The 72,089-nt window shown below is 38.4% G+C and overlaps 3 protein-coding genes, 1 non-coding gene and 2 pseudogenes across 6 annotated transcripts; 4 read left to right on the top strand and 2 right to left on the bottom strand.

Annotated features, from left to right (window-relative positions):
- Positions 1 to 16,140: 16,140 nt before the first annotated feature.
- LOC111879157 (zinc finger BED domain-containing protein RICESLEEPER 2-like) lies at positions 16,141 to 19,517 on the bottom strand. The gene is made up of 7 exons (XM_023875627.2): positions 19,441 to 19,517; positions 18,851 to 18,906; positions 18,656 to 18,707; positions 18,467 to 18,542; positions 16,707 to 18,326; positions 16,305 to 16,614; positions 16,141 to 16,229 (listed from the first exon to the last, which is right to left on the bottom strand). Exons 1-7 carry the CDS (start codon positions 19,515 to 19,517, stop codon positions 16,141 to 16,143), a joined length of 2,280 nt encoding a protein of 759 aa, XP_023731395.2.
- Positions 19,518 to 28,534: 9,017 nt separating this feature from the next.
- LOC111879177 (F-box protein At5g67140) lies at positions 28,535 to 30,070 on the top strand. The gene is made up of 5 exons (XM_023875652.3): positions 28,535 to 28,695; positions 28,811 to 28,957; positions 29,255 to 29,390; positions 29,555 to 29,653; positions 29,762 to 30,070. Exons 1-5 carry the CDS (start codon positions 28,598 to 28,600, stop codon positions 29,969 to 29,971), a joined length of 690 nt encoding a protein of 229 aa, XP_023731420.1. The 5' UTR covers positions 28,535 to 28,597; the 3' UTR covers positions 29,972 to 30,070.
- Positions 30,071 to 31,095: 1,025 nt separating this feature from the next.
- Positions 31,096 to 33,590, top strand: LOC111879166 (tRNA nucleotidyltransferase cca2). 3 transcript variants are annotated; one of them, XM_023875639.3, is made up of 2 exons: positions 31,096 to 31,252; positions 31,841 to 33,590. In XM_023875639.3, exon 2 carries the CDS (start codon positions 31,930 to 31,932, stop codon positions 33,463 to 33,465), a length of 1,536 nt encoding a protein of 511 aa, XP_023731407.1. In that variant the 5' UTR covers positions 31,096 to 31,252; positions 31,841 to 31,929; the 3' UTR covers positions 33,466 to 33,590. The 3 variants fall into 3 exon arrangements, with proteins under 3 accessions (XP_023731407.1, XP_023731406.1, XP_042757422.1); XM_023875638.3 differs by having other exon boundaries at positions 31,097 to 31,252; positions 31,751 to 33,590; XM_042901488.2 differs by having other exon boundaries at positions 31,111 to 31,252; positions 31,926 to 33,590.
- Positions 33,591 to 35,327: 1,737 nt separating this feature from the next.
- On the top strand, positions 35,328 to 37,258 carry LOC111879158 (CCA tRNA nucleotidyltransferase, mitochondrial-like; annotated as a pseudogene).
- An 11,341-nt stretch (positions 37,259 to 48,599) lies between these two features.
- Positions 48,600 to 48,682, top strand: TRNAS-UGA (transfer RNA serine (anticodon UGA)). The gene has a single exon. It is a non-coding gene; the product is annotated as a tRNA-Ser (tRNA).
- A 231-nt stretch (positions 48,683 to 48,913) lies between these two features.
- On the bottom strand, positions 48,914 to 49,503 carry LOC122197554 (photosystem II CP43 reaction center protein-like; annotated as a pseudogene).
- Positions 49,504 to 72,089: the final 22,586 nt, after the last annotated feature.

Below are 72,089 nucleotides of genomic sequence, written 5' to 3'. Positions count from 1 at the left end.
ATATTAAGCTATGATGAGCATAGTTTATGGATTCATAACACTAATGCATTTTCATAAAAGAGTTCTTATACATTACAAACGTTTTGGATAAACTATAATAGGTATAGTTTATGTATCATTTACTTCTCAAACTTATTTACCAAAGGTTTTCAGTTTAGTTCACGTAAATCTGTTAATGAATAAATTTGTGAGTCATTCGCTTCGGGTTACTTCCAAAGTAACCAATTCAAAAAGTCCTGTAAATTGTAACCAGAATCTCTTGTAGGGAGAACGTGATAGTTGTGTATAGATCTATATTGGGCTTGACAAACCCACACCAGAGCTGCTTGCAACAGCTAGACCGGCAGGTCTGAGGTGACAGGTGTCATAACAGTTCCGACGCCTGAAGAACGTCGTATTACGAGGCCGTCTAAGTCAAGTATGGTTATGATAGCTCACATGTGGTATTAACAAATCATAAGATTTACGGGTTCTAACTTTAAATTAGCGAGTTATGTCGATTTAGCTCACTGAAATTTCTTAAAGTATGGAAAAATACTTGTGCGCCTTCGTATCAAAAAGGGTTTTATGTCGATTTAAAATCACTTTCTATATCAATAATTACAAATATTATTGTATATTTTCAGTCTTGGTATTTAAGACTACACATAAGGAAAATATTGGATTTTTCTTGGTAACATACGTCTCTTTACAAAGATCGATTTGCGAACTCTTACTGCCAAAAGCTTATGAACTCACCAACCTTTGTGTTGACACTTTTTCAAAACTACTTGTATTCTCAGGAATTCAGTGAAACAAGAAATCAACAGCGTTTTGAGGATGGGACGATAAATCGTCAAACAGTTCATTTTGTCATCATACTGTAATTGATTTGAAATATGTAAACATATACATTGGTGTAACTTTTCCAATTATATTTATGATGGTTGTATTTACTTTGAGCACTATTATACATGTTGTTATGATACTATACATGAAGTCCTCCACTCCCGGACGTTTCCGCCATCCTTGGTTTGGGGGTGTGACAGAGGGCGTGTGTCATCGACTTCGGTGGGAGCTAGGATTCTCACCTACCGCTTGTAGAGTTCGCCTACAACAACAGCTATCATTCTAGCCTTGGCGCCCCGCCATTCGAGCTGTTGTACGGGCAGAGATGTCGCACCCCGATTTGTTGGGGGGAGGTGGGTCACAGGGTAATGGGCTGGACGGAGATGGTTTTGCAGACGACCGATAAAATTCAGCAGATCAGACAGAGATTGCAGACAGCTCAGAGCCGGCAGAAAAGTTACGCCGACAGACGCCTATCTGAATTGGAATTTCAGACAGGCGACATGGTACTTTCTGAAGGTCTCGCCCTGTAAGGGTGTGATCTGTTTCAGGAAAAAGGGGAAAATTGGGCCCTCGATACATTGGGCCGTTCAGGATCACTGCAAGGGTTGGCAAGGTGCTTATAGACTAGAGCTTCCAGAAGGCTTGAAGGAAGAAGAGGTTGGAGCAAGTATGGTGGGGAAATCAGCACTATTTTCAGTTGTCATCTTCCAGAGGTATCCTAAATCACCATCTCTTCTATGAGTTTTCCTTTTTATGAAGTTCTAGGGTTTTCTATGGACCTTATGGGTTGATAAGTTGAACAATGAGTTGGATCTGAAGTTGTAACTTCAGATCTGAACCCTCTCTAAGCTCAAGCAACATAAAGTCTCAGAATTGATCATGTATGAGGTCCCTCTTGGGCATGAAGCCCCATTAAGAACTTAGACTTGGCATTTAGAGCCTTAAAGGCAATGCATGTACGTAAAGTTTGTGACTTTACGTGATAAGTATGCCATAGAAGCCTAGATCTACGAATTGGAGCCACTGCATGGCTCAGAATAAGTCTGTATGGAAAAAGGACCGAACGGACTCGACGAGTCACAAGGATGACTCGGCGAGTCTAATGAAGAAAGCCGTGAACTCGACGAGTTGGATGAACAACTCGGCGAGTCCGATGAAGATCGTCATGAAACTCGGCGAGTTGATGAACAACTCGGCGATTCGGATGAACTTCCCCCAAGGATATGCACACGTATGTACCCGTCGAGTCTCGTTTAGGAAACCCGACGAGTGTCTTTAGAGTTCAGTCGAAAAACAAGGGAACTCGACGAGCCGCTCGATGACTCGGCGAGTGCACCGGAAGCCAAGGAAACTCGGCGAGTAGCCGAGGGAACTCGGCGAGTCAGGTCAACATGGACTATTGACCTTGAATGTTGACTTTGACCATTGAACCAAGTTGATATGTTGACTTTTGAGGACAGTTCTAGAAGGATCAGAAACTTACGTATGAAATTCGTGATAAATATAGGTGGTGGGATTCATGTCAGTAACTCGAAGGTTGGAGCTAATTTTTGTGAGTCGACGTTTCGAGGTGAGTTATCCTCACTATACTAAGGGGTCTAAGGCACAAAGGCCGGCCCATTGGATTTGATATCCTAGTGGTTATTGTTATGTTGAGTTTGAGTTAGTGATGTATGCCAGTTGATGTGCTAGTCGGGTAGATATGTAGGACTGCTTGTGATACTGATTGATTACCTGTATGTGCATTTATTTGTTACATGTCGACATGTTATGTGGGGTGGGTGGAGTTTGTACTGCTCCGTGCGGTAGCCAACAAACCCGAGAGTATTCTAGATATGAGATGAGGGCCCGGTAGGCATTCCAGACTCATACTGAGGACTTGAGAGCATTCCAGATACGATCCGAGGGCCCGGTAGGCCTTCCAGACTCGTACTGAGGGCTCGATGGCATTCCAGATACGAGCTGAGGGCCCGGTAGGCATTCCAGACTCGTACTGAGGGCCCGGGGGTAGTCCAGCTTGTAAAGCTGGGGACCTAGTGTATGTTGTTCTGTTTTGATTGATATGATATGCTAATGTTGATATTGCTATGTGGACTATATGTGTATCGGTATTTTGGGGTGACTTACTAAGCTTTCATGCTTATAGTTTCAGTTTATTGTTTCAGGCACCTCAGGGGATCGCAGCAAGGCCAAGGCGTGATCGTACAACTCCTCCTACTATGTTATGTTTCTGGGAAAAGACTCTGATAATCAATGTTTTGAAAACAAAGTTGTAATATTTTGATGAACTTGACATGTTTTTAAAACTTTAAATTTGTTTGAAAATTTGGATGTTACATATAGTCCAGAATTTGACCAAACCTTAAAAGTCAACCAAAGTCAACTGTAGCATGTACGCTGGGTGTACTACTTCGCCATGCATGCATCGGGGATCCTCGACACTACGTTGCACGTATTGGGAGTACACTCGGCGTACGTCCCATACTTGCTTTCCCCGGTCCCTTGGTCTTAATCCGTTAAGACCATAACTATACTCTCGGATCTGGACTCCCTAAAGGCTTATACTCAATAAAGTTCGTGATTTTAAGCCTTTGCATGGCTGAGCAAGTCCCAAACACAAAAACTCTCACTCTTTACTCCCAAAAATGCTCATATCTAATGCATAGGGTGGTTTTAAAGCCCAAGACCTCATTTTTATGAATCCTCTCCACTAGAAACACTTAAAGGGACATATATTAGGCTCTGGAGTTCAACAACTCATAAAGCTTCAAGCTTTGGGACCAAAAACTCTAAAATGGACCATAATATGCACAAATCAAACAGGATGAGAAAGCTCTGAGCTTTATACCTTCAAATGATGCTTCAACCACATAAAAGCTCATATCCAAAGCCTGGACTCCAACTCTATTCTCTTCAATTCTCTTCTTCACTCAAATAATCCCACCATAACACTTAGAAGCTCACAAATGGTCACTGAAGCTCAGGGGACGAAAATTAGGGTTTTGATAGGATTAACGGCTGGAAATGGTGGCCAGAAATGAGGCCATCATGTTCCTTAAATAGGGACACACCCCTAAATTAGGGTTTTCACTCTGAGCCTAGTATGCCTAGCGTACCCTCTGGTACGTCCATCGTACTAGGTGGCCTCCACGTCCAAATCATGCACATAAGTATGCTGAGCGTACACACGCGTACGACCCGCATACTCAACTACCGTCTTTTCTCAAATAAAGGGCCAAACTTGACAATTACAATAAAACAAAGGTTAATGAGATGTACCTGTCTCGGGATGTTACAGGCTACATGATACTGGTTTGATTCCTTCCAATTATATGGTTATTAAAAGTGGTAATGGATCGATGACTAGTTTTTGGACTAATGTATGATGTGGAAGCTTGGTTTTTTGTTCTCAATTTCATAGATGGTTTTATTTGTCTACAATGAAGAATGCTCATGTTTGTGACTTTTGGTCTAACAATGGATGGCGGGTCTCTTAGCAACGCCCTATTAGAGTTGGAGTGGAGATTTGCAATATGATAATTTATTGGAGTTTTTGAGTTATGTTTCTTTGGCGTATGGTCCATATAATATAAAAGGATGTGGGAATTTGAATCGTCTGGGATTTTTTCTGTTAATTTTGCTAGAAAACATATTGATGATCACACTTTGCCAGTGGGTGGGACGGTTACAAGATGGAATATGTGTGTCCCAATTAAAGTTAATATTTTCTTGTGTTGTTTCATGTTAAACATGCTTCATCTATGGATGAACCTGGTTGGTGAGTGGACTTGGAATCGATTATACCCTTGTCAAGCCGAAACGGAGAATATTACTCATTTGTTTTTCTTTTTTCCTTTGGCTAGTCAACTGTGGAACTATATTTCTTTATGGCCCGACTTGCAAGTGCCTTGTTTTTACATGCCTTCAGAGATGTTTTGTTGTATTGATGCCCTACCGGTTATTAGAATGGAAAGAATCAGTGTTGAATCATTGTTTAAGACTACCATTAGGTGCTTTGGACGTATAGGAATGTGGTTGTCTTTTGGTCCACAAAATATCGAAAACAGTTTATCTTTGATAATATTGTTGATTTTTCTTTTCGTTGGTCTATTTTTTGGAACTCAAAGTCTAGGATCACTTGGAGTGATTGGTTAATCAATTTAATCTTGCCTTAATTTTGTATTTGCTAGCTCGTAGCTATCTTTGGTTTTTATTTATAAAATTTGACGTTGTTCAAAAATTTAAAAAAAAAAAGGCAATTTTATTAAAAAAAACATTAGATCTTTTTAACTAGCAAATCCCAAACACCCCTTAATCAAAGTATGATTTTAAGCTATTTTATACTTCCTATTTTAATTTGCATTCATATTCATAAAATCTTCTTACATGTTTTACATCGATATATTATGTAAACGAACAACAAGTTGTGTCCACAATCATTTTTAGATAGTAAAACTAATTTTTAATAAATCATTTTTAGATAGTAAAACTAATTTTTAATAAATCACAATCATAGATCTTAGGATAATAACATTATTATGTATGACCGGTTTGATTATATCATGATATTCTTTTTTCTTGAAATCCAGAATATCAATCAAATATATGTTTTTTTTTTCCGAAAAATTATTTATTGAAAAAACAATTTTAACTTATACTTTTTAATATCAACTGAAAATAAAGTTTCTTTTTATATCATTTGTTTGTCATAACAATAAAGCCTAAAATTGAAAGTTTTTTTATCTTAAAACTTTTGTCAAGATATACATAAAAAGATGGTCATAACTCATAATGTCGTTTGTTGGTCAGCAAGTTCTGGAAGCATCCAGTCCAACCCAGCAAAAAAAAACCGTCACTTAAACCACACAACCATTTCCTATTTTTCCAAAAATACGTGGCAATTTCTCATTGGACCAAAATATATCATATCCAATCCCTCTAAAGAGATTGATAACGATTCCCTACATGAAGGACCACAACAGTAATCAAGATCCTCGTCATCAAACGTCACACACATCCCAAATGCAGAAATTTTTTACCTTAACACGCCAAGCAAAAACTCAACACCTTGTTTACGATAGTGACGTGTCAATCAAAATAATCTGATCGAGATTGATCTGACGGCTCAGATTTGTTGACACTTCGAGAGTTGGTTTGATTTGCTTGAATTTGTTGAATGTAATGTGACTGTTATACTGCAGATGTGGATGGGGTTTGGTTTACGTGGAGAGTTTTGATTGGTGGTCGTTACTGTGTTACCTTCAAGTTTTCATAAAGCGATTGGTCCAACTGGCTGTTGTTTTGAAATTGTGACTTTGTGAATGATGGACGGCTGCGATGTAACGAGGACATTCATGCTTTTTAGAGTGGGCGTGTATAAATGGATTCCACGCTCCTTCTTTGGAATGCATAACTTATATGTTTTTGAAAAGGGAGTAACAATAAAACTCATATAGTAATATTTCAATTAATTTTATAATTTAATTATTATATGTTATTTTGTTTAATGAAAGCTATTTATTTTTTTAACCAAATAAAAATTTCAATCATTGTGATATCTTATTTCAGTAGACGTTGAGACTGATATGATTTATTATAAATCGGTATGTCTTTATATGTATTTCTTAAATTAATATCTAAGTTTTTGAATAACTTTTCATTTATATATATATATATATATATATATATATATATATATATATATATATATATAGAGAGAGAGAGAGAGAGAGAGAGAGAGAGTTAAAATCAAATAAGAAGGAAATTTTGGTAGGAAGGTAAGAAATTTTTTTATATGCATATTTTCTTAGCAAAAAATGAAATAAATCATTAGATGATTCAAAAGTATGATAATTCACAAGAAAAAAATTTCGAAAAGAACACCTTCATGAATCATTTTTAGGTAAATCAAGAAAAAAAAATTCACTTTTATGATAATTTTAGTGAATATCAACAAAATTATCATAAAAATGAATCATCGAAATGTTTTTTTCGGGATTTTTTTGGTGAAACATGTTATTATTGATTCATTTGTTTTTTTCGCCAAAAAATAAGTCGAAAAAAAATTGTTACCGTATCTATATATATATATATATATATATATATATATATATATATATATATATATATATATATATATATATATATATGGTATATATGGTATATATATATATGGTGAGGTTCAATAAAAAATCATAATTAACCAATTAACTAATCTTTTTTCAACTTTTACAACTTATTTTTTATCAAAAAAAAAAAAAAAAGAACTAAAAATACAGAAATTCATAAATTTTTATCCTTTTTCCAATGATATCAAATTCGGAAAAAAATCGTGAAATTCACAATGTGAATCCGGATTCACACGGTGAATCCGAAAAATATTTTTCATATTCACAATGTTAATATATGAATTTAGATATTTTTAAATTTTTTTTCAATAAAGAATAAGCTCTAGAACTTGAAAAAAAGATTTGGTTCTTTGAAGAACCAATAATTATGGTTCTCTCTCTCTCTCTCTCTCTATATATATATATATATATATATATATATATATATATATATATATATATATATATATATATATGGGACGGTTAACTTGAGATTAAAAAAAGAAGTAGAGATCTTTAGATTCAACCCCAGCCACATATTTCTCATTTGTCACGATAATGCTCCAGCGTACCGGCAGCAACGAGGTATGCCTAATCATAAATGATTATATGACAGAGAGGTATAATCATATATGATTATACATGTTTATACGTATATGTCTAATCATAAATGAGTATACATATATGTCTGTTCACAGATTGAGTAATCATAAATAATTATGATAGTTGGTGGCAAAAGAGGTGTTGGTGACAAAGGCGGCGGTGGTATAAGTATCGGATGCGACAGTGGTGGGGTCGGCTGATATTAGAGGTGGTGGTAGTGGTGGTGACGGTGAGGGTTATGGTAGTGGGGATTGTGGCAGAAAAGAAAGGAATGAGCGACATTGTATAATCATTTATGATTATACCAGACCTGTTGCGCCGGTACGCCGAAGGCTTAGAACGACAGATGTGAAATACATGACTGAGGTTGAATCTCAAGATCTCTATTTTAATTTTAATATCAACGGAACCTACTTCTATATATATATATATATATATATATATATATATATATATATATATATATATATATATATATATGTGTGTGTGTGTGTGTGTGTGTGTGTGTGTGTGTATGTGTGTGTGTGCGCGCGGTATGAAAATATAAGATATTTTTTTAAAACAAAATATCATTTCATTAAATATATATGATATCAAGTATGTTAATGAGAACTTGTGTTGATTTAACACCCCTCAAGCCGGAGATATAAGATAATAGTGGGTGCATCTGATTTTTTTTTTGTTAAGAAAATAGATGGTTTTCATTGAGCAAAATAAAAATATAGAATATAATGGTTAAGTGATTAATTGGTCTAGGAAAGTTAATTGGGAACAATAATTTATAAAATAGTTTATTTAAAAATAAGTAAATATCACCAAATAGCAAAATTCGATCTATTTTATGCTTAGATACACATCAAGTATCATAAAAATAGGTAAAAGTAAACACAGTAATATTTGATTCATTTTATGCTCATATATACAGAAAACGACATCGACATGGAGGTCAAGTGTCGACTTGATGAGAGACAAAGAAATTTAGGCGTCGACCTGATGAGAGACAAAAAGATATAAAGCTAAAATTAATTCATATAATCTACCATTCACATATTTACATTTATAGCTATTGAGTTTGGAATATGGAACCAACATCCCTTGTAAGACTGATAATGAGGTTCTTTTAACCAGTTGCTCTTTTAAAATAGTTGATGGGGGTCATTAATAGTTGGATTATTGAGATGGAGTTGACATTTGAGTCTTTTTGTTGTACTGGACGACTAAATACCAATTTTGTAGTAATGCGACCTAGGTAAATGATTCATTACACTAAAAGTCATCTATAAATCCTTTGCTTCTAACTTTGGTCTTCAACTTTCCTTTTATTCTGAGTACATGTCAAAATAAAAGTGTTTGGGTTGGAAAGCCTAATGAGTATAATCGTGGTAAACTCTTATAAAGTACTAGATAATGGTGATAATCAAAACTCAAAGTCAAACCCATAAAAAAGTATCAAAATATCTTAAGTTCAACAATTTCAATTGAAAGGGTTCCAAAAGTGAATGGTTCTATAAATCAATAATTCAAAGTTTGATAAGTGAGGAATAAATCATTACATAGCAATAAGTCAACAATTTTTCAAAAAATTAAATGTATATGTCTATTTCAAACCAAAAGCTAATCTAAAGGTCCAATCTCACAATGATAGTTATAATTAGGCTCATACATGGTAGCCAATCTACACACTATACTTGATATGTTTGTTCTAAAATCAAGGCTCATGTATACTTAGCACAAACCACTGTATATACTTTCCATGTATATTCTAGTTCCAATCTAGAGATCTTGTGAACCTTCACACAGGTACCACACTAGTGGTTGCAAGTTCCTTGTGTATGCATGGCTTATCTATAAAGTCGTACTCCAAGATAATTATACCAAGTATATATCCATGAGTGCCACACTAAGTCTTAATCCATCCTATGTGAATACACAAGTAAGATGCTTAAATAGTTTCAGTCTGAACCAAGAGTTCCCCATTTATAATAAAAATATTTTGAAATAGATTTTGATGAAATGAACAAACTACATATAGTTTCACATAGCACATATTAAGTATAACATATGAAATTAATCAAACAAATTCATCAAAGTAGGTTTAAGGACACATTCTCCTTGTATAAATCCCATTAAGTGGTTGAATAAACTCACTTCACTGTTAAGAATGTTTGATACTTACTAGTTGCTTAAAGTTAACAATAGTTGGGTTAAACATCCGCCAAATATTCTAAGTCCTTAATAAGTTCTTAATCTCAAATTCTAATTTTTATTGTTCTAAAACCATCCCTAAGAGCATAGAAAGACATATGAGAAAACTAGACCTCATCTAGACCTTTTATATTTATCTTGTTTTTCTCAGCAAGAAGATGAGAATCATGTTTTTATTTTTTGCAATCTAGGTTAGCAAATATAGTATTGTATTTCCAAATGGTGTGAAGTGGTTTTTTTCGGGTTTCTCTACACTTTTGCAACCATGTATTGGTATATTTGGATGTATCAAAATTCCTTAAGATTTGTTGACAAGAAGATTTGGAAAAAATTGTTTATTAACTAGTATAATGTCTTATTCTTTTGATTGGTTTATAAATAGATGTAAAAAAAATGAAATCTTAGTTGGGTTTTTTTGTTACTTCAAAACCTACTTATGTCAATTACCCTGCAATTTTATTTTCTAACTCATCGCTTAGTGTTTTAGTAAAATGTCAAATGTTCTAAAACAAAGCTTACCGTTTAACTTTTATTTTAATTTTATTATTAAAATTTGTCTATTTTGTTAACTTTATGATAAACAAAATATAATACGTCACTATATATAGATTAGATTCAAAATATACTGTTATTTTATTTTATATAAAATTAGTAAAAATAGGTTGTTAGTTTATATAAAATAATATAATTTACCATAACATTACTTGCCGAATGAATTGAACCCTTTAAATTAGCATGAAAGTCAGTCCAAGTTAGTTCGGCTTCTATATGGGTCTGATATTATAGTTTGGCCCACTTTAGGTCGATGGACCTAATATTTAGCATATCTCTTAATTTATGCCACCATAATATCACGTTTAAGAAATATACATTGACCCAACTCATGTCCATGTGACAATACACAAAATTAAAAGGATAAATGTATGCATTAACCATGGATATGTCTTGTATTGGGATTTTATTTTTAATGTAGGGCTTGCTTCTGTACTACAAGGGTTTAATAGGAAGATTGCACGTATGTTTAGAAAAAATAGCAATAGCTATAAATCGAAAAAAGTTATAACTTTTATTTGTATAAAAATGTTCAGAAAAATAGATATAACATAAAAAGTAAAACTAAAATCTTTCAAAAGCTAGTAAGTAATTTTTAAATTATAATTTTTTTTGTTAAAAATAAAAGCTTTAATTCGTACCCCAAATGTATTAAGTTTAATTCTTAAAAGCTAAAAGATAAAAGTTGAGTAAAAGCTCTCAAAATCTCATTACTCATATAAATGTCGATCATTACTATGCTTCTTTAATGTAATCTCATTTTACAAATTTATGAATAGGATAACTCATACTAGGTTATTTCAATGGTTAAATATGTGTTTGCTCCTTTACTTTTTTGATATTTTTGAAATCTTCATCTCTATTTATATAGAAAAAATAATCAAAAAGTTCATCTTCTCTTCCACGCATCAAAAACCACAAACATAACGAAAACAAGTAAACCATGTTTCAACTTTTTTATAATTTGATACTAAAACAGGAAAAAGAACCAAAAATGAAGGAAAAGACCTAACTAACCGTGCTTAAGTGCATAATTCAATTGCTTATGAATTACACTTTCTTAAAACTATACGTGTCTCATCAATAATGTTTCATGTAATATCTATGTATGAGAAAAAAGTGAAAAACTATAGAGAGTGATGAATAATCACTTAATCTTTTTGGATATTTGTTGCATTAATCTTTTACATGAAATTATAAACCAAAATAACAACTCATATACACCAAGTGTTTTAGTTTTTTTAGGAGAGAAAAGAAAGGAAAGGAAGGCGCGTTCTATTATTATTATTATTATTATTATTATTATTATTATTTGTTTTTTGTTTTTTTGTTATTTGTTATTTGTTTTGTTTTGTTTTGTTTTTTTTTTTTTTTTTTTTTTTTTTTTTTTTTTTTTTTGTGAAGAGATGGAGTGAAGAAAAAGAAGAGATTATGATGGAAAGGAAATGAAGAAATTAATGTGATTTGTATCTAATTTTGGGTGGATTGTGATGTAAAACAACAAAATATTTTACCCTTGCTTCATCTTCATTCTCCTGCAACCTCACAATAGTGATTTTTCATCTTCATTTTCATAACTTCTACATTCTCACTGTATCTTATTCTTTTTCATTCTCACATATCATGTTCTTCATCTCTCTCTCTCTCTCTCACACACCCACACCCACACATCATCTTCACTTTTCCTCTGTCTTTACCACCGTCGTCTTCTCTTATTCATCTACTTCATCTTATGAACCCTAGCCAGGGATGAAAGTCATTTGACACATTGGCAGATTTAGGCCCTGTTTGATACGCATCTTTTCAGGTCCAAACAGATCTTTCTGGATGAATGGACCGGAAAGACGGTTTGATTTGCACAAAAGAAGGGGTCTTTCCCAGTAAGATATGTGTAACGCCCGTAGATCCGGACTAGTCAATTTAGAGATAATAAGGGTCGAAAACGACTTTTCGACAAAAGATTATTTAGAATAAATAATCTTAACCAAGTTGTAGAATATGTCACAATGGTTCCGTACATATAAAGAGCGCTGAAATCCGAGTTATAACAAAGAAGTTATGACCCGTCGAAGTTTAGCGACGGAACCGGCACGACACCGCGAAGACGTAAATAGTGAATTTATGATAGAGCTTCTTTTAGCCATAGTAATCTAAATGAAAGTCGTAGAATATGTTAACCTGAGAGTGTCCATAAAAAGAACGCCAAAATCTGACTTCTTATGAGGAAGTTATGATTTTTCGAAGTTTCGGCTTAGCGGTGTACAGCCCGAAGTTCGACTATTAGATTGAGCGGTTTTTAGCTGACACAACCTAAACGAGAATCGAAGATCTCATTATTAGTAGCGTAACGATAAAAAGACAGACGAAAATGGACATCGGATAAAGAAGTTATGAGATTTTAACGGACCAATCCTGTCCCGGCCTGTTAAAAATATAACTTTAAAAATAAATTCAAAATTAGCCGACGGAGTCTAAACGAAAGTTGTAGAGTACGTCTCCACCTACGCGTGGATATAAAGAACGTCAAAAACGGAGTTCGTATGAACAAGTTACAAATTATAATAGCATATTTACATATTAAAATAAAATATAAATAATATATACGTACACACACACACACACACACACACATATATATATATATATATATATATATATATATATATATATATATACATATGTATATATCATTAGAAAGGTATCGACGATGCGGTCATTATAAGACTAATGTTGAGTTCTTTCGACATTAGTTTAGTACAAATATCGTTAAATCTATTTAAAATAGTATTATAAAGGGGTGTTTAGTTGTTTATATAACTATAAGGTCATTAAGTAATTATAAAGGGTAGTTTTTGTAAATTCAATTACTATAAATAAGAGGCTTGGGCTCTTATATTTCTTGCACCGTTCTCTTGATTCAAGAGTCTTTCTCTCCTTATCCCCCGAGCATTTCGGTCCCTCGTGATTCGACTTCTCTTTCTGTAGTTTTAGTATAGTAAGGTGAGCGCTGAAGCGTTGCACGAATCTTTCTTAGAAAGATTCAGTGACGAAGTTCTCCCCCTGCAGAGTCCGACTCCTAGCTAAAATCCCCTTGTAAGTAAGTTATGCTTACTCTATTTTAAATATAGTTTATATTTAAAATTAGTATTGTTATTATAAATTTATAATAAATATTTTAACTATTATTATGACTTATATAAGTGTCGTTATAATATCTTTTTAACTAGTCGTGGTACGGGGAATCTGGTTTAAAGGGCCGCATAGGGTTGTTGGATTTCAGAAGTGCTATACGCCAAAATGGTCCTGCCCTCCGGTGTTTTATGTCTGGCCCCTGTCTGTACATAGTGGTTGGAAAGTATTGTTTAAACGCTTATATAATAATAATAATAATAATAATAAGACTAATAATTAGTCACGGTAAATATTAGACTAAAATCTAGTGGTAATAATACTAGGTTTCGTCGAAGGAAATTATTTTAAAGTAAACGAAGTACTGTCCGAGTACCGAGTCACCACCTTCTCAGGTGAGTGCATAGTTACTATCATCTTACACATAGATATGAAGTATTTTATATATGTGTGCATATTATCTGAATACTTGCTGTCTAAGTTGGATTAACGTTTTTATACATGTTTTAAATGATTTAAACTGTATACGTATTTTATATATACAAATATGTTGGGTATGACATGGGTAGATGAATGATGAGAGATAAAAGATGATGTGTAACATCCCAAAATTCAAGACTAAAAATTTCTTTTTAATAAAACATTACGTTAAGCAAATTCATCGTTTTCAAACATAAACAAAGTATTAGTTTCCAAAATACATATTCGTTATCAGAGTAAACATCCCCAGGATGTCTAAGTTATGGTGTGTGCCATGCGATCATCCCAAGCTCCATCATCCGCTACCGGAAGTACCTGAAACTAAAACTGAAAACCGTAAGCACGAAGCTTAGTGAGTTCCCCACCCTACCACATACCATGCAACCACATACTGCATATATTGGGTCGGGCTCGCTATCCTGGGCCTCGCCCCTACCTCGGGCCTCGCCCGTTACAACGGCCCCGCCGCTCCAGGCCCCGCCTGGCTTCGAGCCCCGCTCGGATACAGATCTGTTTCGCTTAGGCCTCGCCTGTTACAGGGCCCCGCCCACTAACATATAATAGCACATAAACATCTCACATAAGCTAAACACATACTAACGGATCTTGTCCTAAAGCCTCGCCTATCTCTGGGCCCCGCCCCTGACCTGCTACTAATGAGTCACGGAATCCCGTCCATGCTCCTACTGGTAGTGAGATACAGGCCCAACCCACACTCACTCCTTTCCTGACTTAGGCCTCGCCCCTACTCTGCTGCTACTGAGATGTGGAACACCATCCACACTCTGCTATTGGTGAGATACGGGACCTCGCCCACACTCACCTCCCTACCAGGCACATACAAGTATCACACAGACATCAAGTATAAACTATCACATAAACCATTCAGTGGGCATCCGCCCTCTATCATTGGACCTCGTCTCGAATATCATACTAGCATATTGTGCCTAGGGCTAACCCCCGGGTTTTCTACTCATAACTACATGGGCCGACATTGTGGCCGTAGACCCATTCATACAAAGGGAAACTCACCTGATACTGTTGAACTGCTGCTGCTAATTCCTTTGACCGCTACCTGACCACTGACTCCGAACTGCTGCTCCACTAGCTCCCCGAGCTACCAATATCAACATAACACTTAGTCTAACTGACCTTCAAAGGTCAACTAAGTCAACTCTTGCCAAAGTCAAAGTCCTGGTCAAAGTCAACCTTCCAAGTCAACCCTACTCGCTGAGTCCACATACTGACTCGCCGAGTTCTTATGCTCAAAGTCCTTCCAATCGCGACTTGACTCGCCGAGTCAGCCCCTGACTCGCCGAGTCTACTGATTCCCGAATCCTGCCCTGTCCAACTCACTGAGTCCTTGCTCGACTCGCTGACTCGAGTCTTAACTCGAAGGGTTTGGGACTACGTGACCTGACGCGCCGAGTCTAAGAACAGACTCGCCGAGCACAAGGTAATCTTCATCCAACTCGCCGAGTTCATGCCCATCTTCAACCGACTCGACAAGCTGTTCATCCCACTCGTCGAGTTCCTCCTCATCTTCAAGCTACTCGCCGAGTCCACTCGAAGGACTCGCCGAGTCCATTCAGATCTACATACATGCAGGGGACTTTCGAGTCATGCATGGACTCCAAACTGTAGATCTACCCTTCCCAAGCCTATCCCCCACATAAAGTTGCAAACTTTACGTGTAGAGAGGGAGATCTAGGCAAAAAGCACCATAAACTAGGGTTTAAGGCCAAGGGGCTTCAACATCGACTCAAGGGCTGATACTTTATGCTTCTCCAGTCCATAACACACTTGGATCTGAAGTAGCAACTCCAGATCCGGCTCCTAACTCAAAATAATATCGTTATGGCTAAAGAGACCCAACAACCACACATAAATCTAGATGCAAAAAGGGTCCAGGAACTAGTTTATACTAGGGGTGGCAAATCGTGTCATCGTTTCGTGTTTTTAGCTAACACGACACGACACGAATTAATTTTACCCAACCCGAACACGACACGACACGATGTCGTGTTAGTTTTCATTAACACGAACACGAAAAAATAAAAAACACGAAAAACACGACAACACGATAACACGACAAAATTTAACAAAAAAACAATTTCCATAATAACGCCATCGATAAGTTCTTGCAAAAATTAAGTTTAAAAACGAAAAACGCAAACTTAATGAAAAAACAGCAAAAAATCACATCAAATAATGCTAAATATCTTCAAACTTGTCATTCCATCGCTTCATTTGTATCACTTCCCTTGCTATCCAATTCCATAATATCTTCTGTAAGATCTTGTAAACACAACTCTTCATCACCTACAAATAATAATAAACATATTATAATAGTTAAATCACTTTATAAAAATGTTTCAAAAAAAAAAAAATAACTACCTGAAATCCCAAACAACCAATCTTTTGCACAAATTATAGCTTCAACATTTTTATGTGCCAACGAACTTCGAAATTTATCAAGAACACGACCACCATTACTAAAAGCTGACTCAGATGCTACAGTGGAAACAGGGATGCTTAGAATATCCCGAGCCATGGAAGCGAGTTCTGGATAACGATATTGATGAGCTTTCCAAAATGAAAGAACATTTATATCTTCTGTAATATCACTTCTTGGCTCATCTAGGTATATCTCCAATTGTGATTTTTGAGACAAAGCGAACTCCTTAGTTTCATAAACTGTAAACTCCTATAAAACAGAAAATTAGTTAGTAAATGTAAAAAATCTGAGGCATTAAATTAATAAAAATTAATTAAGTACTAAAAACAACTTCTACTTACCTGTAGCATTTCTCTTGTGCTTTTGCTAAGCATTGTGTCATTCTTTTTGTTGACACTCTTGCATGAATCACTTGTTGATATAGTTGATGTTTTGTAAGGCAATCTAGTAACATATTCACTAAAGAGATCATGTAACTTCTCCCGAACACTATCACTATGCTCACGAAAATTACTTCCATAGAGTTTTTTGTAAGTAAACTCAACATATTGCATCTTATATCGTGGATCCAACACCGCAACCATCGCCAAAATAGGACTATACTCAGACCAATATTTTGAGAACTTTGCATACATTTGGCCAGCCATATTCTTCATAAACTTATCCGAACTTTTTATTTCTTCTCTCAAAGTTCTTTCAACCGTCGAAACTGAAGGAAAATATAAGTTTGATGTGCAATATTTATTTCCAGAAAAAATGCATGTAACTTCATAAAATACTTCCAAGAATCTGAAAATCTTTTCCAATTTACCCCATTCCTCATTACTTGGACAATCCAAATAATTAGAATCCATTAGTGCTAATCGGAAAAAAGCACGACGATAAAAAATAGCACTTTCGATCATAAGAAATGTAGCATTCCATCTAGTGGGAACATCTTGTCGCAAGCCTTTTTTTGGAATCAAATTGACTTGCTTCACAGCATTCATAAAGTTAGTTTTTCGTACTTGGGAACCCTTCACGTACTTAATTGATTCTCTCACTTTGACAATGCCTTCATCAATAGCCTTCAATCCATCTTGAACTACTAAATTCAACACATGAGCACAACATCGAACATGAAAATAATCTCCATCACTACGAAGTGCACCTTCATTGCATAATTGACCTTTTAGGAGATTGACAAAAGTATCATTACTGGAAGCATTATCTAACGTTATTGTAAACAACTTTTTATCAATCCCCCAATCGGACAATATACTAGATATTGTTTCCGTTAAGCATATGCCATTGTGTGGAGGTGGCATATATTGAAAACTTAAAACTCTCTTTTGCAACTTCCACTCCATGTCAATGAAGTGAGATGTAACACATAAAAAACCATCTGTATTAATTGAAGACCACAAATCAGCAGTTAATGAAATCCTACCAGGAAGTAACTCAAACAGATTCTTAAGTTTCAACTTTTCTCTTTTAAACAAATTCAACACATCATCTTTAGCAGTGTTTCTAGTAATGGTGATAACTTTTTCATTCAAGTACTGAAAGATTTCTCTAATTCCCTCGTACTCTACAAATTTAAAGGGAAGGTCATGCTTGACAATAGCTTCACTAAGAAGTTCACGAAATCTTTCAGGTTTAAAACCAGTAGAGTTTATTGAAAAAGAACCACCTGGCTTTGAAAAAATAAACTGTGATATGTCTGTTTTGTCCCTTTTAGGACACTTTGTGATGTGTTTTCGCATGCTACCCGTCCCAGTCCTAGTTTCACAGATGTATCTTTTTTTGCACTGATTACATTCCGCCCTTTCCCTGCCATCTTTACTAATTGGAAGTCTAGTAAAAAACTTCCAAACCTCAGACCACCTTTCTCTTTCCATTTTTACATCCTCTTCTTCACCTTCTATTTTAACATCTATCTCCACTACATCAATGTCATCAGATTCTTCAAGTTCAACATCCTAAGATACAAATGCAAGCATATATTAAAAAACTTAGAAGCACAACAAGAAATCAGAAAAAAAAAAGTAATCAGAAACTTAAGCACAAGAGTAATCAGAAAAGAGCTTGTAAACAGAAAGTTAATAAAAAATTAAAATACCTGTGGAGCTACAGGTGCAGAAGCTGTGTCGAGTTTTGGCCTCTTCATATCAAAATTTAACCAATAGCCAAATCCTCTACAATCAGGAAGAAAAGAAAAAACAAACTATGAAATATAAGTTGTACATTTGTGTAAAAGACAAGAAGCAATCTAGAAAATAAAAGTATGTAACCAATACAGAAGAATAACATTAAACACAACACACAATAACAAAAAAGTGTATAATCAGTAGCTATATCCCCTACAATCAGTAAGAAAAGAAAAAAAATCTATGACTAATAAGTTGTATATTTGTGTAAAAGACAAGAAACATTATAGAAAAAGTATGTAATCAGATACAAAAGAATAATATTAAACACAACACACATTAATAAAAACGTGTACAATCAATAGCTATATCCCATACAATCAGTAAGAACAGGAAAAAAAACTGATAAGTTCTGCAGTTGCAAACAGGGATTAAGTATAAGTTATACAGCAAAATATACTAAAAAACTATAATCAAGAACGTGAATCAGGAAGAAGAGGAAAAAAAAAACGGAATCAAGAACATGAATAAGGAAGAACAGGAAAAAAGGACATAACTTGATTTCTTATTAAACTGTTTAAGAAATCAAATTAAACCCTTGATTAGAAAAACTGAAAAACGAGAATGATAGAGCATCTAATAACTGGAATCAATTATGAATATGTCTCAAGAATCGATTAAGAGGGAAAAAAACGAGTTATATAAGTTCTTAGCGGTTTAACAGCAAACTGAGAATCGATTAAGAACAAAATTTTAAAGAAGTTATTTTCGATTTAAGAGCACATGAAAAAAAAATACCTTGATTGCAATCGGTAAGAACTAACAGTGCTTCACGCCTTTACCGTCTTCACTTGTTTCAATCAGCAATGGAGGTCAGCAACGCGATGAGAAGGTATTGGAAAATTAGGGTTAATCACTTGATTGGGATAAATGTTAGAGCATATACGTGTGATTTAAGGGAGAATTGCTGAATTGGAACCCTTTAATACAATCAATTGAGCATAGTGTCTTTAACAATGCCATCACTACAAGTATGGGGAAGGGAAATTGTCGATTGAGTTTCCAGTGCATGTTCTTTCAATTCTCAAAGGAGCCGGCAAAACTTTTTTATTTAAATAATTATATTATACGCTTAAAATATAAAATTTATTATTTAAATTATTACAAAAATAAATTATCGTGTCCATATCGTGGTTTAATCGTGTTTATAATCGTGTTATATTCGTGTTTATTTCGTGTTGTTATCGTGTTATTATCGTTTCGAATTACAGACACGAACACGACACGACACGATTTCGTGTTTCTTTTACACAACACGAACACGACACGAACACGAATTCGATTTTTTATTTCGTCCCAATTTCGTTTCGTGTCGTGTATTTTTATCGTGTCGTGTCGACTTTTGCCACCCCTAGGAAAATATAACCACAACATACTCAAGCAATCGTATCCAAACAGCAAGAATCTGAACTAGCATGCAACACAAACTCATAAACTCAGGCATAACCTAAACAGGCTATCCTACTACTGTCTAATCAGCACTATCATGCAGCTCAAACACATATAATAGGCACATAAGGCATCATTCCTAGATCATTAGTTCTAATCTAGCATGCTGTTCTATCAACTGTTAATCGTAACATAATCTTGCATGGGTATTTTAGGGTACTTACTTGAGCTCGGTTGATTGCATGCACCACACCCTTTTCTCTTTTCAAAGTTATTTTTCTTTCTGAATTCTTTTGCTTTTCTAAAACTGTTTTTAGTTCTCAAAAATCTTTTTACGAAACTGTCTTTTCATTTTTGAAAACTTTTCATCCGACCCCTCAGTTTGAGTTTAGGCACACCCGAGAGCATCCCCGAATCCCTCAAACCAAGGCTCTGATACCAACTTGTAACATCCCAAAATTCAAGACTAAAAATTTCTTTTTAATAAAACATTACGTTAAGCAAATTCATCGTTTTCAAACATAAACAAAGTATTAGTTTCCAAAATACATATTCGTTATCAGAGTAAACATCCCCAGGCTGTCTAAGTTATGGTGTGTGCCATGCGATCATCCCAAGCTCCATCATCTGCTACCGGAAGTACCTGAAACCAAAACTGAAAACCGTAAGCAGGAAGCTTAGTGAGTTCCCCACCCTACCACATACCATGCAACCACATACTGCACATACTGGGCCGCGCTCGCTATCCTGGGCCTCGCCCGTTACAACGGCCCCGCTTGGCTTCGAGCCCCGCTCGGATACATATCTGTTTCGCTTAGGCCTCGCCTGTCACAGGGCCCCGCCCACTAACATATAATAGCACATAAACATCTCACATAAGCTAAACACATACTAACGGATCTTGTCCTAAGGCCTCGCCTATCTCTGGGCCCCGCCCCTGACCTGCTACTAATGAGTCACAAAATCCCGTCCATGCTCCTACTGGTAGTGAGATAGAGGCCCAACCCACACTCACTCCTTTCCTGACTTGGGCCTCGCCCCTGCTCTGCTGCTACTGAGATGTGGAACACTATCCACACTCTGCTATTGGTGAGATATGGGACCTCGCCCACACTCACCTCCCTATCAGGCACATACAAGTATCACACAGACATCAAGTATAAACTATCACATAAACCATTCCGTGGGCACCCGCCCTCTATCATTGGACCTCGTTCCGAATATCATACTAGCATACTGTGCCTAGGGCTAACCCCCGGGTCTTCTACTCATAACTACATGGGCCGGCATTGTGGCCGTAGACCCATTCATATAAAGGGAAACTCACCTGATACTGCTGAACTGCTGCTGCTAATTCCTTTGACCGCTACCTGACCACTGACTCCGAACTGCTACTCCACTAGCTCCCCGAGCTACCAATATCAACATAAAACTTAGTCTAACTGACCTTCAAAGGTCAACTAAGTCAACTCTTGTCAAAGTCAAAGTCCTGGTCAAAGTCAACCTTCCAGGTCAACCCTACTCGCCGAGTCCACATACTGACTCGCCGAGTTCTTATGCTCAAAGTCCTTCCAATCGCGACTTGACTCGCCGAGTCAGCCCCTGACTCGCCGAGTCTACTGATTCCCGAATCCTGCCCTGTCCAACTCACTGAGTCCTTGCTCGACTCGCTGACTCAATTCTTAACTCGAAGGGTTTGGGACTACGCGACCTGACGCGCCGAGTCTAAGAATAGACTCGCCGAGCACAAGGTAATCTTCATCCAACTCGCCGAGTTGTTCATCCAACACGTCGAGTTCATGCCCATCTTCAACCGACTCGACGAACTGTTCATCCCACTCGTCGAGTTCCTCCTCATCTTCAAGCTACTCGCCGAGTCCACTCGAAGGACTCGCCGAGTCCATTCAGATCTACATACATGCAGGGGACTTTCGAGTCATGCATGGACTCCAAACTGTAGATCTACCCTTCCCAAGCCTATCCCCCACGTAAAGTTGCAAACTTTACGTGTAGAGAGGGAGATCTAGGCAAAAAGCACCATAAACTAGGGTTTAAGGCCAAGGGGCTTCAACATCAACTCAAGGGCTGATACTTTATGCTTCTCCAGTCCATAACACACTTGGATCTGAAGTAGCAACTCCAGATCCGGCTCCTAACTCAAAATAATATCGTTATGGCTAAAGAGCCCCAACAACCACACATAAATCTAGATGCAAAAAGGGTCCAGGAACTAGTTTATACCTCCAAAAGCTCAGAAATGTCTTCCCAATCCCGGATCTACATCCCCCTTCTTGCACTCTCAAGATTCTTCTTCTTTCTCCAAGCTTAATGCACTCTTGAAGGCAATAAATGGCTCAAATAGAGGATATGGCGGCTAGGGTTTGATATCCAGGGCTTAAGAGGCAGTAAGGAACCCTAGGAAGAAGATTAAGACGTTTATATAGGCTCCAAGTCCCGAATTTAGGGTTTTCCACGCACAGACCAGACTCGCCGAGTCGCCTTGGCCGACTCGCCGAGTCGGTCACTTACTCCTCGACCCGGATCCCGCTCGGACTCGCCGAGTTCCTCCTTGGACTCGCCGAGTCGCCCCTTAACATTATGGTTTTCTTTCCTTTCTTGGCCTTCAAAACTTTGGGTGTTACATGATGTGAGTAAACATAGGCAGCTATAGACTTAGTGCCTAATAAATAACATCGGCAACTATGGACTTAGTGCCTATTGGACAAACACTGGTAGCTATGGACTTAGTACCTGTTAGGAATTGGTAGTTATGGACTTAGTACCTACTAGATAAACACTGGTAGCTATGGACTTAATACCTGTTATGAATTGGTAGCTATGGACTTAGTACCTATTAGATAAACATTGGTAGCTATGGATTTAGTACCCGATGAATAAACTATAGCAACTATGGAATTAGTGCTTTACGAACGAGCATTGGCAGCTATGGATTTAGTGTCAGTCCTATAATCCTGGAAGCAAGGGACCTCGGAATAAACGAATGCATGATAGATGACTCTTAGGATAGATCCTTAAGAGTAAAGAAGATAATGGGGATGAGTAATTGGGTTGATTTTTTGATTGTTTAAACATAATAATTATATTATTGTGGGTTGAAAACCCTATGTACTCACCAGGTTTCCCAACCTGACCCACTCAGTTTATTTATATCACATGTGTTGATATGAAGTCACATTACACTGAGAGATTAAGGAGATATAAATCACTAGTGATACTGAATGTAAGTTCTGTTTATGCTTATGTTTCTGTGTTGAAAAATGAATAAAAATATTTTTCTTCAGAAATGCTTTGATAACGTATTTATCATGTTTTACTGGGAACAAATTCCGCAACATTTTTATTAAAAGAGGTACTCTGATTTTTATAAAGCATAAACAAAATCGGTTTTTTCTGGCCGTGAAAATGGGGATGTCACAATATGTCTTTCCAAGAAAGCCCCAAATCATATCTTTCTGGCTGAATGGGCTGGAAAGACAATTATACACCAAACCCCGCATCTTTCTTTCTTTATTGGATTATTAATTTTTTTAAATTTATTTTTTATTGAATTATTACTTTTTTTCATCATTCAGCACAGTCAATCAGATGTACAATCAAACAGCATGGTTTCTTTCCCAGTCAGAAAACTTTCTCAGACAACACTTTACCGGACATCACTTTCCCAGACAGAAACTATCAAACGGGACCTTAGTATATATCCTGGTGTAGCCCGGGATACCCTTCAAAAAAAATTCAGTAGAGTAATTTTTTCCGGATTTTTTTTCTTATTATGTATTAAGCGTTTTTTTTTTTTTTTTTTTTTGTCGAGATACCCATTTACTTTAATCCTGGATCCGTCACTGATTTGACAACGAAGTTTCTTTCGCTCCCCTTAAATCCAAGAACACATTTATCACCTCCCCATTCTCCTTCCATCCACTTCCTTTTCTTTCCCCTCCCCTCCTCTCCTCCCCCTCGTTAATTTTTAATCTCGAACACATGATGATAGTAACACAACTTATGATGCGAAAGAATAAGAGAATTTTTTTTTACATTGACACAACTTATTCACTCAAGCTCACAACCAATGTCAATAATTGATGTAGTAAAAAGCTTTCAACAATTAATTAATATCACTTACAAAGAGGCACCAAGCAAGCTCCATATGATATGATTCATAAACAAATTCAAAAACTGTCTTAATAATGCCAAAATACAAATTTTGAACGTCATGAAAAAGTGTTCCACACCATGTTTTATTATTGTTAAATGAAGTCAAGACTCAAAAGGCATCAAGTGCTCTTCAATTTATAGTGTCATGAAAACAGATGTGCAGGATTTAATGTTAGAATTATTTTCTGAAAAACACATTCTATCGTCTTCTTTTTTTCACAATTAACAACTCACACAAGTTCGAGATCACTTTATATCTACACACAATTGATCTTTGAGTCTTAATCAATCTAGTTTCACAAACACTAGTCCATATTTGCGAATGCTCAAGTGATTTTTTAGTGCACCTTTCATCAATTACGTTTTCTTGTATCTTGTAGATTTAAAAAAAAATTATTTTTTTTAAATGTCGGCACTCTAAAACATAACACAAATCACACCTCCAATAATGCATATACTTGGTTTTATCATATTAAAATTGGGCTACGGCCTCTTTTTGTATTGAACTTTTTTTTGCCATATTGATTGTCTTGTTTCCGTTTCATTTTAATTACACTTTTCAAGTTAATAATAATTCTAGACGTATTTCTCAATCTTCATGAATACAATCAATATTCTTTGATTTTATGATTGTAGAAGACTTTGTAGCAAGCACAAATTTAGCGTTCTGTTTGCTTCTTGCTTGTTCTTATGGGTATGTTTTCCGTTTTTGTTGGTATTTGATTATCGCTCATATTTGCTATTGCTATTGGATTGTTTGTTTTGATTATTGTCAATATGGGTCAAAGATATGATTTTTTTTAGTCTGTTACTACTCGAATTGATGGTAAAAGTTATGTCTATTATAGTTATGTGACGAAGAATTTTCCAAATGTAAAACATAGATAAGGTTATGTTGATGGTACATAAGGTAAACCTAAAGATGAGAAAGTTAGAAACCATGCAATGTTGTGTGATATATGTGAAATGATAATTCTAAGATTACAATTGGATCAACAACAATGTAGTGCAATCCAATGGTACCCAACTGGCCAAGTATAAAGCTAAAGAAGTTTGGGATCGTTTGAATAGATCATACACCCAATCTAATTTGCTTTATAGTATATTAGTATAATCTGAAAACAAATAGTTGAGCTCTAAACATAATGCTTCAAATGTTGAAGATTTCTATGTTGCGATGTTCTATTTACGATATCAATTGACTTTTACTGAATTTGCTGAGTTTGAAGCATTTAAAACATACATTACTAGGAGGAAGGATCAATGTTTGATTTAGTTTTTGATGGCATTAAGGTCTAACTTTAAAGGCTTACATGGGACTATTAAAACTTATAACCCTGTTTCTACAATTGATCTAGTTGTTCACAAAATGACCGTAAAGGAGACTTGTCTCAAACCTTAGGTAGATAAATGGTTTGAAGCATCAACTACTCCCATTATTTTTGTTGTTCACAATGATCCCATCCTACAAATTCGTCCGGGTTACGTCACTCCCTAAAGTTGCTTTTGATGAATGCATATTTTGCAAACATGAGAAACATTAGAAAACAATCGCGACACTTGGAAAGGGATCGTAAAATTCATGTTGGATCTTGATAAAAATAAGCACACCAATACTTCTTTGGGAAAATGTTCCACGAGAAAGATTGGAGATGGGAAGAAACCACTTTTTTGGCATGACATTTGGGTGAGAGTTGTGCTAGTAAAGCTAAAACTCCCAAGGCTTTCGTGTTGAAAATCAATACAAAAAATTCTTACTTTTGCATCGAGGAGCTTCTATGCATAATTCAAATGGACTTAGAGTCAGCAAAGAAGGTCTTCTTAGTGGTAACCTAGAGGGTGTGCGAGTGGTATGGTCGCAAAGGGCCTCCGATTTTAAGGGGCATCCGAATTTAGGGAAAATATATAGTAATGGTTTATAAAATACATTTTATGTGTTTTTATTAAAGAAATTAGCAGCTAACTATATATACAATGTAAAATTTGGTTGCAATCTTAAAGTAATTTTAATTATGAAAAAAAATAAAAGAAAATCAAAAATTCAAAATCTTATCATAAATTCTATATTTATAAAAAATTTAAGGAAATTATGTATATAAAAAATACATATATGTTTCTAGTATAAGTTCAATCAAATGTTATAGGTTTTATAAAACTCACAAAAATATCAAACCCTAACAAACCTAATAACAGTAAAAATAGATTGTCAGTGTTGCTCGTCTCTTTTTAAATTTTCTAAATTCCGTAGATGCTTAGCTTCTTTCTCTCCCAGGCTAAATGCTTATTTTTTGAATGATTTATTTATGAATTTATAATGAAATTACAGAATAATAAAGTAGAGGAAGTAATAAAACAATGTTCTTGTTTTTTCTTATATATAGCATAGTGTCTTGTGAATTATGTTTATCACTCTATCACCTAGCTTTATAGTTTTAACTTTTCAATATTTGGTATACAGGAGTTAGAATAGATCATTAGCAAATTTTAGGGTGGGGGTGGGAGAGGGCGGAAATGAGATTCCTATTTTTTGACTTTTAATATTAATATAATATAGTCCGATGCTTAGAAATGTTAGAAAACAAGAATTTTGTTTGTTGTTCTAACTATTTTAAACATTAACTTTTGATAAATATTACAAATATATATTGTTAAGTTATTAACATTGAGTTTTTTTCGTTAAAACAAGTTACCTCTAACTAGAAAATTTGAGTCGGATTGTTCTAAACATAAAAAGAAAACAAAAAGAATAACAATTTGTTCATAGTTAAAGAGGATCTATCAATTGATTCGTCGTTAAACAAATGTCGAAACATCATCATCATAAGGAGTCGGTTGTGTAAGAACATAGAGAAGAAGACGTTGAATTACATGTGCTAGAAAACATGGATGAAGTTCATGATGTTATGGAAGAATCTAAAGAAGAAGAATTTGAACTGCAAGTTCTAGAAGATATGCCTTTTGTAGATGAAGACATATCCACCTTAAATGGTAATGATGATGACAAAGAAGATACTCCAATGAACATGTATGATCCTAGAAACTAGAACATCTAATGAGTGGATACATGATGTTATGGTCATGAATTTACGAGATGTTTGATAGTATCTTTAAGTTTTGAATTTAGTGATAACAAAATTACTTAATAATACTTTACAAAAAAATTATGGGGCCTCATTTTTATTTTCACACAAGACCTCCGACATGTTAGGGTCGGACATGAACCTTGTACATGTGTTGTTGAAGTAACTTATTTGGTTGCCATGCAGTTTAAGTTTTGTGCCAAATTACAAATTCCAAAGACAAATTGGATTGGACATTTGACTCCAATGGAGTTTTCTCCATAAGATTGCTAAGACAACTCAAATATGAAAAAAAAAAAAAAAATCAATTCTAACTCGAATAAAATCCAACATAATTAATCTGTTTTGGATGACAAACAATCTTGAATTGCATCTCGTTAACTCTGAATTTGGTTCGTAGATATCAATTGATATCTAGCATACGTTATGTTCACTATGATGACATCTAAGTGAAGGTATTAATCATACTTTTGTGACTTTTTTATACTTTTGTGACATCTAAGTGAAGGTCTTGGAACGAACTGAATATCATTTCTTCTTCTCCGATCCAACAACTCTTCATCGACGATGGGCTTAGTGTAGCTTCAAAGATAAAAGTAAACAACTTCGTACAATTATCTTATCAATTTTGTGTTCGTCTTGAAAGCAATAACACATTGGTGTTTAAAATGATCGAAAATCACAACGATTTCTTTTTTATTTGGTTAGTCATAGATCAAAATCGTTTAGCTTATATTAGCATGCTTGGTATAGCTTTCATATTGTTGCATCCTCTTTCTAATTGTATTTTCTCTCTTGTATTTTGCCAAAAAAATATCAATAAAGTTTTCATTGTTAAAAAAAATATGTATGTCATGCTAACCGGACCAAAAATGCCATTAGCCGAAATATTAAAAACTATTATCTCATATAAAAACATATAAACATGTTTTTGTCCAAACATACAATTTTTTTGTGCTAAAAATAAAATATTTTTGTACCCTATCCTATCTTCCAAAGTCCCCTAGCGTCACAAATGCCAAGAAAAAGTTGTAATATACATAAGAGTTTACGTATTTAGCTTACAAGTATTATTTTATATTTTAATATAGAATTGAAAAAAATAACAAATTACACAATCGGAAAAGTACAAGTAATAGTCACATAAAGTGGAGACACTTTCTTATTCAATGTACATCTTAACTTGCAGAAGGTACAATCAAAATAAGCATGAGATGGGTTCCATGTTGAATATTCAAAAAAGTGACACGTGTGGAGGAGAGAATCTGATGGCGAAACGATGACAACATTCCTCCGCCATTGCTTTCTTCTACACCTCCTCACGAAAACCTCTTAAAACGACGATTAAACCCTTCTTCTTTCTCTCTCTCTCTAGAATTGGGGCTTTTTTCTCTCTCTAACATGACGATCGAAGAAGGAGAGGCTCAAATTGACCAGCTTCCGATGGACCTACTTGCTCATATATTCGTTTTCATCACCTGCTTCAAGGATTTGGCGCAGTACGTTTCATGATCCTTTTGTTTTCTAATCGAATTTTTTATTGTTTTTTGAGATTTCGATCGTTTTTCGTTTTTTAGCATGTGTGTTGACTGTGTTTGTATGTGAATTATGAAGAACGAGCAGTGTGTGTAGAAAATGGAGGGAAGGCGTGAAGCAATCGATGGGAAGAAGAGAGAAATTGAGCTTTGCAGGTTGGAAAATGGATGATAAATCAACTTCTCGCCTTGTTTGTTATGCTTATGGTCTCAAGGAGCTTGACATGTACGCTTTCCACTCACTCCACCTTTTTTACGCTTTTTCACCCTCTCTCTGTTTTCTGTGTTTAGCATTTCAATTACAAATTCTTTGAGAAAGTTTTTGACGTTGATGAGGAAATTTCATCGATCAATTTTGATTGTTTGGGAAAAAAGTGATTATGATTTGTAATTTAGGTTAAAGTTCATAAAAATTTAGGCATAACAACTTTGAAACACGCATCGAAATCAATCATCAGATGCAAATTACAAGGTATTTGATGTTTTGGATTGGATTTCTGATTGTTTTTGTTATGATTTTCAGTTCAAAAAGCCGATGGGGTTGCCAAATAACAGATAACGGATTATTCCAGTTATCTACAGCAAAATGCATCGCCAATCTTACCTGCATATCACTATGGGGAATGACAGGGATCACAGACAAAGGTGTTGCTCAACTGGTATGTGTTTTATCAAAAACATTCAGAATCTTCAAGAATCATGCATTTTCTTTACATAATGGACCTCTAATCTTCAATATCATAATCTTAGATTACTTGATTGTTTTTGGCTTTTGGCTTCTTGAGAACAAACAAGTTGACCTTTTCTTGTTGACCATGTACAGATTTCAAGGGCCAATTCATTGCAACACCTAAACATTGGGGGCACTTTCATAACAGATGAATCTTTATTTGCAATTTCCACCAGCTGCCCGAATTTGAAGGTCAGCTGCCCGAATTTGAAATACAAATAAAATAAATGAAAGTACTTTGCTATTTTTAGAAGTATAAAAAAAATAAAATGATATTGATTATATTTCACATAATTGCAGAGTGTTGTATTATGGGGATGTCGTCATGTTACTGAAAATGGGCTTCAAGTTCTTGTAAATAAATGTCGGAAATTGGAGTCAATAAATGTATGGGGTATGAGAATCCCTCTTGATTCCTTTATTACCCTTTTGGAAATACGTCCAGCTCTTCAAATCACCCCTCAATCACTGCTTAATATCGAAAATGCCCCTCTGTTACCTGTTTTTTGAGGGCTTATTATTGGTAAAAAAAAATGTGTACAGATTGTTGTGATTGTATGTAATTTATTTATTGACATAATAAAATGGAAACTTTGTGTGTTTTCTCCATCTTTGTTGGTAATTTTGTTTTGATTGTTTGATAAATTGTTTAAAGCTTGGATTTTTGGCCAATAAAATACATGTTAAAAACTATTCAGTGACATTGTACAAAACAAAAAAAAAAAATACAAAATGCAAAATAATAGGAGATTGAAAAATCGATTGATCTCAAAAACTAGCTTTTGTCTCGTAAGATATGAGAAGCTAATTGATAAACTAATATCATTTAGTAAAAATATAAGTGATAAAATAAATGGAGAATATAAAATGAAATAAACAAATATTTATATAGATAACAATTAATGATATATAAAGGTATATTTGGAAAATTTATTGAAAATGTTCGATGAACTTATTTGTAAATAGAACGGTTCACTACCGACACAATCGAGATTTGGTACTAACTGCTCAAACTCTAAGCTGAAAAACTAGTTTTTGCATGACAATCTAGCTGATAAAATAATAACGTTTTTTTTAAACTAGCTGATAAACTAATTGACAAATATAAAACGACATAAAATAAATTTTAAATATATAATTAAAAACATGTTATATTATATAGAACATTATTATAATTTATTTCATCATATTAAACTATTTAGTTACAAAGAGTTTTCCGATCATTTTCATTTTTAAAACACTTTATTACATTTGATATTATATTTGCAATATAATTTATCCCCTCTCATGTATAAATTTTCAAATAATTAACTATTAACACAAACATATATTACTTGTTATTTCTATAGAATTTAGAAGTAACTTAATATTATGTTTTAAAAAAAGATAAAGATAAGTTTGATTGTTTTTTCAATTTTGAATTTTGACACTAAAATTTTATTCTTTTTCAAACTTGACATTCCGTTTGTTTTTGTTCCAAATCGAAAATCATATTTTACAATTTCTTTCGACAATATCTTTCAATATTAACCATTTAACAAACTTCATTTTTCTAAAATAATATGGATCATTTTTAAAAATTTGTTAAAATATAAAGATATAAAGATATTTGTCGATTTTGACTCAAACATAAATGGCGTCATTCAAATTCGCGTTTACCCTGATTAGGTTAGAAGGTGAATGTGAATCGGCTCTCCGCTACTAACCGTCGTCTAGTCTCAAGTAACTCCCGCTTCACTTTCGCCCATCTCCGCTCCTCTCTTCGGAGAATCTCAAGTTTGTTGCAATCAGGTGCTGCTTCTTAATCTCTTCATCCATATTCATATCTAATTGAATCGTTTCACAGATAATACTCATAGGTCTTTTGTTCAGTCGTCTAGTTGCTTAACCTCACTCAGTTTTTGCACAATCAGGGTTTCATCCTGTTCTTTCTTTTGTTCTAAGAATGTTTTTTTGTCGAATTCGTTTGCTTTTTCATTCATGATATAAATGAAGTTACGTTAGCAGTGTTTGCATTTGCTTCCTTCTTAATCTTTATCACAGCAAAAAACGTGCAGAGTAGGTATTGGTTTTGTTTTGTTGAACCCTAATCCAGAAGCTAAAACAAATTATTTTGACTATTTCATCATTTAACCAATGTATCTATCTGTTCGAATGTGATGCTACTTTAAGTGAAAAATATAAATAAGCCCATACTTTTGAGGAGTATTTTCTCAAATTCTTAGTTGAATGACTGAGTTTTGTTTTTACTTTAATAGTGATAGTTTTCTCCCCAATAAATATTTGCAGCCACTTTCAGTGTGGATATGGCTAAGATTAGTGAGAAAATAACACAACTAAGATGGTTTTATGGATCTTCTCTGACCACAACCTTTACAGGAAAGCCTCTGCATAAAACCACCATCAAGTTCAAGACTCCATTACTCCCCTTTCCAAGAACTCAAGTGTTGTATCGTTGTTGCAGATCAATGATGAAGACAGATACAACATTACCTATCATAGTCAAGGAAACCATCGATCCAACTGATAAAGAAAAACAGATATTCGATCGATTGCGTCAAGTTCTTGCTCATTTCAATCTTGACACACAGCTTCGTGTTGCAGGTGGATGGGTTCGCGATAAGCTTCTAGGAAAAGATTGTTATGACATCGATATTGCTCTTGATAACATGTTAGGAAAAGAGTTTTGTGAAAAGGTAAACGAGTATTTAGTATCCACAGGTGAAGAATCACAAGGAATCGGTGTTATTCAAAGCAATCCGGATCAATCCAAGCATTTGGAAACAGCAAGAATGCGATTATTCGATGTCTGGATCGATTTCGTCAACTTAAGATCCGAAGATTACACTGAAAACAGCAGAATTCCAACCATGCAATTCGGTTCTCCAGAACAAGATGCATATAGAAGGGATCTTACAATCAACAGCTTGTTTTACAACATCAATACATGTTCAGTTGAAGATTTTACTAAAAGAGGGTTGAATGATTTGAAATCTGGGAAAATCGTGACACCATTGCCACCCAAAGAGACGTTCTTGGATGATCCTTTGAGGGTTCTTAGAGCAATTCGTTTTAGTGCAAGGTTTGAATTTGAAATGGATGAAGAATTAAAAGTTGCAGCTTCAGACAATGATGTGAAATCTGCCATTGGTGGGAAAATTAGCAGAGAAAGAATCGGGCATGAAATCGATCTTATGATATCCGGGAATCAACCGGATAAAGCAATAACTTACATATCAGAATTAGGTTTGTTTTGGGTTGTTTTCACATTACCTGAAAATTGTAAACCTTTAATTTCACAAGAAGATGATAGAATTTGTGTTGAGTATATGAATTTGGGAATGAGACAGTTTCTTGAAGTGGGGTGTAGTTTTACAAATGAACAGAGAAGGATTTATTTATATGCATCGTTGTTTCTTCCACTTAGGAAGACAGTTTACATAGACAACAAAAAGAAAACATTTCCAATTGTGAATTTCATTTTCAAAAACTCTTTAAAGTTAAAACTTAGTGATGCGGATGATGTTACGAGGCTACATAATGGAGTTGAGAAGCTTTTGTGTTTGATCCCATTCGTGTTATCAAATGAAGATATGAGTAAAACTGATTTGGAAATCGATTTGATTGAAGTTCCTGTGAAATTGAAATCAAGGATCTTGTTGGGTTTGGTTTTGAGGGAAATGAAAGATTTGTGGAGGGTTGCTTTGATGCTTTCGAGTATTGTGGGGGGACAAGTGGAGAAAAGGAAGGAAGTGTTTATGGAGGTTGAAAGAGAAATATTGAAATTAGGTTTGGAGAAAGTGTGGGAAGTCAAACCTTTGGTCAACGGGAAGGATATAATGAAACATTTGGAGCTTGAAAAAGGGGGCCCGGTTGTTAGTGAATGGCAGCGGAAGCTTCTACAATGGCAGCTTGCTTATCCTTCCGGAAGCTTAGAGGAATGTGTTGATTGGATGAAGAGGGAAATGGAGAAGAAGCGTGCTAGAACATCAAGAGGAGAATAATCTTAATCTATTTCTAGCTGTTTTTATTATTTTTTTTTTTATCCATAATAGTAAGTTGCTTACACTTTTTTACCTAATAAGGTTTAACTGGACAATCTTCTTTATTTATTTTATTTTTTTGATTACTTATGTGGTGCTAAATCAGCATTTAAATCACACTCAAGCCTAAAAACGGTTGCTGTAATCACAAACCAACAGATTTATTTCAAACAATTCTAACTAAATAATGTTCATTATGGTAGATCAGGCAGTTTTATTTACGCATATTAAATTTGATAACAATTTCACAAATTTAAACACAAGTATTCTGAACATAATTCAAACAAAAGATTACCCATTTGATCAAAACTAATTTGCAACTTCCGGGTCTAGATTGAAAATCAAGAGTTTGAAGTGTATACAATTAAAATCCAGTTTTCGTCTAGATAATATTTGAACTATGACAAAATTATAAAAAAGAGCAAGTATATGATCCTTCATGACATGTACAACAACGATTTTTATATTTAATTTTTTTTAAGGTTCAGTGTTAAATACTATGATGAACAAAATTATAATTTGTTTTTCAAAATGAATATATATATATATATATATATATATATATATATATATATATATATATATATATATATATATATATATATAAAGAAAAACGAAATATCTATAATATGTTAAATTATAATTTGCTTTTAACTTTTAAGTATAAAAATATGAGAAAATTACAAAAATAATCTAATCATTTAACTACTTTGTGGAAAATAGCCGAAAAAAAATCAAATTACAAAAATAACCACCAAAATCACAGATGGACTCAGTCCATTTGTGATTTTGCGTCCATCTGTTATTTCCTCTTTTTCAGGGGTATAAAGCGTAATTTTTTTTTTCATTTTTCAAACCTTGTGTTGAAGATGTTTTAAACAAATTTTCTAAAGATTTTTATTAGAGAGGTTTTAAACAAATTTGCTAAAATCGTAGATGAGCTTAATCCATCTGTGATTTTCATGGCTATATTTGTAATTTGAGGGTTTTTTTTAACAATTTTCCACAAAATAATTAAAAGATTAAGCTATATTTGTAATTTTCTGATTTTCTCAAAAGAATATTCAAAATTGATATTAAAACTTGTTGTACAGTTAAGTTCCTAAAACTTTGACTGCAAATGTGCAATAAGTAAAAAAGTAAAAAGAAGAAACACCTTAGTAAATTGTAACTCTCTAGTCTACAGTAAGTTAGTAACTCCTGCTTCACTTTCGCCCATCTCCGGTCCTCTCTTCGGAGAATCTCAATCTGAAGATTACAGGTGCATTAATCACTTTGTCTACATTCATATCTAATTGATTCTTTTTACAGATTTTACTCATAAGCATTCGATTGAGTCATCTAGTTGCTTAATCTCACTCGGTTTTTGCACAATTAGGGTTTCATGCTGTTATTTTTGTTGTTTGTATGTTTAGGTCGAATTTGGTTGCTTTTCCATGATAAATGTTATGTTGCTAGTGGGTTCATATGATTCTTTTTTAATCTTCATCACAACAAAACTGAAAAATAGAAAAAGACAAATTCAATCTAACTTTTTAAAGTTTTTATAAGAAATAACAAAAAAAATTTAGAATGACCCATATAGCCAACAAAATCTCAAAAGGCATCTGACCTTTGCGATTTCCGACCATTTGCAATTTCCTCTGACTCAATCTTATCTATGATTTCTCCTATTATTTTGCCTCTTTACAAATGTCTAATGCATAACATTATGTATTAGACACTATTGTGAAAAACAAAGATAAGTGGGATTGTACAAGTGCTTGTGTATAGACATTTATACAATCTCACTCTAGAAGAGGAAATCATACAGGAAATCGTAAATGGGGTCTGCGATTTCATCATGCCAAAATTGCAAAACCAGATTTCCTTTTGTGCTTTTGATGAAATCGTTGTCCAAATGACGAAACCCAGCCCATAAAGGCCCAACTGCAATTTCAATGACTATATGGGTCACTTTTTAAAATTTTTTGGCTATTTCTTGGAAAATATTTAGGGAATTTGACTAGATTTGTCTTTTTCTCACAACAAAATCGTGCACACTAGTTATTGATTTTGTTGAAAATCCTAATCCACTAGCTAAAACAAATTATTTTGTGTTAGCCCTCTATCATCATCGAGAATTTTTTTTTGGCCATTTCATCATTTAATCAATGTATTTTTGCAGCCATGTTCATAGCTAAATTAGTGAGAAAGTAACGCAATTAAGTTGGTTTAATGGATCTTCTTTGACCACATCCTTTACAGGGTAGTTGATGCAGGACAATCATGAAGACAAATGGAACATTACCTGTCATAGTGAAGGAAACCATTGATCTAAACGATAAAGAAAAATAGATACTCGATCGATTGCATAAAGTTATTGCTCATTTCAATCTTGAAACAAAGCTTCGTGTTGTAGGTGGATGGGTACGTGATAAACTTTTAGGAAAAGAATGTTACGATATCGATATTGCTCTTGATAACATGTTAGGAAGAGAGTTTTGTGAAAAGATAAACGAGTATTTAGTCTCCACAGGTGAAGAAACACAAGGATTTGATGTTATTCAAAGCAGTCCGGATAAATCCAAGCATTTGGAAACAACAAGAATGAGTTTATTCCATGTCTGGATTGATTTCGTGCACTTGAGATCCGAAGATTGCAATTTGCAATTCGGATCACCAGAAGAAGATGCATATAGAAGGGATCTTACAATCAACACCTTGTTTTACAACATCCATACATGTTTAGTTGAAGATTTCACAAAAAGAGGGTTGGATGATTTGAAATTTGGGAAAATCGTGACACCATTGCCACCAAAAGTGACGTTTTTGGATGATCCATTGAGGGTTCTTAGAGCAATTCGTTTTAGTACAAGGTTTGGTTTTGAAATGTTGGAAGAGTTAAAAGTTGCAGCTTTAGACAATGATGTGAAATCCGCAATTTTGGGTAAAGTTAGTAGAGAACGAATTGCCTTTGAGATTGATCTTATGGTAAACGGGAATCAACCTACTAAAGCATTAACTTACATTTATGATTTAGGGTTGTTTTCGATTGTCTTCACACCACCTACAAATCACAAGCCTTTAATTTTAGAAGAACATGAGAAAAGTTGTGTTGAGAATATGGATTTGGCATGGAGACAATTTCATGAAGTGGGATGTAGTTTTACATATAAACAAAGGAGGCTTTATTTGTATGCGTCTTTGTTTCTTCCAATTAGGAACATTGTTTATATAGATAACAAAGACAAAAAGGTATCCGTTGTGAATTATATATTAAAAAATCCTTTAAAGTTGAAAGCCAGTGATGCAAATGATGTTATGAGGTTGGACGATGGAGTCGAGAAGTTTTTGTGTTTGATTCCATTCGTGTTATCCAATGAAGATATGAATAAAAATGATTTGAAAATTGATTTGATTGAAGTTCCTGTGAAATTGAAATCAAGGATCTTGTTGGGTTTGGTTTTGAGGGAAATGAAAGATTTGTGGAGGGTTGCATTGATGCTTTCGAGTATTGTAGGGGGAGAAGTGGAGAAAAGGAAGGAAGTGTTTATGGAGGTTGAAAAAGAAATATTGAAATTAGGGTTGGATAAAGTATAGGAAGTCAAATCGTTTGGTTGATGGGAATGATATAATGAGACATTTGGAGCTTGAAAAAGGTGGGCCCGTTGTTAAAAAATGGTTGCGAAATCTTCGATAATGGCAACTTGCTTATCCTTATGGAAGTGTGGAGGAATATTTTGTTTGGATGAAGAACCAAATGGAGATGTAGATTGCTATTTAGATTTTTAATCTAGAAATACAAAGCATGTTGGTATATATTAGAATTGAAATAGGAAAACATTGTCTATGTAAATGCTTGGGACTCACAAGAAGTAAATTTTTATGTTGATGATGATATTGATTGTGTGGGAAAAAGTGATCATGATTTTATATTTGATTTTTTGACATTTTAAAGTGATTATCTTGATAAAATTTGATCCCACATACTCAAAATTTGTAACGCCCCGTCTCTGGTATGTTGTTTTCGTGGCTTTTATTTAGAAGTTTTATTGAGGGACTCGGCGAGTCTATGGCCTGACTCGTCGAGTAGGGTCGAGTTTTCGTGCACGTGTTAGTTGGCGACTCGGCGAGTCCATATTCGGGACTCGGCGAGTCTGTCTGCCTGGAAGAAACCCTAAATCCCCGGGATGCTCACTATTTAAGCAATGCTTTGTGCCCCAAACCCGCCTCCTTCACCCTCAGAGAGCTGTGAGAAAACCCTAATCCATCCCTTATTTGCTTTAAGTGCTTTTGTGTGGATTTTGAAGGCTTGAAGAAGAAGAAGAAGAAAGGAGCAAAGAGAAGAGGTGTGGAGTAAAGATCCAAGGGCAAAATCAGAGTTCATTGAGGTATTTCTCGGATTCCTTCTGTTTTATGCTTTAGATCTTCATTAGAACTCTTCTAGGGCTAGTTTGATGAATTTTCTAAGCCCTATAGTTGTATGGATGCCTTTATGGGACGAGATATCCCTAGATCTGTTCATTTAGGAGTTGTAGAGCCCATATCTGTTGCCTTTTTGGAGATGCCTTGCATAAGAACCCTAGATCTAGCCTTTATTATGCTTTTTGAGCCTTATTATCTTCTTGGTCGCTTTTGGGCACGTAAAGATAGAATCTTTACGTGCTAATCGAGTTAAGGAAGCCCAGATCTATAAGTTTCAACCGCTGGATTCAAGCAGAATCGAGTTTAGAGTAGCTGCATGGCTATGACTCGGCGAGTCGGAAGAACGACTCGGCGAGTCAAGTCGCGAGTCCTGTTTTTCCCCTTTTTTGAGTGATGACGAGTGGAAGCCTGTGAGTAGTAGAGTGGACTCAGTGAGTTGGAGAGCAGACTCAGTAATGGAGGGACTCGACGAGTTGTTCATACAACTCGGCGAGTCCAAGGCAATCTTCTTAGCTCAAGAACAACTCGTCGAGTTGTTCATGTGACTCGGCGAGTCGGATGAAGATTGTCTGAGTTCTTGGATCGAGAGAGTACTCGTCGATTCGATGCCATACTCGACGAGTAGCCACGAGTATGGTTGAGAAGTGAGACTAGAGACTCGGCAAGTTGGCGGCCCAACTCGGCGAGTCAGGTCAATTGTGGGTTGACTTTGACCGAGAGAGTTGTCTTTGACCAAGGGTAAAAGAGTCATTTTACCCCAGTGCAGTGTTTAGCATTTGATTGAGTGTGTTTATGGACTTGTAGCCGGGGAGATACCGGAGCAGCAGCAGTTAGCTTCCAGAGTCATTCACACAGCAGCCAGTTCACGAGGTGAGTCTCCTTTCAGTAGGAACGGGTCTACGGCCACAATGCCGGCCCGATTAGTTAGCAGTAGTCCCGGACTTTGGTCCGATGCAGTAGTTAGAGTGCTTGATGTCTTTGTGATTCAAGCATGTTTGTGTTATGTGTTTCGGACTCTGTTCCGATGCAGTATGCAGTATATGTGATTATAATAGTTGGTATGTGTTATGCTATGCCATGATCAGCCAGTTCCGGACTTCGGTCCGATGCAGGGGACAAGGTCCCAGTCAGTTCCGGACTTCGGTCCGATGCAGTCAGTTCCGGACTTCAGTCCTATGCAGTTAGTTCCGGACTCTGGTCCGATGCAGGGGACAAGGTCCCAGTCAGTTCCGGACTTCGGTCCGATGCAGCTAGTTCCAGACTTCGGTCTGATGCAGTGGGCAAGGCCCAATATGTGCTTTATATGTATTGTATGGTATGTGGTAGTTTGGGGGAGCTCACTAAGCTTCGTGCTTACAGTTTCAGTTTTGGTTTCAGGTACTTCCGCAAGCAAAGGGAAGAGCTCGGGATGATGGCATCGCACACACCACAACTTCAGTTTTGTCCTGGGAGTTGATTTAGTTTTCTTGATATGTTTGAATAACAGTTGTGATACAGTTTTTCTCACAGTATTTTATTATGGTTTTCGAAACACGCAACATATGGTTTTATTATGTGATACTCAGTCTCGTGCTTTTGTTATAATAAAAATCGAAATTTTTGGGTGGTATTTTTGGGTTGTTTCAAGTTGGTATCAGAGCCTTGGTTTGAGGGATTCAGATACACCTCCGGGTGCATCCGAACTCAAACTAAGGGAAAGATAAAAAGATTTTCAAAAAGAAAAATGTTTTCGAATGAGATTTTGAAAAGCACTTAGAAGGAAAAGAATTTTTAAACAAGATAAGGGTGTGGTACATGCGATCAGCCGAGCTCAAGTAAGTACTCCCAAATTACCAATACAAGCTTATTATTATGATTAATTGTTCTAGTAGAACAACATGCTAGTATAGGACTAAGGATCTAGGAGGATGCCTTATGTGCCTGCTATATGTGTTACAGCTTTCTGAGAATTGCATGCTAGTATTGAGTAGACAGCAGTAGGATAGCCTGTTTAGGTTATGCCTGGTAGCGCGAGCTTAGCATTGTATGCTAGAGTAGCTTCTCGTTATGAGAATAGTTTTGCCTGAGTATGTTTCTTTTATCCGAATGCTGCTTGCTTTGTGCTTTGTGGGACTCTGAGTGGTGGGAGTTAGCCATTAGGTGAATACGTCGCATCACATGTGATCAGGGTTGAATAATCTCAGAGTGCTGGATTTGGCCCTATTGCGCAGCTCTTGTCTGAGTCCAACCGTTGTAGGGACGAGTCTTTTACTCGAAGGATTATCCGAGCCTCATTGCATGTGATGGTATTCAGGTGGTGGCTAATTAGCATTTACAAGGAGGCCTTCAGCAGCTGAGGACTGGTTTGAGTGGAGTCAGAGATTTCCCTAGGGCAAGCCTAGGATGAGAGTAGAAGAGATCAGTAGTAGTAGAAGTGACTTGGTGGAGTCAAGGCAGTTCTTGAGGAAAGTACGGATAGATGTGGAAGGTAGTATGGGCCCGTACTACTGAAAGCAGAGGATCCGTACTCGAATTCAAGGAAGGCCAAGACAAGACCAGAAAGCTAGTAGTAGTATCAATGATCCCTTGAGATATTTCAGTTTTCTGATGTTGCTATGATGTGTTTCAGAATGGTGGTTTTGCGTCCGAGGACAGCAACCGGCAGTGGAGGTGCCGGGGAGGGATCAGGATCAGGCTCGGGGGACGAGCGCATGGATGAGCAGACCAGAGAGTTTCTTTCTTCAGAGATTACTCGTATCATTTTAGAGCAGACTCTTGTGATCTTCGGTTCGATCAAGGAGGGTATCCTAGAGCTGATGGATGAGAGATTGGGCACCTTCCGTGCTGAGGTGGCGGCCATGATGGGGTCACGTACACTTACCTTCAGGGAGTTCAGGGCATGTGGAGCTCCAGACTATCATGGGGCGCGGGACCCCATAGCGAGTACTAGATGGTTGGCGGATGTGGCCAACGCATTCCGCACTAGCAGGTGTCCCGAGGGGGACAAGGTCAGATTGGCGTCCTGTCTTCTGAAGGACAGGGCACAGGATTGGTGGGAGGAGGTCGGACATACCATTGGAGATGATGCAGCGTTGGATGCCATGACCTGGGTTGATTTCTCTACCAGGTTCAGGGCGGAGTTTGCACCAGTTATTGAGGTGCAACAGTTAGCCAGAGAGTTTCAGGACCTCACCCAGACTACAGAGACCGTGGCGGAGATCACCGCCAAGTTCAGGGAGAGGGCTCTTCTTGTTCCTCAGTATGCGATCGATGAGGAAATAAAGAAGGCCCGTTATCATGAGATGTTGCGGAGCGATATCCGTCAGTTTGTGAGCCGGTCCAGCTGTAAAACGCTGGATGACATGATTGCTAGGGCTCGGGAGAGAGAGATTGATCTCGAGATGGAGAAGAAGAGGAAACCGGAGGCGGTTTCGGGTACAGGCAGTTCGGGCAAAAAGCCCAAGGTTTCTGATCACAGATCCAGGAGTCAGCAGAGCCACGGTCGATGTGGCAAGTGTGGGAGATTACACGATGGGGTGTGCAAGGCAGGGAGTTTCGGTTGCTACAAGTGCGGTCGGACTGGGCATTTGAGCAGGGATCGTACGGCCCTTGCTACTGCCGTTGCAGCATCAGATCTGATTTGCTTTCAGTGCAATCAGAGGAGACATAAAAAGTCCCAGTGTCCGAGTTTAGCTGCAGTAGGGAAGGTGGCTGCACCTGCCCCTGCTACTTTGAGGATTACAGATGGCCGACAGGGCCGAGCCGAGACGCCAGTGGCGAAGAGTAGGGCATTTCAGATGACAGCAGAGGAGGCGCGAGCGACTCCTGATGTGGTGACGGGTATGTATCTTCCCTTCATCTCTTTATTATTATTGATTGATTATTGCTTATGATTGTATGTTTTATATAGGGTCGTTCTCTGTGAACGGCATTTCTGCTATGGTATTATTCGATTTGGGGGCTACCCGATCATTCGTATCGCTTGCGCTTAGCAAGAGATTTAGCAGAGCTCCAGGGGAGCTGGATTGTCCATTAGAGGTTGAGATAGCAGATGACAGGACCATGAGGGTCGGCAGAGTGCATAGAGGGTGTTCTCTTCAGTTGTTTGATGAGCAGTTTTCGGTGGACCTGGTTCCTATTCCCCTGCGAGGGAATAAGGTTATTGTGGGCATGGATTGGCTAAGCCCCAATGGGGAGGTGATTGATTGTGAGCTTCAGCTAGTGAGGGTTCGCACTCCCAGTGGGGGAGAGTTAGTGATTCAGGGCGAGAGGCCACAGCGCGGACCGACCTTTTGTTCCGCCGCATGGGCGAGGCGCTATTTTCAGCAGGGTTGCGCTGGTTATGTAGCTTATGTCTTGGATGCCCGGGAGAAGGGCAAGGCGACAGTTGATGATGTTCTGATAGTGCGAGACTTCCCGGATGTATTTTTCAAGGATTTACCAGGAATACCTCCTGAGAGGCAGGTTGAGTTTGGGATCGACCTGATTCCTGGTGCGGCTCCGATAGCCAAGGCACCGTATCGCCTAGCTCCCCCTGAGATGCAGGAGTTGTCTACGCAGCTTTAGGAGCTGCTAGACAAAGGTTTCATTCGGCCGAGCAGTTCGCCTTGGGGAGCGCCGATCCTGTTTGTGAGGAAGAAGGATGGGTCGCATCGTATGTGTATAGATTACCGGGAGTTGAATAAGGTAATGGTGAAGAACCGTTACCCACTTCCGAAGATAGATGATTTGTTTGACCAGCTTCAGGGAGCGTCTTGGTTCTCCAAGATCGATCTACACTCCGGGTATCATCAGATGCGGGTTAGGGATGAGGATGTGCAGAAGACTGCTTTCAGGACCAGGTATGGTCATTATGAGTTTGTGGTGATGCCATTTGGGCTCACCAATGTCCCAGCCGCGTTCATGGATCTCATGAATCGCGTGTGTAGGCCGATGTTGGATCGGTCAGTGATATTATTCATAGATGATATCTTGGTATATTCCAAGACGCAGGAGCAGCACGAGGAGCACCTGAGGGAGGTGCTGGAAGTTTTGAGGAGGGAGAGACTTTTCGCAAAGTTCTCCAAGTGTGAGTTCTGGTTGCGCGAGGTGCAGTTCCTTGGTCTCCTCGTCAACCAGAAGGGTATTTTGGTGGATCCGGCCAAGATAGAGGCCGTGATGCAGTGGGAGGTCCCGAAGTCTCCATCTGAGATTCGGAGCTTCCTAGGGCTGGCAGGGTATTACCGGAGATTCATTCAGGATTTCTCCAAGATAGCAGTGCCGCTCACCCGACTGACCAAGAAGTCGGTGGTATTTCGTTGGGGGCCCGAGCAGCAAGCAGCGTTCGAGACCCTCAGGCAGAGATTGTGCAAGGCTCCGATCCTTACCTTGCCAGAGGGAGTAGAGGACTTTGTAGTCTACTGTGATGCCTCAATCACAGGTATGGGAGCAGTGTTGATGCAGCGAGGCCATGTGATAGCTTACGCCTCGAGGCAGTTGAAGCCTCACGAGGCTAACTATCCTACCCATGATTTAGAACTGGGGGCGGTCGTGTTTGCCCTCAAGATTTGGAGGCATTATCTTTATGGGGTCCGTTGTACTATCTACACGGATCACAAGAGTTTGAGGTACCTTATGGATCAGCCGAGTCTGAACATGAGACAGAGGAGGTGGTTGGATGTGCTGAAGGATTATGATTGTGAGATCCTTTACCATCCAGGGAAGGCCAACGTGGTGGCCGACGCCCTAAGTCGCAAAGTGTCGGCAGCCCCTATCATAGATTTGTGTTTGAGGATGACAGTGATTACTCCGTTGTTGGAACGGATCACGGAGGCTCAGGTCGAGGGCCTCAAGGAGGAGAGGCAAAAGTGTGAAAGGATAGTGGGCCGAGTAGCTTCGTTTGATTATGACAGTCGGGGATTGCTGACACTTCATGGGAGAGTGTGGGTACCGTACTGGGGAGGAGTACGGCAGGTGTTGATGGATGAGGCTCATAAGTCTCGATTTTCTATCCATCCAGGGGCGACGAAGATGTATAGAGATCTTCGACCCGATTATTGGTGGCCCTGCATGAAGCGGGATGTCGCTTGGTATGTTGAGAGGTGCCTGACCTGCAGGAAGGTCAAGGCGGAGCACCAGAGGCCTCACGGCAAAATGCAGCCGTTAGACATTCCCGTGTGGAAATGGGAGGACATCACCATGGATTTTGTCACCAAGCTTCCCAGGACCGCACGAGGAGTAGATTCGATATGGGTAGTAGTGGATCGGTTGAAGAAGAGTGCTTATTTTATCCCGATTCAGGAGAGTATATTGGCAGAAAAGTTAGCCGATATCTATGTGCGGGAGATCGTGGCATGTCATGGAGTGCCGGTATCGGTGGTGTCAGACCGAGATGTCCGTTTTACATCCAGATTCTGGAAGCGGTTTCACGACGAGATGGGTACTCGTCTTCATTTCAGCACCGCTTTCCACCCTCAGACGGAAGGGCAGAGCGAGAGGACGATTCAGACCCTCGAGGACATGCTCAGGGCATGTGTTCTAGACTTCGGTGGCAGTTGGGATACGTATCTTCCGTTAGCGGAATTTTCGTATAACAACAGTTATCATGCGAGCATTAATCGACCTCCCTTTGAGATGCTTTATGGGAGGAAGTGTAGGACCCCGATTTGTTGGGGGCGAGGTCGGTCAGCGAGTCGTTGGGAGCACAGAGGTGGTGCTCAAGACGACCGAGTTGATTCAGCAGGTCCGTAGTAGACTGCAGACTGCGCAGAGTCGGCAGAAGAGCTACGCCGACAGGAGGCGTTCAGACTTGGAATTCCGGGTGGCGATATGGTCCTCCTGAAGGTCTCACCCTGGAAGGGTGTCATCAGGTTTCGGAAGAGGGGCAAGCTGGGCCCCAGGTTCATTGGTCCCTTCAGGGTTTTGGCCCGAGTGGGTCGGGTTGCGTTTCGGTTGGATCTTCCTGCTGAGCTTAGCCAGATCCACAACACTTTCCATGTGTCTCAGTTGAGGAAGTGTTTGGTGGATGAGTCAGCAGTTGTTTCCCTAGAGGATATTCAGGTTGATAGCAGCCTGAACTATATTGAGAGGCCGGTCGCGATTCTGGACCGGAAGACAAAGACCTTGAGAAACAAGGCAATTCTGTTAGTGAAGGTGCAGTGGCAGCACCGGAAGGGGTATGAGTGGACGTGGGAGGCTGAGGAAGAAATGAGAGAGCACTACCTGGAGTTATTTGCAGATTCAGCCGCAGCAGACTTCGAGGACGAAGTCTGAGACAAGTGGGGGAGAATTGTAACGCCCCGTCTCTGGTATGTTGTTTTCGTGGCTTTTATTTAGAAGTTTTATTGAGGGACTCGGCGAGTCTATGGCCTGACTCGTCGAGTAGGGTCGAGTTTTCGTGCACATGTTAGTTGGTGACTCGGCGAGTCCATATTCGGGACTCGGCGAGTCTGCCTGCCTGGAAGAAACCCTAAATCCCCGGGCTGCTCACTATTTAAGCAATGCTTTGTGCCCCAAACCCGCCTCCTTCACCCTCAGAGAGCTGCGAGAAAACCCTAATCCATCCCTTATTTGCTTTAAGTGCTTTTGTGTGGATTTTGAAGGCTTGAAGAAGAAGAAGAAGAAAGGAGCAAAGAGAAGAGGTGTGGAGCAAAGATCCAAGGGAAAAATCAGAGTTCATTGAGGTATTTCTCGGATTCCTTCTGTTTTATGCTTTAGATCTTCATTAGAACTCTTCTAGGGCTAGTTTGATGCATTTTCTAAGCCCTATAGTTGTATGGATGCCTTTATGGGATGAGATATCCCTAGATCTGTTCATTTAGGAGTTGTAGAGCCCGGATCTGTTGCCTTTTTGGAGATGCCTTGCATAAGAACCCTAGATCTAGCCTTTATTATGCTTTTTGAGCCTTATTATCTTCTTGGTCGCTTTTGGGCACGTAAAGATAGAATCTTTACGTGCTAATCGAGTTAAGGAAGCCCAGATCTATAAGTTTCAACCGCTGGATTCAAGCAGAATCGAGTTTAGAGTAGCTGCATGGCTATGACTCGGCGAGTCGGAAGAACGACTCGGCGAGTCAAGTCGCGAGTCCCGTTTTTCCCCTTTTTTGAGTGATGACGAGTGGAAGCCTGTGAGTAGTAGAGTGGACTCAGTGAGTTGGAGAGCAGACTCAGTAATGGAGGGACTCGACGAGTTGTTCATACAACTCGGCAAGTCCAAGGCAATCTTCTTAGCTCAAGAACAACTCGTCGAGTTGTTCATATGACTCGGCGAGTCGGATGAAGATTGTCTGAGTTCTTGGATCGAGAGAGTACTCGTCGATTCGATGCCATACTCAACGAGTAGCCACGAGTAGGGTTGAGAAGTGAGACTAGAGACTCGGCGAGTTGGCGGCCCAACTCGGCGAGTCAGGTCAATTGTGGGTTGACTTTGACCGAGAAAGTTGTCTTTGACCAAGGGTAAAAGAGTCATTTTACCCCAGTGCAGTGTTTAGCATTTGATTGAGTGTGTTTATGGACTTGTAGCCGGGGAGATACCGGAGCAGCAGCAGTTAGCTTCCAGAGCCATTCACACAGCAACCAGTTCACGAGGTGAGTCTCCTTTCAGTAGGAACGGGTCTACGGCCACAATGCCGGCCCGATTAGTTAGCAGTAGTCCCGGACTTTGGTCCGATGCAGTAGTTAGAGTGCTTGATGTCTTTGTGATTCAAGCATGTTTGTGTTATGTGTTTCGGACTCTGTTCCGATGCAGTATGCAGTATATGTGATTATAATAGTTGGTATGTGTTATGCTATGCCATGATCAGCCAGTTCCGGACTTCGGTCCAATGCAGGGGACAAGGTCCCAGTCAGTTCCAGACTTCGGTCCGATGCAGCTAGTTCCAGACTTCGGTCCAATGCAGTCAGTTCCGGACTTCGGTCCTATGCAGTTAGTTCCGGACTCTGGTCCGATGCAGGGGACAAGGTCGCAGTCAGTTCCGGACTTCGGTCTGATGCAGCTAGTTCCAGACTTCGGTCTGATGCAGTGGGCAAGGCCCAATATGTGCTTTATATGTATTGTATGGTATGTGCTAGTTTGGAGGAGCTCACTAAGCTTCGTGCTTACAGTTTCAGTTTTGGTTTCAGGTACTTCCGCAAGCAAAGAGAAGAGCTCGGGATGATGGCATCGCACACACCACAACTTCAGTTTTGTCCTGGGAGTTGATTTAGTTTTCTTGATATGTTTGAATAACAGTTGTGATATAGTTTTTCTCACAGTATTTTATTATGGTTTTCGAAACACGCAGCATATGGTTTTATTATGTGATACTCAGTCTCGTGGTTTTGTTATAATAAAAATCGAAATTTTTAGGTGGTATTTTTGGGTTGTTTCAAAATCCATAATTACGAAATCTTAGATATACACGCAGACAACCAATGGTTTTCGAATCAACATCTAAATGTAGTCCTTCGGGTTCACAAGCATTTATATGGTAATATCCAATATCTGTATCAGTTAGATATGCCAACATGCTTGCAAGTTTATGTGAATGTGAGATGTTTTAAACATTCAAAGATAACGCATAAAATAGCGAGAAAAGAACATAAAAACAGTCGATGAAGATTAAGCATAACAAACAAAGATAAGAAGTAGATTCATCATATACTTGCTCTAATCCATTGTTTTTCTCTTTTTTCTTAGAACAGCTCAAATGATTTTATAAAAACACACTCTAGCACAAAGAGCTAGAGGAACAAACTAATAATTACAGAGATATATACTCATAGTGGGATTTTTAACTCAAGAGTTTTCACTTTATGCTAACTTTATTGTTCCTATTTGCTAACCAATCAAGAAAATAGATAACAATTCGGTCTAAAATCGTACTCTTCCGAAATGAGTTTGGATTGAAGACTGTATTGTTTCAATACCACCACAACACCCATAACGTCACATAGATAATCACCTTCAAAGCTTCCTTCCTCCAACTCGATCCCTTATAAGCCTCAACAAAGTGAATGACATCTAGAAAAGACTGAAACAACGAAAAGGGTAAATCTAGCCACTTGAAAATAGATTTCCTAACTTGGTCAGCGCCTACAGAACACTCAAAGAACACATGGTTGATGGACTCTTGAACATTGTTTTTCAAGATTTGCGTCCTTTGATCACAAATCGCATTGAACAATGTCCATTGAAAATTTCATTTCTTTTGGCCATTTCATCGTACACTTTACGAGCACCATCCAAAAGCTCACATCTCACATACATGTCAATTAGAGTCTTACCCATGGACAATTTAGAAATAAAAATCAATAGACTTGTAAATAAAGAAGAAGTAGAAAAAGAATTTATGCAATCAATAGTGTATTGAATTAATATAAGTCGAATAAAGAACTTCGATTCCTTGTGTCTTACTTGGTATTAGAATTTAGAATTCAAATGAAAACCACCCGATTGTTGGCAAAATTTTTTGATTTTGTGAGGATCAATCAAATAAGGTTTTCATTAGAAAAAGATTCTATAAAAGAAATGATAAATAGATACTAATAGAGCAAGAAAAGAAGGAAATAAAAAAAAACATAATATAGAATGGAATTTGGTTTTTTTATTTTACAAATGGGCATGCTGGATCATATATCTATCCATATATCGGGATAGATAGATTGACCATCACACCCGAGATCTTTGATAGTGGCGGTATCCACTCATATGTTCATGTTCTATTCGGAGGACTAAAATAAAATTGTCTTTCAGAGAGATGGCTGAGTGGTTGAAAGTCCCGGTCTTGAAAACCGGTATAGTTTATTATCGAGGGTTCGAATCCCTCTCTCTCTCTCTCTCATATTTTGCTTGTTAAATAAATTTGTTTCTTTGTTGGATTGGTTTTGATCGGATGGTTTCATTATCATAAAGAAAGGGGAGTGGCTCGGCTATCCCGTGTAGCCAAGCCAGAAAAATGGATTAAATATAAATGAGTTGAAAAAGAAAGAATATTTTTTATGACATGATCCCTATATGTATGAAGGAACTGAAGTGACTCCTAGTTCAAGTCTTTGATCTCCTGTCTCAATTAAGATGGGTCATGGAAAGAACAGGTTCAAAATCATGATCAGTTCCTTTTTCAAATCTTGCTGCATTTGCACGAGCTCTTCCCGCGTGCCACAAATGCCCTACGAAGAAGAAGAATCCTAAAACAAAATGAGAAGTAGCTAACCAACTTCTAGGAGAGACATAATTGACTGCATTGATCTCGGTAGCTACGCCACCCACGGAATTTAAAGAACCTAAAGGAGCATGGGTCATATATTCTGCGGAATGACGTTCTTGCCAAGGTTGTATGTCTTTTTTTAGCCGACTTAAGTCCAACCCATTTGGACCCCTTAGGGGTTCTAACCAAGGAGCACGCAATCCTAAAAACGCATAGTTTCTCCTCCAAAAACTACTTCTCCAGTCGGGGAACACATTAAATATTTACCTAAACCGGTAGGACCTTGAGCAAATCTGACGTTAGCTCCAAGACATTGGTCTCTAACTAGAAAAGTAAATGCTTGAGCTTGAGAAGCTTCTGGTCCAGTGGGTCCGTAAAACTCATATATACTTGGATACTTGTAAAACATGCTGAAGACGAAACTAAAGGTAGGTTCCTTGTTGAACATTGGTGTATGTGATCTTAATCTCCTTTATCTATCTACGTACGTCAAAGAAGGGTTAGGGTCAATTTAGTCAATCCATTATATGCCAAAAAGGGTTTTAAACTTCAGCGGTAATATGGTCAATTTGATCTTTCTTTTTAAATTATAATAATTATAAAATATAATAACTGATTATAAATTATTAAAAAGTGTTTAAATTTTGTTAGCCGTATATGATATTTGTTAAAAGTATTAAAACAATTACAAACTTATCATTTGTGTAATTAGATTGTGATGCAGGGTATATAGTGTAAAGTTATTGTAGCAACTGGTTCCTGGTACGTATTCCTTGTAATTGATATTTCTTAAATAATGCATTTTTGCCTTGGACTCGGCGAGTTGAAGGACCAACTCGCCGAGTAGAAGCAAGATGAGACGCGGGGTCTAAGCTTTGGACTCGGCGAGTAGGCCCTGTTTGGGAAAAAACCCTAACCCGAGTGTTTGCATCGTATTTAAACACTCTAACTCGTCCTCCCTTGTCCCTAACACTTCCAGAGAGCTATAGAGCGAAACCCTAGCCCCCTTTTTGTCCTTGTGAGTGATTTTGGCCTTGTGAAGGAAGTTTGAAGCTTAAGAGAAGAAGTAGGAGGTGGAAGAGTGCAAGGAGGGGAAGCATATCCGACATCTACCCTGCACGAGGCTTCCATTCAGGTAGAAAAGTTCTTACCTTGATCACTAGTTCATTAGATCCCCGTTTTGTCCCAAATTGGTGGTTTTCAAGCCCTAAAACCTCAAACTCCATGTGTTTGTGCTCTATGATCCGAAAGGACTTCAGATCTGGACCTTATGGGCATCTTAGAAGTATAAAGTCTATGTGGTTGAAGTGATTGAGGTCCCTATTGAGTGTATGACCTCATAAAGAGCTTGGGTTTGCCTTTTTGAGCTTATAGGGCCATGCATGCATGTAAAGTTTGCAACTTTACGTGATAAGCATGCCCTAGGAACATAGATCTATGGTTTGGAAGCGTTGCATGTCTCAGATTTGGTCTGTATGGGAAATGGGTCGTAGGGACTCGGCGAGTTCTATGAAGATGGTCTTAAACTCGGTGAGTTGGATGAACAACTCGGCGAGTCCTATGAAGATTACCTGGAACTCGACGAGTTGTTCTTGAAACTCGGCGAATCATATGAACTGTTACTGAGTAAGAGGGGTTTAAGTGTTGAAGGTCCAACCCTTCATATCTGCACGCAGAATTAGCAATTTAAAGTGTAGCATTAGTCCCAGAAACCCAAATCCTCATAAAGGATGCTCTGGTGAGGATTTGGAAGCGAGTAGGAGATCTGTTCGTGGGACTCGGCGAGTCGGATCGCGAGTCGGTCCATTCGTCCCAAGTAGTGAGTTAAGGGTGACTCAGTGAGTGGGAAGAGGGACTTGACGAGTAGGACTGGGTTAGTAGGAGAAGGACTCGGCGAGTCTGTGCCATGTCTCGGCGAGTCCAATCAACTGAAAGTTGACTTTGACCAAGGAGTTGACCTTGGACCAGGGGTGGGTCAGTCATTTGACCTAAGGGTATTTAGGAGTGGCTAACCTATGTTTATGATTTATAGCCAGAGGATTACCGGTTCAGCAGTCAGGCGCTTAGCAAGCAGGCTTTCAGCAGCTACTTTTCGAGGTGAGTTACATTCCAGTAGCAGTGGGTCTACGGCCACAATGCCGGCCCACCAGTAGGAGTTGTATGATTAGATGATTTTCTTTGTGATATTCATCTAAGGTTGCTACTACCTGTGATATGTTTATGTGCTAGTATGATATGATGCTATGTGCTAGTGACAGTAGGGGAGATTGTCCCCAGATTACCGGTCGATAGTGCCGAAGGGGCAGTCATGCCCAGCCATGCTAGATAGATTATGTGATATGTGTTATGTGGTTGTAGTAGGGGGTGAAATAGTCCCTAGCATCCGGTCGAGAGGACCGAAAGGGAGACCAGCACCCAGATATGCTAGTCAGTATCCGGTCGAGAGGACCGAAGGGGAGGCCAGCACCCAGATATGCTAGTTAGTATCCGGTCGAAAGGACCGAAGGGGTAGGTCGGGCACCCAGATATGCTTGACAATATATGTATGTTATGCGGTTATATGGTATGTGGTACAGTGGGGGAACTTACTAAGCTTCGTGCTTACAGTTTATAGTTTTGGTTTCAGGTACCCCTTCAGCGAAGGGGAAGGAGCTGGCACGGTAGCGGCACATCATACACACATCTCGTTTTCCGCACTATGAGATTATTTTGGGATTGTACTCTGACACTATGGTTGATTTCATGTTTTGGTTTTCAGACACGTAATATGTTTTAAGAAATGATATGATCGAATGTTGTTTATTTTCAAACGTTTTGCGAAGTGTTTAATTAAAAATGAAAATTTTGGACTTGAAAATTTGGTCGTTACAAGTTGGTATCAGAGCCTTGGTTTGAGGGATTCGGACACTCCTTCGGGGGTGTCTGGACTCAAATCATGGGATTAAAGGATTTCGAAAAGGAAAAAGTTTTCTAAAAGGTTAAGCAAAGAGTTTTAAGAAGGAACAAAGTGTGTGATGTGCGCGACCGGCCAAGCTCAAGTAAGTATTCCCCAAAGTACCCATACAAGTTTATGTTATGTTTAACAATTTCAGTAGAACAGCATGCTAGAATAGGACTAAGGATCTAGGAGTGATGCCTTACGTGCGTGCTTTATGTGCTTCAGCTTATGAGAATTGCATGCTAGTATTGGGTAGACATTGGTAGGATAGCCTAATTTGGTTATGCCTGGTAGTATGAGCTTAGCATTATATGCTAGTTTAGCTTCTCATTTTGAGGACAAATTTGCTTAAGTAGTTTTCCTCCATTCGAATGCTGCTTGCTTTGTGCTACGTGGGACTCTGCGTGATGGAAGTTAGTCATTAGGTGAATACGTCACATTACATGTGCTCAGGGTTGAATAATCTCAGAGTACTGGAATTGGCCCTATTGCGCAGCTCTTGTTTGAGTCTAACCGTTGTAGGGACGAGTATGTTACTCGAAGGATTATCTGAGCCTCATCACATGTGATGGTATTCAGGTAATGACTAACTGGAATTACAAGGAGGCCTTCAGCGGCTGAGGACCGGTTTGGGTGGAGTCAAGGCTGTCCTTGAGAAAGGTACGGATAAATGTGGAAGGTACTATGGGCCCGTACTACTGAAAGCAGAGGATCCGTACCCAAATTAAGGAAGGCTGAGACAAGACCAGGGAACTTGTAATAGATGTGATCCCTTTAGAGGTATCAGTATCACTAATGGTTGCATCTGTGTATTGCAGAATGGTGGTACTACGTTAGAGGCCAACAGGTGGCAGTTCTGGAGAGGGATCGGGTTTGGGATTAGGTTCCGAGCCAGTAGATGAGAGGCTATGCGAGTTCATCACGTCAGAGATCACCAGAGGCATCCTTGAGTCGGCCCCCATCATTTTCGGGTCGATCAAGGAAGGGATAGTTGAGCTGATGGAGGACAGCCTCAGGGCGTTCAGGAGTGACATGGCATCTGGCCAGTCAGGATCTCGCACACTGTCCTTTAAGGACTTCGGAGGTAGTGGTGTGCCGGATTTTCACGGGGCGAAGGACCCCATAGCTGCCAGACGATGGATTGCAGACATTGAGTCTACACAGTTGACTAGCTTCTACCCTAAGGGGTCGAAGGTGAGATTTGCAGTAGGATGTTTGAGAGACCGAGCTAGAGATTGGTGGGAGTCCGTCAGTGAATCATTAGGAGCCTCGGCTGTTGAGGCTATGACCTGGTCGGACTTTGTGACCAGCTTCAAGGCAGAGTTTGTGTCGGCTATCGAGCTTCAACAGCTGGCCAGGGAGTTCTTAGATATGAGGTAGACGACGGAGACTGTGGCGGAGATCACCGCCAAGTTCCGGGAGAGGGCGTTGTTGGTGCCCCAGTACGCAGGTGATGACGATATGAGGAGGACCCGCTATCATGATATGTTGTGAGCTGATATTCGGGAGCATGTTAGTTTTTCAGCTTGCCCTACCCTAGACTCTATGATTGCCAGGGCAAGGGAGAGGGAGATAGATCTGGAGCACATCCGGAAGAGGAAGGTAGAGGAGGGGCATGTTACGGGGGCTTCGGGGAAGAAGCCCAAGGGACCAGATGCGGGGCCGAAAGGCCAATAGGGGCGAGGCCGCTGCAGGAAATGCGGCAAGACGCACGAGGGAGCGTGCAAGTTGGGATCGTCAGGCTGCTATAAGTGCGGCAAGTCAGGGCACTTCAGCAGGGATTGTACCGCCCTTGCACCTGTGATACATACATCTGAGTTGCTATGTTTCCATTGCAACCAGAGGGGCCACAAGAAGGACAACTGCCCCCAGTTGACAGCAACATCGCCCATGAAGGCGCCAGCTCCAGCGACCCTGCGGATTACTGATGGCCGGCAGGGCAAGGCAGAGGCTCCAGTGGTGAGGAGTCGGGCATTTCAACTGACTACCGAGGAGGCATGCGTCGCACCCGATGTGGTGACGGGTATGATTCTTTCCCTCTATTTTATTTATATGATGTTATGATATTGATATGTGCTCTGTGTATATGCATTAGGATCATTCCATGTGAACGGTATCCCAGTTCAAGTGTTGTTTGACTCGGGTGCCACCCGATCGTTTGTTTCTCTTGCGCTTAGCAAGAGGTTTCTTGAGTCTTCGGGCATGTTGGATTGACCTTTAGAAGTAGAGATTGTCGATGATCGATCGGTGTGAGTATCAGCAGTGTTCAGAGATTGTGTTCTAAGGTTGTTTGAGGAGCGCTACTTGGTGGATTTGGTTCCCATTCCGTTGCGTGGGAACAAGGTGATTATAGGCATGGATTGGTTGAGCCCTAATGGGGCGGTGATAGATTGCGCACAATAGCTGGTGCGGATCAGGACCCCAAGTGGGGGAGAGTTGGTGATCCACGGTGAGAGGACACAGCGTGGACCCATAGTATGTTCAGCAGCGAGAGCTAGGTGCTACCTTCAGCAGGGTTGCGCGGGATATGTCGCAAATGTTATGGATACCCGGGAGGCAGGTAAGGCGACGGTGAGCGAGGTTCCAGTGGTGCGAGACTACGCTGATGTGTTCCCGGAGGAGCTTCCTGGAATACCTCCGGAGCGATAGGTAAAGTTCAGGATCGACCTAGTCCCTGGTGTGGCTCCGATAGCCAAGGCACCGTACCGGTTGGCTCCTCCTGAGATGCAAGAGTTGTCTACGCAGCTGCAGGAGCTGTTAGATTAGGGATTCATTAGACTGCGCAGTTCACCCTGGTGAGCCCCGATTCTGTTTGTGAAAAAGAAGGACGGGTCGCATCGGATGTGTATAAATTATCGGGAGCTGAACAAGGTAATGGTGAAGAGCCGTTACCCACTCCCGAGGATTGATGATCTCTTTGACCAGTTACAGGGAGCATCTTGGTTCTCCAAGATCGATATGCGTTCGGGTTATCATCAGATGAGGGTTAGAGAGGAGGATGTGCAGAAGACCGCGTTTCGGACGCGCTATGGCCATTATAAGTTCGTGGTGATGTCGTTTGGGCTCACCAATGCCCCTGCCGCGTTCATGGACCTCAAGAACCGCGTGTTCAGACCGATGCTGGATCAGTCTGTGATAGTTTTCATTGATGACATCTTGGTTTATTCCAAGACGCAGTAGGAGCACGATGAGCATTTGAGAGAGGTTTTAGAGACCCTGAGGAGGGAGAGCTTGTACACTAAGTTCTACAAGTGCGAGTTTTGGTTACACGAGGTGCAATTCCTTGGGCACCTTGTCAACCAGAACGGTATACTGGTCAACCCGACCAAGATAGAGGCTGTGATGAGATGGGAGGTTCCGAAGTCTCCATTTGAGATTCGGAGTTTCTTGGGATTAGCGGGCTACTATCGGAGATTCATCCAGGATTTCTCCAAGATAGTCGTACCCCTGACACGGTTGACTAAGAAAGTCGTGGTCTTTCGATGGGGGCCTGAGCAACAGACAGCCTTTGAGGTTCTAAGACAGAGATTTTGCGAGGTGCCAATCTTCACCCTGCCAGAGGGCATAGAGGATTTTGTGGTATATTGTGACGCGTCCATTCCGGGGTTGGGCGCGGTACTGATGCAGAGAGGGCATGTCATTGCCTACACTTCGAAGCAGCTGAAGCCTCATGAGTCGAACTACCCGACGCACGATTTAGAGTTGGGGGCGGTGGTCTTCGCCCTCAAGATTTGGCGACATTACCTCTACGGGGTTTGGTGTACCATTTACACGGACCACAAGAGTTTGAGGTACCTCATGGATCAGCCGAATATGAACATGAGACAGCGCCGGTGGTTGGACGTGGTGAAGGATTATGATTGCGAGATCCTTTATCACCCAGGGAAGGCCAATGTGGTGGCCGATGCGCTTAGTCTCAAGGCAGCGCCGATCAGAGGCGTATGCATGAGGATGACAGTGGTGACTCCCCTATTAGAGCAGATTCGGGAAGCTCAGCAGGAGGCTATGAAGGAGGAACATCGGAAGAGTGAGCGAATAGTGGGTCAAGTTAGCTCCTTCGATTATGATAGCCAAGGATTATTGACACTACACCATAGTGTGTGCGTGCCATATCACGGAGGCGTGCGCCAGGTCTTGATGGAAGAGGCGCACAAATCCCGATTATCCATTCATCCCGAGGCAACGGAGATGTATAGGGATCTTTGTCTAGACTATTAGGGGCCCTGCATGAAGCGGGATGTAGCTTGGTACGTTGAGCGGTGTTTGACCTGCAGGAAGGTCAATGCCGAGCATCAGAGACCGCACGGCAAGATGCAGCCGTTGGATATCCCGTTGCGGAAGTGGGAAGGTATTACGATGGATTTTATCACAAAGCTTCCCAGGACCGTGCGAGGAGTGGATTCAATATGGGTCATCGTGGATCGATTGACCAAGAGCTCCCATTTTATTCCAATTCAGGAGAGCATCTCAGCCGAAAAGTTGGCCGACATCTATATCAGGGAGATAGTGGCCCGGAACGGGGTGCCAGTATCAGCGATTTCAGATAGGGATGTGCGTTTTACTTCCAACTTTTGGAGGAATTTTCATGACGAGTTGGGCACTCGTCTGCATTTTAGCACTGCCTTTCATCCGCAGACAGATGGTCAGAGTGAGCGGACCATCCAGACTCTTGAGGATATGTTGCGGGCATGCGTGCTGGACTTCGGTGGTAGTTAGGATACCTCTCTTCCTCTAGCTGAGTTCTCATACAACAACAGCTACCACGCGAGTATTGACCGTCCTCCTTTTGAGATGTTGTACGGGCGGAGATGCAGGACCCCGATATGTTGGGGTGAAGTTGGCCAGAGGGTCATGGGGAGCACCGAAGTGGTGCTCAGGATAACCGAGAAGATTCAGCAAGTTCGGAGCAGGCTTCAGACTATACAGAGTCGGCAGAAAAGTTATGCCGACAAGCTCCGTTCAGACTTAGAATTCCAAGTCGGGGATATGGTTCTTCTAAAGGTGTCGCTTTGGAAAGGCGTCATCCGATTCAGAAAGCGAGGAAAGTTGGGCCCAAGGTACATCGGGCCATTCAGGGTTGTAGCCCGGGTGGGCAAGGTGGCGTATAGGTTGGATCTGCCAACCGAACTTAGCCAGATCCATAGCACTTTCCACGTCTCTCAGTTGCGGAAGTGTCTGGTGGATGACTCAGCTGTGGTGCCTTTGGAGGATATTCAGGTCGACGACAGTTTAAATTACATTGAGAAGCCAGTAGCAATCCTCGACCGGAAGTCGAAGGATTTGAGGAACAAGAGAGTGGAACTCGGGAAGGTGCAATGGCAGCACCGGAAGGGATCGGAGTGGACTTGGGAGCCGGTGGAAGAGATGATGGAGCACTACCCCGAGTTGTTTCAGGGACGAGCAGCAGACTTCGAGGACGAAGTCTAAAATAAGTGGGGGAGATTTGTAGCACCTGGTTCCTGGTACATATTCCTTGTAATTGATATTTCTTAAATAATGCATTTTGCCTTGGACTCGGAGAGTTGAAGGAGCAACTCGCCGAGTAGAAGCGGGATGAGATGCGGGGTCTAACCTTTGGACTCGGCGAGTCGGTTCCTGGACTCGACGAGTAGGCCCTGTTTGGGCAAAAACCCTAACTCGGGTGTTTGCACCCTATTTAAACACTCTAACTCGGCCTCCCTTGTCCCTAAAACTTCCAGAGAGCTGTAGAGCGAAACCCTAGCCCCCCTTTTTGTCCTTATGAGTGATTTTGGCCTTGTGAAGGAAGTTTGAAGCTTAAGAGAAGAAGTAGGAGGTGGAAGAGTGCAAGGAGGGGAAGTAGATCCGACATCTACCTTGCAAGAGGCTTCCATTCAGGTGAAAAGTTCTTACCTTGATCACTAGTTCATTAGATCCCCTTTTTGTCCCAAATTGGTGGTTTTCAAGCCCAAAAACCTCAAACTCCATGTGTTTGTGCTCTATGATCCGAAAGGACTTCAGATCTGGACCTTATGGGCATCTTAGAAGTATAAAATCTCTACGGTTGAAGTGATTGAGGTCCCTATTGAGTGTATGACCTCATAAAGAGCTTGGATTTGCATTTTTGAGCTTATAGGGCCATGCATGCACGTAAAGTTTGCAACTTTACGTGATAAGCATGCCCTAGGAACATAGATCTATGGTTTGGAAGTGTTGCATGTCTCAGATTTGGTCTGTATGGGAAATGGGTTGTAGGGACTCGACGAGTCCCAAAGTGGAACTCGGTGAGTTCTATGAAGATGGTCTTAGACTCGGCGAGTTGGATGAACAACTCGGCGAGTCCTATGAAGATTTCCTGGAACTCGACGAGTTGTTCTAGAAACTCGGCGAGTCATATGAACTGTTACTGAGTAAGAAGGGTTTAAGTGTTGAAGGTCCAACCCTTCATATCTACACGTGGAATTAGCAATTTAAAGTGTAGCATTAGTCCCAGAAACCCAAATCCTCATAAAGGATGCTCTGGTGAGGATTTGGAAGCGAGTAGGAGATCTGCTCGTGGGACTCGGCGAGTTGTTCTCGGACTCGGCGATTCGGATCGCGAGTCGGTCCAATCGTCCCAAGTAGTGAGTTAAGGGTGACTCAGTGAGTGGGAAGAGGGACTTGATGAGTAGGATTGGGTTAGTAGGAGAAGGACTCGGCGAGTCTGTGCCATGACTCGACGAGTCCAGTCAATTGAAAGTTGACTTTGACGAAGGAGTTGACCTTGGACCAGGGGTGGGTCAGTCATTTGACCAAAGGGTATTTAGGAGTGGCTAACCTATGTTTATGATTTATAGCCGTAGGATTACCGGTTCAGCAGTCAGGTGCTTAGCAAGCAGGCTTTCAGCAGCTACTTTTCGAGGTGAGTTACCTTCTAGTAGCAGTGGGTGTACGGCCACAATGCCGGCCCACCAGTAGGAGTTGTATGATTAGTTGATTGTGTCTGTGATATTCATCTAGGGTTGCTACTACCTGTGATATGTTTATGTGCTAGTATGAAATGATGCTATGTGCTAGTGACAGTAGGGGAGATAGTCCCCAGATTACCGGTCGATAGGGCTGAAGGGGCAGTCATGCCCAGCCATGCTAGAAAGATTATATGATATGTGTTATGTGGTAGTAGTAGGGGTGAAATAGTCCCCAGCATCCGGTCGAGAGGACCGAAAGGGAGACCAGCACCCAGATATGCTAGTCAGTATCAGATCGAGAGGACCGAAGGGGAGGCCAGCACCCAGATATGCTAGTTAGTATCCGGTCGAGAGGACCGAAGGGTTAGGTCAGGCACCCAGATATGCCTGACAATATATGTATGTTATGTGGTTATATGGTATGTGGTACAGTGGGGGAACTCACTAAGCTTCGTGCTTACAGTTTATGGTTTTGGTTTTAGGTACCCCTTCAGCGAAGGGGAAGGAGCTGGCACGGTAGCGGCACATAATACACACATCTCGTTTTCCGCACTATGAGATTATTCTGAGATTGTACTCTGACACTATGGTTGATTTCATGTTTTGGTTTTCAGAAACGTAATATGTTTTATGAAATGATATGATCGAATGTTGTTTATTTTCAAACGTTTTGCGAAGTGTTTAATTAAAAATGAAATTTTTTAACTTGAAAATTGGGTCGTTACAATTATATTACTTGTAGGGGTTGCATGTGTGTGATTATGTATGCAGATAAAGAATGGTCACAAGTTGTTAACCCGAACCCAATCCATGGACTATCCATGGGTTATATCTTGCCCCAGGTATTTAATGTGCAGGTGAAGTTCATTTCAGTCATAACTCAAGGCTTTTCCAATTGATATTCTCTCGTTTCTTCACTTCGTCTTCTGAAGAGGGTTTTCATATTAGGGTTTCTGTATAAACTCATTTCAATGAAGTTTTTGATTCCTTGTAATCATCTGAAAGTTTGAGTGTGATTGTAGTGAAATATTTTGTTTGTAGTTGTATGATGAAAACCGATTGTTTCATAGTGAATGAAATGTTGGTGTTGGAAATATGTTGAGTTCTTGAGTTCATACTTTGTTACATGGTATCAAAGCTACGATGTGGCTTTGGTTGTGATCGACGATGATCTATTGAAGGTTGAAGGTTTCATACGGGTCTGTGCTCGTTGGTCTATGTTCCTCTTCTATTTGTTCTTTTTTATTGATAATTGAAGATGATCGTGTTAGATCTTGCTTTTTGTGTTTATCAGATCTTTTGGACCTCTGTGAGCGTCTCTCGTTCCCTTCTCCACTTTTTCTCAGTTTAGAAGTGGGAGATCCTGGCGTCTTAAGTACACAAGTTATTTTTTATGTGCTTTTCTTGTTACCTTTGAATCTCTAATTTCGTATCTGTTCATGTTGATTTGTTTCTTGACTCTATATTTGTTGTCTTGGGCCCTAACAAACGTGGCGACCATCTGGACATCAATATAGTTGTTTGATTTGTTTTTTTTGTTCCTTTGTTCTGAGAGTTTTATTTGTAGTTTATAGTTCTTTCCTGTTTCTATGGCTGGTCCTAATGATCCTCCAGAGGAAGTGGAAAGGATAATGTAATTAATTTTGATGATCCTCTCTACGTCCATCCTTCTGATAATGCTACAACAACCATTGTTACTGTTAAACTAACTGGTAATGAGAATTTTCGTATATGGAGGAGTTCTATGTCTAAGGACCTTAAAGCTAGACACAAATTAGGGTTTGTTCATGGTACATTTAAAAAGGAATATGTTGAAACTAGCAATGTGTATAAGTGGGAAAGGGCTAATGCTATAGTTTGTTCTTGGTTGTTGTCTTCCATCAATTACTCTATTTATGCCAATCATGCATATTCTGGTAATTCTCAAGCAATTTGGGACAACTTGTTTGAAACATACAATAAAGCTAACGAGTCAGTTGTTTTTAATGTACATCAACGAATTAATTCTGTAAAACAAAATTGTGTTTCTGTTTCTAATTACTTTAATAAGCTTGATGCTTTATGGAATGAATTTGATGGTTTAACTAGTCTTACAGAGTGTACCTATGAGGCTGCTGTTAAACTTAATGATCATGCTAAACTGATGAAACTCAGGCAATTTCTTAGTGGTCTAGATGAGTCGTATAAACAGGTTAAAAGTCATATAATTCTCATGGATCCTCTTCCTAATGTCAAACTGCTTTTTCTATAATATCTTGTGAATAATATCTTCAAAGAAATGGTTCTCTACCTAATGAATCTCAACCTGTTTCCAAGAGTCAACCCAATGCTTTTAATAGTAAATTTAATAATAGATTCTCTTCTGGTAACTCTGGTAATAAAAGCAAGGTTCAGGTTGTATAATGTAAGAATTTTGGTTTAAAAGGGCATACTATTGAAAAGTGTTATAAAATAATTGGGTATACTAAAGACTTTAAACCTAGAAATGAAGTAAATCAAAACAATCAAATGAAAAACTTCAATGCTAATTCATCTGTTGTTGCTTTTGGATCATCTGAATCTGGAGAATCTGAGTTTTATCAACTTACTAAGGACCAGTGTGTCAAGTTTCTTAATCTGATTGGTGAAAAACAAGGCAATGAGGAAGCTGTAACGCCCCGATTCTCAGGTATTGCTTAAATAAGATTTATTGGGGTTAAGCTCTACTCGACGAGTTGGTTGACCTACTCGTCGAGTAGCAGCTGGATGAGATTGTAAGTTAAGTGACCTACTCGACGAGTCCATATTGGGACTCGGCGAGTAGGAGTTGGCAGATAAAACCCTAAATCCCGGGGTTTGCATCTCTATTTAAAGGAGCCTTAGCCTCCTTTGGCCTCTTTGCAGTCTTTGAGAGCCCCTTAAAACCCTAAATACATGTGTGAGTGCCTTTGTGTGGTGTTTGAAGCTTAGAAAGAGAATTTTGGAGGAAGAAAGCTAGGAGTGCAAAGGAACTGAAGCAAGGAAGGCGTGGGAAGCAGGATTTACCTCAGCTAGCATCCTTTGGAGGTATCAAAGTGCCATCATTACTTCCCTTTTTCCCTTTTGTTGAGTTTCTAGGGCTTTTTATGGATTTTCAAGTTGGTATGATGAGCTATGGGCTAGATCTGAAGTTGTAACTTCAGATCTGGACCCTCCTTTGATTTTAGAAGTATAAAGTCACAGTTTTGGTTGTGATTGAGGTCCCTCTTGGGCATGAAGCCCCATTAAGAACTTAGATTTGGCATTTAGAGCCTTTATAGCCATGCATGCACGTAAAGTTTGCAACTTTATGTGATAAGCATGCCCTAGAAGCTTGGATCTGGGATTTGGAGCCGCTGCATGGCTCATAATAAGTCTGTATGGAAAAAGGACTGGATGGACTCGGCGATTCACATGAAGATGACCGTGAACTCGATGAGTTGGATGAACAACTCGGCGAGTCCGATGAAGATTGCCATAAACTCGACGAGTTGAAGAACAACTCGGTGAGTCGGATGAGTTATCTCTTGGATATGTATGAGTGTGTATCCGTCGAGTTGCAAGGAGGGAACTCGACTGGTGGCCTTAAAGTTTGATTGAGAATCAAAGGAACTCGACGAGTCACTCCGATGACTCGGCGAGCTGGAATGTACTTCAGGGAACTCGGCGAGTAGCCAAGGGTACTTGGCGAGTTAAGGTCAACATGGACTGTTGACCTTGACTGAGGACTTTGACTTTGACCAGGGGGTTTACTAGTGGGTTATGGAGTACCTTATAAGGTTAAGTACTTATGAGTATGTTGTACTATGATAATAGGTGGTGGAGCCTGTGTCAAGTGATCCGAGAGTTGGAGTTACCTTTCGAGTCGACATCTGCGAGGTGAGTTATCCTCACTGTATCGATAGGGTCTACGGCACCAAGGCTGACCCTTTAATTGTTATTGTTATGGTATGCCACATGTGGTTATGATCTGTTAGATCGGAATCAGGGTAGACAGTATGTTATGCTTTTATGATCCGTAGGGATTGGTATGTTAGTGACCTGCTAGGTTGGTACTCTAGTTACAGTAGAATTCTATGATTGATGATCAGTGAGATAGATATATTTGATGTTTGTATATGCCAGTATATGATAGTATGCGCACATCGTTATTTGTTTGTGGTTGGGTTGAGGCGGTCCTGCTTTGTGCTAAAGGCCAATATACCCTATGAGCGGTCCGGGAAGACTGTAGGCCCACGTGGTGGACCAGTCATGCTGAAGGCTCGGGATAGATTCAGACAGACTATAGGCCCGATAGGGCAGTCCAGTCAGGCCGATGGCCCAGTATGCATGTTGATTGATTGATTATTCCTGATATGGTATTGTTAGTGTGGTATTGGTATTTTGGGGGTAGCTCACTAAGCCCTCGGGCTTATAGTTTTCAGTTTATTGCTTCAGGTACTTCAGGAGATCATGGAAAGGCGAAGGCGTGACCGTACCGCTCCTCATCCTTATGTTATGATTTTTGGGACACTCTGATGGAAAATGATTTGAAAACATTTTGTAAACAATGCTATTTGGTTTTTATTTATGATTGAAAAAGTTTAAATTTGGCGTAACAGTTATGGATGTTACAGAAGCATCTGTCAATGCTAATATGGCAGGTACTTGTTTACTCAATGCTTGTAACTCAACTTTTAATTGTAATAAATGGATTGTTGATTCAGAAGCTAATCAACATATGATAGCTTCTGAATCTCTCTTGTATGATATTGTGGATGTATCCAAACTTAATCTTCTTGTTAGTCATCCTAATGGGACTAGTGCTAAAATTGAAAAAATTGGAAATGTGCCTATTTCTAATTCCTTAACTCTTTTTGATGTTTTTGTTGTTCATGAATTGAATGTTAATTTGTTATCTGTTTATAAAGTTTGTAAAGATAGTAAGTGTGAGGTTGTGTTTAATGAACACAGTTTCAAAATTCAGGGTTTTACAATCAAAGGAGATGGTGGGGAATGGTAGTGAATATGGAGGTCTCTATTATGTTGATAGTGTACATTCAGGTAAATCTTTTAGTTCTAACTTTGTTGTGTGTTATGTTTCTAAGTTAACATGGCATAGTAGACTTAGTCATCCATCTGATCAAGCCCTAAACTCTTTAAAAACAAAACTTAACTTTGGTAATGAATCCTTACCCCCCTTGTGAAATATGCCACAAGGCTAAACAAACAAGGAATTCTTTTTCATCTAGTCAACATGTCTCTTCTTGCTTAGGTGAACTAATTCATCTAGATGTGTGGGGTCCTTATAGGGTGATCACTTCAGAAGGATTTAGGTTCTTTCTTACTATAGTGGATGATTTCGCTAGGGTAACTTGGGATTATTTGTTAAAATCTAAAAGTGAAGTTTTTAATTGTGTTACTACCTTCTTTAATATTTTGTTCAATCAATTTGAAGTAAAAATTAAAAGGGTAAGGTCTGATAATGGTACTGAATTTTTGAAGTCATTTTTTGTAAAGTAGGGGTGTTATTCATCAGACTTCATGTGTTCACACACCTCAAGAAAATGGGGTTGTGGAAATAAAATATAGACGTATTTTGAATGTTGCAAGGTCTTTAATGTTTCACTCTGGATTGTCATTAAGGTTTTGCGGTGGTTTTGTTTTAACTTCAGGTTTTTTAATCAATAGAACACCCACTTTAGTTTTAAATGGAGCTTCTCCTTATGAACTTGTGTATAAATCTTTTCGTTGTTTTGATAAACTTCGTGTTTTTGGGTGTCTTTTGTTTTGCAACAAAACTGAACAATTTGGATAAATTTTATGAACGTGCAGAAAATGTGTTTTTTTGGATATTCTTCTGAACAAACAGGTTACAAAGTTTTAAGTCTTGATTCAAATTTTGTTTTTGTTTCCAGGGATGTAAAATTTTATGAATCGGTGTTTCAATTCAAGCTTAAGTCTTCAGTTGGTGATAAATATAGTTTTTCAGTTGACCTAAGTGACCCATTTTCCTGTGATGAGCCTTTAATATCTAGCTCTCTTCAAGAAAACATTAGTATAGGTGATTTAGGAGTAAGCCTTCAATCTGATGGTGTTGGAGCAGTTCACAATCTGGCTGAGACCCCCTCTAGTGACGTCAGGAACTAGAGTGTGAGGCACTTGTGCCTCAGATTAATGTGGATGCTCCTGCTTCACCTACTATGGCTGAGGATAGTAATTTGGAACCAAATAATCCTTCTGATAGACACTCGTTAGGAGTCATACGATCTAGTAGGAATGTTCATTTACCAACTAGATTTAATGACTTTGTTGTTGAAAGTTCTCATAAATATGGTTTAGAAAGGTATGTAAATTATTCTTTTTTTAACTAATGAGAGTAGATGCTTTATGTCTCACCTTAATAAAACTTCTAAACCTAAAACTTATTCTGAGGCTTCCTATGATCCTAATTGGATCAAAGCAATGAATGATGAAATGAAAGCCTTATACAGAAATCATATATGGGATATAGTTGACCTTCCCAAAGATAGAAAGCCTATTGGTTGTTGTTGGATTTATAAAATTAAATATAGATCAAATGGCAAGGTTGAGAGATATAAGGCTAGACTTGTTGCAAAAGGGTATAATCAAAGAGAAGGTATAGAATATGAGGAGAGTTTTTCTCCAGTTGCTAAAATTGTTACAGTCAGAATTGTTATATGTATTGCTGTAAATAATTCTTGGCCTCTATACCAACTTGAATTTAATAATGCATTTTTGTATGGTGATTTAATTGAGGGTGTTTATATGACTTTACCTGAAGGGTATCACACTAAAAATGATGCTAGGGTGTGTAAACTTGTCAAGTCATTATATGGGCTAAAAAAGGCTCCAAGAAAGTGGATAAAAATTATGTTCTTCTTTGTCTAGCTTTGGTTTTATTCAAAATGTTAGTGATTATTCATTATTTTCCAGATCCAAAAATAACACTACTGTTATTTTATTGGTTTATGTAGACGATATAATCTTGACTGGGAATTGTAGTATAGAAACTGAAAATGTCAAATTGTTTCTTAAGTCTCGATTTAGAATAAAAGATTTAAGTTTATTAAAATATTTTTTGGGAATTAAAGTTGTACCTGCAAATAATGGCGTTTGCTTATATCAGAGAAAATATTGTTTGAAACTTTTACATGAGTTTGGAATGTTGTGATGTAAACCTATTAAGACACCTTTGGAAGTAAATTTTGTTTTTAGTTGCGATTGTGATGATAATTCTGAGTATATTGTTAATATTACTAAGTTCCAAAAACTTATAGGAAAATTGATTTATCTTACTATAACTAGACCTGATATAAGCTATGTTGTTCAAGTTTTAAGTCAATTTATGCATAAGCCTTGAAAGTGTCATCTAAATGTTGCGTTTATATTGTTAAGGCACTTAAAAGATTGTCCTGGGAAAGGTGTTTTGTTCACTAAATTAAATTCTTTTGATATTGTTGGTTATGTGGATGCTAATTGGGCTAAGTGCCAGTCAAATAGAAGGCCAGTATTAGGTTATTTGGTGTATTTAGGTGATTCTCTTGTTTCTTGGAAAAGTAAGAAGCAAAGCATTGTATCCAGATCTTCAACTGAGTCTGAATACCGTGCTTTGGGTTCTGTCACAGGTGAGGTGTTATGAATTTTAAAATTTATGAATGATCTTGGTTATAGAGGTTTAACTCATGTTAAATTGTTTTGTGATAATGAATCTGCAATAAAGTTAGCATTTAATCCAGATTTTCATGAGAAAACCAAACATTTTGAAGTAGATGTTCATTTCATTAGAGAAAAGATTGAAAATTGAATTTTAAAAATTCATTCATCTAATCAAAATGCAAATATTCTGACTAAGTCTTTAACTTCTTTACAACATGATTCTTTTATCAAAAAGGCTTGGTCTTTTAAATTTGTTTGCAATTAAGTGATGTGTTATTGTCTCAAATGACAAGTTTGATAGGGGGTGTTAAAAGTATTATAACAATTACAAAACTTATCATTTTTGTAATTAGATTGTGATGCAGGGTATATAATGTAAAGTTATATTATTTGTAAGGGTTCTATGTGTTATTATGTATGCAAATAAAGAATGGTCGCGGGTTGTTAAATCGAACCCGATCCATGAATTGTCCATGAGTTATATCTTGCCCCGGGTATTTAATGTGCAGGTGAAGTTCATTTCAGAGATAACTCAAGGCTTTTCTGATTGATATTCTCTTGTTTCTTCTTTTCGTCTTCTGAAGAGGGTTTTCATATTAGGGTTTCTGTATAAACTCATTTTAGTGTAGTTTTTGATTCCTTGTAATCATCTGAGAGTTTGAGTGTGATTATAGTGAGATATTTCGTTTGTATTTGTATGATGAAAACCAACTGTTTCATAGTGAATGAAATGTCGATGTTGGAAATATGTTGAGTCCTTGAGTTCATACTTTGTTACAATATTTTAAATGTTAAGAAGGGTAAATACGATATTTAGATTTTAATTTCGACAAATACGATATATTTTTTTTATCATAGCATCATGTTTAGATTTCTTCTTATTACAACATTGTATTATTGAATAATTTTGTATTAGTTCATTGTCTTTCAAAAAAGATACTCGTATCACTATATAGTTAACTTCTCTTTTCTTTCCATTCTTTTCATTTGGCAAGTTGATAAAGAATATTCTTAAGTGTGTATGAAACAAAAGTCATTTTTCTTGATTGTATTTATGTAGGTATTTGTAGAATTACTATGATTCTTGCAATTTAACACTTCAATTGAGAATCATTTTTTATTTGAGACAAACATAAAACGGTGTTGCTCTCAAAGTGACTCTGGTACAACCGAAATAATAAAGTGTTGTCTGAATCAAAATAATTGACTATTTTACCGAATGATAAAGTGTTGCTGATATAGATATTGTTTCTTTTTTAGATCGAATATATTGTTAGAATCTAAATAATCGACTATTTTATCATTTTGTGACAAATAATAAATAACCATTTATATAAGAGAAATCAAATATCATCCTACTTTTTGTTCCCTATTAAGGCAAAGACTATCATTATAATTTTTTAAACATATGGACAACTTTTGTAAAAAAATAAAAATAAAATAACATATAGATTTTTTCCTTAAATTAGAGGGATACTTTTTATAACTTATTTTCAAAAACAAAGGCCATTATATTTAAAAAATTGCACATTGAGATTTTCTGTAAATTACAATACTAGTTTTTATAATTTATTTTCTACACAAGGTCAAACCTGACTAACGTAAGAAAGTCTTTAAATGCATGGACCATTTCTTTAACCAATATTGCAAAGACAACTTTTCTGTAATTACGATTTTTGTAATTTTTTTCTACACACGGATCAAACCTACAAACACAAAAAAATCTTGTGGCTAATTTTGCTGCTTACGCTTCCAATAAAAAATATCAAGAGTAAAATATAATAAATTAAAATCCAATTTTTGCCTATATAATATTTGGAGAACTATGAAAAATATTATAAAAAATAGAAAGTATATGATCCACTTGATATGTGCAACAACGATTTTTGTGAATTTTTTTTAAAGTTCAATATTAAATATGAGTAGTAGGATTTCCATTGATGGTGATTAGGTTACTAATCATGTTGTTGTTAATAAAGAATTTTATGATTTTTATGTTGTGAAATTTCAAGCTTTCAATAGTATCAAGATGTCAATTAGAAGTAATAGGTTTTCTAGTCTCGGTTCCGAGGCTGTTTCTTTTTTAGAAAAAATAGATTTTGGTGTAAGAAATTAAGGAGGTGTTGTCGAATTGTGGAGGTGATCGATCTCCAGGTCCCGATGGGGTTTCTTTCAGGTTTCTAAAGTAATACTGGGATATTTTAGGTGACAATGTGATAACTTTTGTGCAAGAATTCTTTTATAAACCAATTATTTCAGTCGGGTGTAATTCTTCTTTTATTACCCTAATCCCGAAGATTGATAATCCTTTACCGGTGAAGAATTTTCGGACAATTACTTTGATTGGGATGCAGTTTAAAGTTATTTTTAAGCTCTTAGCTAAACGATTGTCTATTGTTCTTCATGATGTGATTGGGATGGAGTAGTCAACTTTTCTTAAGGGTCACCAAATTTTAGACGATCCTCTTATGGTTAGTGAGTTTATTTCGTGGTTTAAGAAGAAAAAACAGAAGTTTCTCATTTTTAAAGTCGACATTAAGAAAGCCTATGACTCGATTAGTTGGGAATACTTAGATCAAATTATGGTACTCATGGGGTTTGGACATAAATGGTGTTTGTGGATTAGAGGCTTGTTCAAGAACTCGAGATCCTCTATTCTTGTTAATGGGAGCCCTAGATGAATTCAGTTTGTTCAAAGGGTTGAGATAAGGGGATCCGATTTCGCCTTTCTTGTTTATTATTGCTATGGTCGGGCTTTATGTATCTATGGAGGATGCGGTGGTATGGGTCTCCTTCGTGGTTTTAATGTAACATCCCAAAATTTAAGATCAAAAATTTCATTTATTAATTAAGTACTTAATAAAACCAATAGTCTGAAAACATCAATAGTGCCATCTCATGTCATAAATAAATCAGTATGTGAAACATCGAATCAAGTCATAAAAGATAGTATCAGAGTACAACTCCCAAAGATCTAGTCATGCGGAAAATCATGGTGTGATGTGCTGCGATCATGTCGACTCCTTTCCTTTCGAAGAAGAAGTACCTAAAACCAAAATTTAAAACCGTAATCACAAAGCTTAATGAGTCCCTCCTCCCCTTCATACCACATACCACACAATAAACATATTGCCTAGCATATATGGGTGCTGGCCTACCCCTTCGTTCTCTTTCAACCGGTACTGCCTAGCATATCAGGGTGTTGGCCTACCCATTCGGTCTCTTTCAACCGGTAACTGCATAACATAGAAGGGTGTTGGCCTACCCCTTCGGTATCTTTCAACTGGTAACTGCCTAGCATATCTGGGTGCTGGCCTACCCCTTCGGTCTCTTCCAACCGGTTACATGGTCTATTTCACCCCTACCACTACCACATAACAGCATACATAATCATATATAAACATACAGTCAGGCATATCTAGGTGCTCGACCTACCCCTTCGGTCTTATCAACCGGATACGGGGTCTATTTCACCCCTACCATTACCACATAATATCATAGCATACTAGCACCTAAATCATAACAGATAGGGACATACCTGGAAATTATCACAAAGACAATCATTTAACTACAAACTCCTACTAGTGGGCCGGCCTTGGTATCTTAGACCCACTGCTATCGGAAAGGTAACTCACCTCGAATACTGGAAAGTAGCTGAAAAATCCTCGGCTCCAAATATCAACCCAACTCAAACTCCTCAACATAAAAGATTTCCTTTAAGTATCCTTTCATACTCATAACCCCTTGAGGGTCAACTTTGGTCAAAGTCAAAGTCAAAGTCAAAGTCAACATCCTGGTCAAAGTCAAAGTCAACATTCCGAGTTGACTCAACTCGCCGATTTACTCTTCAACTCGTCGAGTTTCCATAAATCACATAATCGTGATATCACGATCCAACTCTTCGAGTTTTTCCTACAACTCGTTGTGTCCTTATTTTCCCAACAGAGTCGAGATACTTCCAAAATAAATCGTCGAGTTCTTCAATCCGTCAACCTTCTTAATGCATTAAGTCCTTATTCTTCAAATCAAGGCCCTATCTTCTGGATCCAAGATGGAAATACGTTATCAAAGCATTTCCGAAGAAAAGTATTTTTATTCATTTTAAAACATTTGGGATGTCATCGTCAATACAGAAGTATAAGCATAAACAGAACTTACATTCATTATCAGTAGTGATTTATATCTCCTTAATCTCTCAGCGTAATGTGACATCATACCAACACCTGTGATATAAATAAACTGAGTGGGTCAGGTAGGGAAACCTGGTGAGTACATAGGGTTTTCAACCCATAATAATATAATTATTATGTTTAATCATCAAACAGTTAACCCAATTACCCATCCCCATTATCTTCTTTACTCTTAAGGATCTACCCTAAGAATCAACTATTTCTCATTCATTCATTCCTAAGGATTATCCTAAGGAATATGTACGAAGTCCATCGTTGTCAATGACACTTCTATCAAGCACAGCTGCTAGTTCTATCACTTAGGCGCAACTTCCAGAATTGTGACATTCTCTATGAGGCGCATCTACTGGTATTGTCATTTAGGCGCATCTGTCGGGGTTATGAGGTTCTCTATTAGGCGCTTCTGCAGGTAGACTCCTTTAGGCGCATCTGCCAGGGTTATCTCGTTTATTGACAGTATCGTTTCCGAGAATCCACTCACAATACATGTCAATGGGTTTTTATCTCGTTTATCGACAATACCGTTTTCTGGAATCCACTCTCAATACATGTCAGTAGTTTTTTAGAGTACAGCAAGTGAATACACAATTCAAATAACACCTACAGGTTGCAAGCCTAATAGTGTCCCACTGGACTGTCTAGAATAGTTTGTGGTTGTCATTCATACTCTGCTAGATGATAGGGCCAACACTTGGGTAAAAGGCTTCTCTCATGGTTCACCTCTCACCCTTATCTCATGGTCTATATCACCTCTCATCATTTCATCACACATCATCTATTATATCAACCCGTGTTTTACCCAACATATTTTATAGATATAAAATACACATACAGTTTAAATCATTTAAAACTTGTATAAAAATCTTTCACCCAACATAGATGGCAAGTATACAGACAATATGCACACATAGCATGTAATTTATATTAAATACTTCATATCTATGTGTAAGATGAAAGTAACTATGCACTCACTTGAAAAGGTGGTGAATCGACATTCGGACCAAACTTCGTTACTCTTAACACAATTTTCCTTAGCTTTGACAAAACCTAGTATCATTACCACTAGAGTTTAGTCTAATATTCACTGAGACTAATCAATATTTTTGCTATTATTACTATTATATAAGCATGAAACAATATTTCTCAACAAATATATACCAACAGGGGCCAGACATAAAACACCAGAGGGCAGGACCCTTTTGGCATATAGCACTTCTAAAATCCAACAACCCTATGCGGCCCTTTAAATAGGATTCCCCGTACCGCGAGTGGTTAAAAAGATATTATAACGACACTTATATAACTCATAATAATAGCCCAAATACTTAATATAAGGTCCTAATAA

Source organism: Lactuca sativa, chromosome 4, assembly GCF_002870075.4.
Source record: "Lactuca sativa cultivar Salinas chromosome 4, Lsat_Salinas_v11, whole genome shotgun sequence".
In the NCBI taxonomy this organism is placed as follows: Eukaryota; Viridiplantae; Streptophyta; class Magnoliopsida; order Asterales; family Asteraceae; genus Lactuca; species Lactuca sativa.
This window is presented reverse-complemented; position numbering and strand designations above follow the sequence as displayed.

Excerpts from the sequence above, each read along its gene's own strand:
- LOC111879166 (XM_023875638.3), top strand. The coding sequence starts at position 31,768 with ATGGCTAAGATTAGTGAGAAAATAACACAACTAAGATGGTTTTATGGA.
- LOC111879157 (XM_023875627.2), bottom strand. The coding sequence starts at position 19,517 with ATGGCATTGTTAAAGACACTATGCTCAATTGATTGTATTAAAGGGTTC. Across the intron at positions 18,708-18,850 it reads ATGGGATATAGCTATTGATT|GGGATATAGCTACTGATTAT; the intron begins GTACACGTTTTT and ends TACTGATTGTAG. Across the intron at positions 18,327-18,466 it reads CTGCACCTGTAGCTCCACAG|GATGTTGAACTTGAAGAATC; the intron begins GTATTTTAATTT and ends TTTGTATCTTAG.
- LOC111879177 (XM_023875652.3), top strand. The coding sequence starts at position 28,598 with ATGACGATCGAAGAAGGAGAGGCTCAAATTGACCAGCTTCCGATGGAC. Across the intron at positions 28,958-29,254 it reads GGTCTCAAGGAGCTTGACAT|TTCAAAAAGCCGATGGGGTT; the intron begins GTACGCTTTCCA and ends TATGATTTTCAG. Across the intron at positions 29,654-29,761 it reads CCAGCTGCCCGAATTTGAAG|AGTGTTGTATTATGGGGATG; the intron begins GTCAGCTGCCCG and ends ACATAATTGCAG.